The sequence below is a fragment of the Phlebotomus papatasi genome, chromosome 2, assembly GCF_024763615.1.
Source record: "Phlebotomus papatasi isolate M1 chromosome 2, Ppap_2.1, whole genome shotgun sequence".
Taxonomy (NCBI): Eukaryota; Metazoa; Arthropoda; class Insecta; order Diptera; family Psychodidae; genus Phlebotomus; species Phlebotomus papatasi.
The window spans coordinates 100198718-100261541 of NC_077223.1; the positions used below are offsets into that span (position 1 = coordinate 100198718).

The following is a 62824-nucleotide window of genomic DNA, read 5'->3' on the forward strand; positions in this document are numbered from 1 at the left end:
GATCGAACTTCCAACGGGTTTTTGCACTGAGAGAAATCCGAAAAAGTTAAAATAATATTCCGGAAATGTTAATTTTACCCTGCAGTATTGATCCAAAATCGGTATAAATATTACCCATTTTAGGTGTATTGGGGGTTAAAGTTACCCTTTTTCATGTTAATTTTATCCTTCAAAAGTGTAAAATTAACATTAAAAAATGTTGATATATTTTTACACCTAAAAAGTGTTAAAGTTCTGAGGAAAAAAAAAGTTAATCGCACCCTCTTTTTATCCCAGTGTAGACAAGTTCTCACTGATATACCTTGGAATCGGCACAGAAAAAAACTCAACCGGAGAGAGCTCTCAAATTTAGAAGGTTATTACTGAACAGATGGAAAGTGATTCGAATTTTGACTTTACGAAATTTTCCTGGTCTAAAAATGTGCCTGAGCCTTTAAGAATAAATTTACTAAACCAACTTTAAGCTTCTCTTCATAATTTACAAATGGAGTTTGATAATCTATAAGTGTCTCGACTAAGTAACACTCTGTTTGGACAAAATATCATTTGATGTTCGAAAATCCAAATTAAATTTCGAATACTTCAAATAATTTTTTCGCAAGTTGTGTAATTTACTAAAACAACACGTTGTTAAAAGAATTGCACATTGATTGTATGAATAATTAAAATAAAGAATAGGAATATTATGTACTAATAATATCATTATATAATAATAATAATTTGGGGACATTCCGAAATTCGAACAGGGAAACAGTAGAGCCATCTAGAAGAATTTACAATAAGTCAAAATACCTTTTCAATTAAGTACTACCCAATAAAACTACGGCTCTGTTTCGGCAGTATCCCATAAATTTTAGTTTGACTTAACATCAAAATCAAGAGCTATATTTGAAAATCTATTTGAATTGCACCGACACTTTGTATAATTAAGGCCCATTTAAACAAGTGTATTTTTATTCGAAATTTTCCTTTCGAAATAAAAATCCACCCATTAACTTTACCATGCTTTTGCTTTACTTTTCCTAATTATTTGACTTGAATTAAAATTTTCTCTGAAAAACAATATGTTCGAAATTTTTACAAAAATTGATTTTCTAAATTACTTCTTTCAGATAATAAAATGAGTATAATCAGAAGGTAAGATCGCAAAATACTTAACTGGAAAATTCATGGTGTCACAGGGAGTGATTTCGAAATAATAGAAAATCTTTCGACTTTCTATTTTAGTCGATACACATTTTGGGAAATTATAACAAATAGTAAAATGACTTTATCTTAAATACGAACCACTGTTTTATAATTTCCCAGATTCAGTGGTTCGGAAATTTGAGAATTACATTTTAAAAATGTGTATTTTAAAATAAAGAACTACAACTCTGTCTCTGATAAGGTTCCAAAATAAAAATACCTCCAGAATAGTCTTAAATACATTATACTAGATATTTAACATTATATAACGAAAAAGCCTGAAGTACTTTATTATAAAACAATGCAATATAGAGTATCAATGAGAAATATTATGTTCCTATTATTTTGTAATTATTTAATTAATTGTCAAAAAAATCAAGTAATAAATGAAGCTAACCTGAAGTATGTACTTAATGGTAAAATTCAGCTTTGAAAACAAATTTTCAATTTAACTAGAGACCCCTTAAATCGAAACAACTATATGAAGCTTAAATCAACAATAAAGACAGCGATATAAGTGAAAAATCAACATTCGAGGATCTAAACAAGAGAAATAAAATAAATAACGATAAAAATCAGCAATAAATTAAATACCGTGAAGTGAAGAGGCGTTATAAAAAAGAGAGTTTTTATGTCTTTTCATTGTTATAAGTTTTTAATGAGTTTTTTTTTCTTCGGTACCACCTTAGCTTTCTTGATGCTCTCTTCTACCTCCATCAATTAACACGTGTTTATTCTGCAATAACGGCGAAAATACACAACTTTTTATTCATGTTCTCCTCAGCACAGCACCCTTCCCATCCATTACTCCCAAATAATTCACCATAAGACTTTGCAGGTAAATTCAGCCAAAAAAAAGCAGAATAATTAAAATTACTAAGTACGAATGAAAAGAGGTGAAATGGAGACCACGAAAATGTATATCAATAAAACACTTCCTTTCACAATTCTTTGCAGTGTTTGTTTTTTTCTGGATAGACTTCACCCTCCACGCTCCACCCCGTGATAGTCTACTTTTTCTGTTGGGAAAAATTGCCAAAAATGTTTGAAAATTGTCGTTAAGGTTTATGGTAACGACTACGTAAGGTAAGCCACGCAAGACGGTCCAAAGAAAATGGGGAAAAAGAATGGGCTCTACTGAGAAGAAAAACTCTTTATCAGGTAATAAAACAATATTACAAGAATCTTTATGAAAAAAATTCACATTATTTTTAGCTACCTTGTCTCGTGTGCTAAAAGACAGGGGATTGTTTACCTGCTTTTAATGTCCACAATGTAAAACATTTTGCCATTTCTTTTATAACCTGCTTTTTAGTATACTTTTGCAGACAATGTTACATCATGTCATGCGTGTTAAAGCACAAATTACTTGTTTTTGTATTGTGATAGGGTTAGTTTTACATTTTAGAGGTTATTTATTAGCTATTTTTACCGAATTTTCACGACAGATATAGATAAATTAAAGTATATTATTTAATTCAGCACTTCATTTCTTAAATTTCAATTTAATTACCTTACTTATTTCATAAGCAGGTAATCACTGATCACCTCTTTGACAGATTCTTAGTGCTTAATAGGTTAATTGCATCTTTACGTTCTGAGGAGAAGATTTAATTTTAAAATTCAAAATTTAGTTTCAATTTTTCAAACATCAACAAGAATTAGTGCAAATAATAAGTCATTATTTACCTTTCAGTCGAGGTACTTTTGAACAACCAAAGAATACCTTCATCATTTTCTAAGGATTATCGAATTGAATAAATTTCTCACTTCTCAAGAACGAAAATATGTCTCCAATAAATTTCTTATCAAAGCTGTTAGGGTAAGTGTACAAAATTTCGGCCAGCTTGCAATTCCGGCCACTTTACACTAGAGATTATACAATGCAAAAAATTACAGAAAATGTCGCTTCGACGAACGAGATGATGTGAAAAGGCATTAGAAGTATCCCGGAAGGGCAGGGAACTATGAGAATGAAGGTGGCCGAAATAGGCTACCAAACTTATGTCTACATTTTTATTCATTTTAAAATGTATCAAGATCGATTTTAGAGAAAATAATGACAATAAACTGTCTAAAAGGTTCCATGTAACACTCCTTAAGAAGAAGTATTAAAAAAAATCAATTTGTATTAAAAATATTACTTTCAGGCTTAAGACTTTGGCGCTTTCATGCAGCTATGACGAAATTTGGCACACTTACCCTAATATTTTTAAAAATTGATTTTTACAAACTCTCTTTTATTAAGCCCAATTAGGGCGGTCGTGAACTATGGAAAAGATCATCATCAAAATAACATTGCACAAAGAAAACGATCAAAATAATTGGTATGTGGCCTATGTGCTTATATACCTCACCACTAGATAGCGCAGGGTGAACTCTTTTTAAGCAGTACACTCAGTCCCGGGATTATGCACATTTTCAAGACCGAAAAAAACGCGAGAAATGGCATTTGCATCGAGAAAAATTGCATACCCGCAGGGGCTTTTTTTTAATAAATCTACCGTAGAACGAATTTCTCGCGGTGTAAAAGTAGTTGAAACAAAAAGATTCAACTGTTTAATAGAAATGCATTAATTAACAAACAGTACTTTTTGGCCAGAGTTCTTGATTAAATGGTTAAAATATTTAAAAATTTTACCCTGATAAAAGAAATTAAAGTTTTATTCTGAAAAAGAAGCATACTGTTTTCAAATTTTCCCGCGTCACAACATTGTATACATTCAGGCGTATTTCAAAAATGATTTCACAAATTGACTCCCAATGGTAGGTGAACTTGCATAATTGTATGTGCATAATTCCGTCAGGTACATAATCCCAAAGTACATAATGCCGGGACTTACTATGTTATCACACTTGCACATTAAAATTTTAATATGATTCACATTAATTGTCGCTGGTGAGAGTCCAAATGTGTAATTTGTGTGTTTGAATCATTTTATATTCAAAATTTGATCTATTTGTTGATAAAAAGGTAGACTTGGCCCGCAAAATTTGATTTAGATTGTTTTATAGCATTAATGCGAAAAATTAATGCGATTTTCTCTTTAAATTTTTAATGTGAAAAATATTTATGCTTTAGGTAAATTTAAACTTATTTTTGCAGACCAAGTCCACTTTTTTATCAATAAATAGAAAAACCCCAAATATTAAGTGACTCAAAGACACAAATAACATATTTGGACGCTCACAAGCGACAATTAATGTGAATCACATTAAAATTTTAATGTGCAACTGTGATACCGACGTTAGTGTAGCTCGCGGTGGTGCCTACTAGCATTCGAAAAAGTATGATTTCGCTACAGTCCATTTTTCGAACAATAAATCCTTCCAATCTTAATTTTTGAGAGTTCTACCCTTTCATTCAGCACAGTTTTCGTACATAGAACTTTGACAGCTGCCAAAGTTCTATTATTTCAAAATTTGTCCGTTATTTTCAAATTCAACTGACATAGTAATAAATTTTATAGAATACAGCTACAGGAGGATTTTCAGCACAAAAATTGAGGAGGTTCTCTTTCATCATTCTTTTCACCACCTCTTTCCCCTCTAACCCCATCGAGTTAAAATGTTGGTAGACTTATAAACAATCTCTCGACACGTGATACATGGCAAAATACAATGATGAATGGCATAGAAGTCAAAATGTTGTATTGCGGCTTTGATTTGAGCATGATATGCAAATTCGTCGGTATGTCTAATGTACGCCGTTGGCACTATTTATCATGTGTATGTTTATAATTTTCCTCGGGAGTTAATAAGTGCCCATTAGAGTGAATGATGGGGCACAATTGAGTGTCAGGGAGGCTTTTGAGGACGATGGTAAGACTTCCGACCACCAAATGCTTGTAATCACCTCTAGTTTTACAATATCAACACATACTGTTTGCGTGGGAAGGAGGTTACTTTTTGCAAAACATAAATTTAACAACATCATGTACCTTAGAGGATAATTTTGCAGAGGAAAGAAAAAATATTTTTTTTATTGTTGAAAAATTCACAAAGAAAACAATATTAGAACTGTTTTACTTTTGTGACCTTTTAACCTAGAGACCAAGAAAATGACTTATTTAAATCAATTTAAATCGATACTATCGAAACGATAGTATCGATAAATCTATATCTGCTGGATAAAGTAAATATCGCCTTTTTATGCATTGATAGATCATGAGGACAATTAATTGTATATTCTTAAAAAAAATATTTTGAAAAATATCTAATTTAGTTACAAAAGTGCAGCTATCGTAAACTTTTCAGAATCGACAATCGATACTATAGAGAAAAAGCTATCATGTCACTTCAGTAGGGGAATTTCGCAATACAGTAGACTCTCTCTCAAATGGGCATTTGGGACGAAATGTCATCCGGTTTATCGATAGATTTGAGCGTCAAAGCCTTTGTAAATTCCACAAAAGCGCTCAATTATAAAGAATCACGATAAAATAGGAAGAACTACAGCGAATTTGAGCAAATTAGCTTCATAATTAAATGTGAAAATTGTCAACAAAATTTTTCGCCCGATTGAACAAGAGCCGATTGAGCGAGAGTCTACTGTACTTTGACAATGCCATATGACAAAGTACGTTCGAATTTCAGAAGAGATTTTTCGAAAATGCGATTCTGTAGCCATGACATTGCCATTTTAGCTCTCATGATATTGTCAAAAGTCATATATTTGACATTTCTGGCAATTCAAATGACAATGAATTTTATTAAACAAATTAATAAAGGTGTAAATCAATTAATTAAATTTTCGAACTCATGTGATAGAAGAAGAAAGCTCGATTGACATTGTCAGATTTCGAACTCACGTGTGACAATGTCACAAAAATTACAGAATTCCCCTACTGTTTATCTAAACGATTTTGTCCGTTTTGTCCGGGTACACATAAAAAATAATAAAGTGCAATACTCGAAATTCTTGATTATTCTTATTGTTATTAATATAATTCGAAATTCTTCGAAAACAAAAAAAAATTCAAAATTAAAGAGTTTCAGTAACGTGATAAGAAAAGCTCGCTTTATACGTGTAAAGTCTACGGTTCGATCTTTGGTCATTCCGGGCATAACATCAAAATTACGAGTTCGAGTATTCCACGAAAGTCTTTTATACTTTCAATCATCATTTTAGAAAAATCCTTTTTGAATGAGATGCAAAAAAAAGCGAATGAAGAAATATGCACAAAAGGCGTATGGAGAAAAGTTGGAGGAAGTAAAAAGGAAATCCATTGAACTTGATATAATTAAAGCTAAGCCTTTGGTGTAAGAGGAGCAACGTGGTTCTTATTGTTTCATTAACCCCCAGATCTTGTGCAAGACTTTTATCCCTCTTCGCTCGGTGGTGAAATAAAACACTGAGAATGAACTTCACATCAGTATTATTTAATTAATGGTTGATACTTTGCACTGACACCTCCAACAATGCCATTCACAATTTCTCTCCCCCGTGAACACCTCGGAATCAACCACCCCAAAATCCAGCACACAATCCTCCTTTTTGCCATTCACATCCACCATGCACTAGGGTTCAACTTCACATCAGAACCGCGTGTTCCTCCAACCCTTTCCTGCAGCATTTTCCAGCCATAATATGACAAAACTTCTTTCACCGACACATTGTTATTTATTTATTTATTTATGGTGTTATTGCTGTCGACGCCTCCAGACTAAAATTGTTGGTGTTCCTGTGCCAAAGAAAAAGAAGCCTTCTGAAAAGGATGAAAAGACAAAAGGGATGCAGATTATTTCATGCGAAACTCAACTTGTGCTAGAATATTATTGCGAGTTGGGAAAAAGAGGATTTCATTGTAATTTGCCACTGGATTCAGAGATATGCAATATTTTCTGAAAATTATTCTATATAGAAGAAATCCGGTTGATAATAGTAAACTTGATTAATTGTTTAAATTCTTTTGTCAAATTTCTTTTTTTTTGCAATTTAAAAAAATAACTGTCGATACTCAAGTAACGCAAGGTAAGAAGGTGTTATTATAGTGCAATGTTATAGTCAATGGAAAAGTTCATGCTCTTCAATAAGAACTTTTACCAAAATCAAGAAATAAATCATTAATAAGTACTTATTAGGTTCTTAATACATATAAGCATTTATAGGGTATCAGTAGTGTCCTCTAGTGGAAAACGGCTAAATTTATAACACAGAATTAGATATGGACACATGCGTTTACCATTGAATCTGACGTCTAATATAACATTCTTAATCTACAGATTTTGATGCGGTAAGTTCGACTGAAGGCCCTCCAGTAATTCCAATTAGGGTAAGTGTACATAATTCCGGCCAGCTTGCAATTTCGGCCACATTTTTGTTCCTCGAATTTCCATGAATTTTTAGTTTTTGCATACTCTGGCTGGAGATTATACAATGCAAATAAAATAACAAAAAATGTCGCTTCGACGAACAAGATGATCAAAAAAAGACATTGGGAAAATTTCAGAAGGGCAAGGAACTATGAGAATAAAGGTGGTCGGAATAAACCACCAATGATATGTCTACATTTTTATTTATTTTAATATGTATTATAAATAATTTTAAGTTTATAAATAAATAAAGACGATAAACTCACTACAAGATTCCAAGCAACACTCCTTATAAAAAGTAACAAAAATATTCAATTTGTTTTAAAAATATTATTTTCAAACTTGAGACTTTGGCGTTTGCGTGCAACTATGCCGAAATTTGGAACATTTACCCTACACTATTTACAGTAGACTCTCGCTTATCCATGGACTCTTTTTCCGGGTGACACAGAAAAGTCCGTGAGACAGTTGAATTTTAAAAATTTTGTTGACATAATTGTCCCAGTTTTGGGGTTTTTTATTAAAGCAAATGTGTTTTATCTACTGTAATTCTTTCTCACTGTAACTTTTTTGGACAGTACGCATGTTTAGAAACAATGTCAATTCAGTCAAGTCAGAATTCAGTCCACAAATTTTCAATGTAAATAAAAAAATCGTTGGATTTCGAACAATTTGATGTGTATCAATCTCAAAATCCGTGTGACATTTTGGTTCCGCTCTCACGGATAAGCGAGAGTCTACTGTACTCTTTTTAAATTGAACTTGAATTGAATTTTACTGCTCGAACTCCACGGAGAGAGCAGTATACATAATCCAAAACCATGTTTTTTTTTAGTTTATTATGCGATTATTTATTTATTTATTTGTTATTTAGTTACTTAATTTTATTGGGCAGATGGTCAAAATAGGCTTGTTGCCTAAGACCTTACTGGGATTAATGGGGGGAAACAAAAAAAATGTTTTTTTAGATTGCTAGAAAACGCGTCGTGCGATTTTTTTTCATTTTTGGATATGTTTTAGTAGAGATTTCCCAGCCGGACAATTGACCATGTGTGATAATACGGTTGAATAATAACGGTTGTTCGGTCAAAATTAAAAAAGGCTCTAGATCTAGAGACAGCATGGAGTCATGTTTAGGCTGGCTGGGAAGGTCTTGGAATTTCCAAGAAAACTGACCCGAATTCAATCGGTAATAAACCGGCAATGAACAGGTTTATAACCGTTCTTTTTAATTTTTATTCTAATTATTATTGAAAATTCAATTTTATTAGTCCAAAGATATTTTGGGCAATGTTTTGAGTGATTTATAAATCCGTTCAAATCGGTTGTGAACCGGTAATGAACCGATAATTAATTTTTATCAGAAAATCAATTTTATTACTCTTAAAGTTATTTTGTGGGCTCTTTCGAGTGATTTACAAATCGTTTTAAATCGGTTGTGTACCGATAAACGGTAAATGATGCGAAAGTACTTTTGAGGGATAGTGTCTAAGTTACAACTTCGAGCACTTCGCAAAACCTGGAACGCTTTGCCATCCCTTTTTGTCATCTGTATTTTTTTTAGCCCAACCTCTGCCCCATTTGACTATCGTCGTTTTAGCACCGATGGGTTAAAGATAGCCCCAATTAAATTTCAATAGTGTTTCTTAATCAATCATTGATTTTCTTGTTCCAGGCACATCTAGAACTTCTTTAGCGGGACTTGAGAAGCTTGTTCGGTACCAATTGAAACTAACTAAAACAGAGCTTAGAATGGGGTTTTTATTATGCCAAGAACATAAATGTTTTTATTATTTTTAAGAAATAAAAAATATATACAGTGAGCGAAATTCAAATAGGGACGGAACTATATGTGGGTGGTGTGGGTGGTCTGTAAGTCGGATCGACCTAATATTTTTTTGTATAATATAGGCCTATCCAACAATACTTTTTATGGTAGTGACCCACGCACAATTGCGTTCGTGCGTGAACGCCAGCCAAATATCAAATTTTTAGGTGATTTTAGAGCGAAATTCAAATAGGGACGATGCCGATTTTTTAAATAAAAGTGAAACAAATCAGATCAATGAGAATTATTTTAATATTGTGGACTTTATATCTTATTCCTCGTGCCAATAAAATTTCTTATAGCCCTATTTAAGACCAATTCATGAAGAATTTCTTACCTAATTAGCATTACTGAGAGCATCAGGTCCTCCACTGTCACTATTGTATGATACTGCTTAACTCTTGCATTAATTTATATTGCAATGATGCCTCATAGATTTTCATTGAGATTTAGGAAGGCAGAAATTACTGAATAAACCAAAATTTGCAGTTTTTTACCTGGAACCACTTCATTAAAAGACTTTATTCATGAATTTTCCTCATAATTCTGCTGGAAAATGGCATTACCACTAGTTTAGACTTTTGAAAATGGTACCAGTGCATTTTCAATTGGTATTCAACACTTTTGAGATATCATTCTATTGGTCACCCGACAGATTCATGTCTTTTTCTAAAGTGAAAAAGCCGCCCAAGTCATCACAGTTGCACAACCGAAGTTTTTGCTCTGTATGTTATATCAATATTATTTAAAACAATTTCACTCATTCAGTTTAAACTTCTTTTGAAACCGTTGAATCACCACTAAAATTATATCTGAAAAGTGTTGAATATTATTTGAAGATGCACCGGTGGCATTTTCCGAAGTTTAAACTAGTGATAATATCAAATTCCAGCAGAATAATGCGGGAATTCACGAAGAAAGTCTTGTAATGAAATGGTTTCAGGACAAAAAACTATACATTTTGTATTAGTCAGAAGATTTTCCTAGCCCAAATCATATTGAAAATCTGTAAGGCATCATTGCAAGATAATTTAACGCAGAAGTAAAATAGTATCCGACCGTGGGGAACGTAGATGAACTCAAGAACGCTATCAGTAGCGCATGGCGCTAATTAAGCAAGAAACTCTTCATGAATTGGTTTTAAGTGTAGCTAAAAGACCTTATTTCTGGAATAAAGAATGAGAAATCAAGTCCACAATATTAAAATAATTCTCATTGATCTGATTCGTTTCACTTTTATTTAAAAAATCGGCATCGTCCCTATTTGAATTTCGCTCAAAAATCACCTAAAAATCTGATATTTGGCTGGCGTTCACGCACGAACGCAATTGCGCGTAGGTCACTACCATAAAAAGTATTGTTGGATAGGCCTATATTATACAAAAAAATATTAGGTCGATCCGACTTACAGACCACCCACACCACCCACATATAGTTCCGTCCCTATTTGAATTTCGCTCACTGTATATATCGATGACTCCATTCCATACTATGCTAAGTAGATTTATACGGGCTTCTGACTAGAGGTTTAGCCCAGTTCCCGAAGGTCTCAAAATCTTAAATAGCGAGCTTTTTTATTGCTTTTTGAGAGCCTAATAGGTCATTTATCTTTAATAATCCAATTCTAAGTATAATTTTTCCAAAAAATTGTAATTGATAATAAATTAGAGCTATTAAGCCATATAGCTACCCATGTAACCAAAACAGGTCAGCATGACTTAATAATGTGGTCGGCATTACTTTCCGACTACACTTGTTACCACGCTAATATATTAGGAAAATTCATTAAACAATACAGTACATAGGAAAAGTTCGTGCAAAGAGTTCGCTTATTGCCACAAACTTTCTCTATATACTTAAATTTGGAACACTTTCACATAATTTTCCAGAATCACGATTGAAAATTGGAATGAGCGGTGCTAATAACGACGTCAAAATTACGTCATGCTTAAGTAATATATTCAATCACAAAATGGCGTAGGTCATTCATTTACGTATTTATGACCTCTTGATTACCACATGTAATTTGCCTATTTTCATCACGTCGTAATGAAGTAAATTTTAGGTAGTAACAAGAAATATCGTGACCTGACGCATTAGTTACTTAAATTCTCCTAGTCAGACTTCAAAAGGTCAGTAGATAATTAGTGACGACGTCCTTATAAGGTTTTCGTGTCACTTAGTAAGGCTTGTGTTACATGGGTAAGCCTTAGGTCTGAAGCCGGTATTAGCCTTTTATTACTACGAGAGCTATGTTGTTCCTGGAACCGAGATGTATAACTGGTGAAAATTTGATGGTCATCTGACGTCCGGGTAACGAAATATTCCGTTTATCGAAATAAAATTACACAGGCAACATGGGAAATCGCTAACTTCAAGTAGCTCTGTTGAAAAGTTGTCATTTGAAGATAGCATTGTATGGAATGGAAGCGTCGATATGAAGAATTAAAAAAAAACAATCACTTAAAAGTGCTTAGTCGAAAGCTCTGAATAGTACCTTTCATGTCTTTAATACAAACTACTTAATTAAGAACTTTTACAAAGGACTTAATTAAGCACATTGTTTTAGCTGATTCATGTCATTTTATTTTCATTATTCGCTACATAGCATTGATATTTGTTTCACTTTCTTATATTTCTTAAGTAGTTGAGCTTCACAATTTCTTGAAATTAAATCAATGAGCTAAGAACTTATTAAGTTTTTAATAAGTATGTACTAGCGGGGTAGAGAGATATTTAGGTACCGTACGACTCCAATAGTGGTTGCAGATAAATTCAAAGATGTAATTGATAAATTCTTAAAATAAAAGTATGACGAGATAATTATAATGAAACGTATTAACAAACTTGGTGTCCTGATTTTCCTCACAGCAAAAAGCATGTAACGTCTATCTCTTCCAAAATAGTGTTTTATGGTAAAAAGAATGCAGATTTTTAATTCCCAATATAGCACATTTTCCACCCGGAAACGAGAAACTTCCAGTTGAAACACTAAAATCCAATTTTCCGGTCTTTTTTGCTCATCCTTCAGGGAAATGATAATTTCAATTTCATCGTTATAATTTCCTTTTAATTACTACACTGCAATGAATGGTGTTTCGGTGAATATTTCAGCAGTTCTCACCAAAAAAAAAACTCCAAAATAGAAATGGATTTCTGAGTTGTATGATTTTTTTCAACACGAAATTCCAATCAATTTGAATTTTCTGGGCGGAGGGGGAGGATTTTCTATTTTGATAAATATCCTTTTGACTCCTTCTGCTGAAAGCTTCCCTGGGTACGCTGTATTGGGAGCTTTTTGCTGGGGTTGCATGAATAGTGCAACCAAAAATAGATGAATGAATTGTCAGTCGCAATGAAAAATCGAATAAATCTCACCCTGTCTGATGGATTGGAGGAAATTCCGGGAAAAGTCGAGGTGTGGAGGTGAACTTCTTTTTTTTTGTTGTCTCCATATCTGGAGATACTGCACGGAGAATCCTTGGGATGGGGGAATCAGTCCAAAAACGAGATCACACCGAGTTTACACTCATCGCACAATGGTGGGTGGGAAATGGATGGGTGGAATGGAAAGTGAAGGAGGAAACTAATAGAAATTATTCGGTTTGGTTTTTACTCACGTCTCACTTTCGCCACAGATGAGTCTGCGATGAACATGTGAATTACATGGAAAACACATTAGAGCACCGTATAGCATCCTCCTGACGTCCTCCAGGGACTTTTTCTGCATCCACCCATCCCCTTTGCTATTCCATTTTTTTTCTCCCGGATTGACTGAATATGGGGGAGGTGAGAGGTGCATTGAATTGGTATTAATATTTCTTTTTTTATCCCATATATGCCACAAATTTACCCTGTGGCACATATCCTTGACAGTGGGTATCCTCTGGGTCTTTCCTTGTTGGAAAAATTTAACAATTGATTTTTTCATGCAAAGAACGAGTAGATTAGAGAACGGAGATGATTTGACTGAGTACAATCATAACAAGTATAACTATCAAACCTTTTAAGGACTATCATAGATACGAGTGACTTTGTCATCAGGGGGTAACTTTACCACCCTGCTATTTTTAAACTTTTTTTTAATTCTGACACTTAAAGGATGGTCTTCAACGATCCTATCTACTATTAACGGCTAGAATTAAACAAAAGCTTACGAACAGCAGAATTAGCAAAGTTAATCCTGATTGTTACGTAATTAAAACGTAAAAATGCTTAGTACGAATTCAGTAATTCAATTTGAATTTAAATTTTTGATCTAATTTGCGCAATACATTTCCGAAATATGTTTTTGCTTTATACTACTAAAAATTGTGTAGGAATTTATTGTAAAACGAGTAGGGTAACGCGTGGTATTTCGGGACACTTTTTACCACTTTCAAATTTCAAACAGCCTAATAACTTCTCAAATTATTTTTTTTCTTTTTTGATACAAATATTTATGTTCCTTATTCTATCCAGAATAAGATTTTTACAGAAAAAATTTGAAAAATCCATCATTTTTTATTCAAAATAGCAAAAAATGTAAAGAAGTAAGAATGATATAGGGTGGAGTAACCACTTATCGCCATGTTTAGGAAAAACGGGAATTAATTTTATTATAACTTCTGAACCCTTATTACAAGATAACTCAAATTTGACACAAAGTTACTTAAATGTATTGGTTGCAGATTCGTGAAAACAATAGTCCTCCAATTTAACCCTGGACTACTTAAAAACTTATTTTTATTAATAATGCAAAAATAACCACTTCGTCTCCACTTTTTACCACTTTTCGCCAGTGCTGTAACCACTTCTCGCCACCCATTTGGAAAGGTTCAAACTCAATTATTTTGGGCAATATTATACAAAGAATACATTCAGCATTTCTTTTTCCTCATGATCACCCTATTATTACTCAATTTAAAGGATTTTTCTTCGCTTTTATTTGAGAAATCAAACTATTGGACTACTGCATAAAGTAAACAATCCAGATTTGACAACTGAGAATCTACGAAGTAACAACAAAATATTACCACTTTTCGCCATGCCCCATTTTTATATAAATATAATATAAAATGAAACATTAATTAACTAAATACAAATTTTATCTATTCCACAAGTGTAATTAAATATTCAATAGACAAATTATTTATCCAAAAAGGTATATTTTGCTTGATGAAAATTTGATGACACTTATCATATTGGGTAAGAAATATTGGATTCGATGCACTTGCTTAAAATATTGCTCTAAAAAATGATGAAAATCGTAAATTCAAAACGAATAGTTACTATTTTTCGACTCTATACGTAGCAGCAGTAAAAATACAAGTAACTTTGCGGATCATTTATTTCATAAATCGCGAAAAATAGCGATTTCAATAGGAGTGGCGAAAAGTGGGACACTGGCGAGAAGTGGTGATTCCACCCTATTTCAGGACAATATGGTATTTCGAGACAGATAAAAGTTGCTATTATGCAAATAAATTTCACTGATCCTGATTATTTATCTTCGAGTAGAAGGTCCAAATTTCACTCTCTTATAAAAATTTTATTTAAATTTCACTTGTAAAGTGACTTAAATCGACAAAAACTCAGCACTGTTTGTATTGACATCTGCAAAATTGACGCACTAAAGATTTCGCAAAATGTTTAATGTGACACTCCCAATTAAAATTTTAGAAGTTTTATGTTTATCTGATACGTAAAGAGCTTAAAATTTCATACAGAACTTAAAAATAATAAGAAAACAAATATTTATAGGATTTTTTATTTGTCCAGAAATACCCATATTATATCCTGAAAAGCACCTTGTCCAGAAATACCACACGTTACCCTAATGTAACAGCTACTTTTTGTCACCAAAGTAAAGTTTTCGAGGATCACAGAAAGGTTTATCCTACTCGGAAAAAAAATATTTCGTAAAATTGTTTGTAAATGTTGGTGAAGTCCCAATGAGAACTTACAAATTGAATTATTAAGGGCATTAAAGGTAAATGTTCTATTAGATTCTGAAAAAGCAATAAAATTGGTTGATATTTAAGATCTTGAGACCTTCAAAAAATGGGATAAACCTCTAGCCTGAAGACCGATTTAGCCATATGGCTTAACTTCTCTACGTTCTTATCGTGCAAAATTTTGGGAAATTTCAAACTAAGTATGATTAGTAATATCAATATCATTAGATTTTATAAAACTTATTAAAATTGGTTGTCATTTAGGATTTTGAAAACCTCAAAAACTGCACTAAATCTTCAGTCTAAGACCCGTATTATCTTATTTTGAATTGAAACAGCCCTTTAGAAACAAAACTCACTAGGAATATTGTTTACTTTATAGCGTATATATTCTCTGAAAAGCTTTGTAATTGAAATAATACATCACTCAATAAGTTCGTAGACTGACGCATAAATGGAACCACTATATCCACTATCAAAAAACCTGACTATCTCGAATCAACCATCTTTAAAAATGTGTCAAAATTTGACAGCAATCGGGCTATTTGGTTCTCAAGTTACATCTGTCAGAATCAATTAACCTGTTTTTTTTTAAATGGAAAATTCTGAGTTTTGTTTTTTGATTAAACATTATTATTTACGTAAGAAAACGATAATAATAATAATGCTGGCACAACATTCCATTAAACCAAATTATAAGCTAGATAATTATTAACTGGGCTCTTGACCGTTAATTAGGATGATTCAAGTTTGGTTGCCGGACTTTCATTGTGGCGCTACAAGAAAAATGGCACTGAATGATCTGAACGCTGAAAAGATGTCAATATTTCAGAAAACATCATCAATGATATTGTTTTGAACGACCCCAAAGTAAAATTAAAGAAGTTCTAATATCACAAAGATGTCATATGACCTTTTGTTCAACATCTTACATGATATTTTGGGTATGAAGAAGCTCTTCGCCTAATGGCTGCCGCATTTGCCCACCTTTCACCAAAACCAGAAAACCAAAAAAGAAGCAAAATTGCAGAAAATTGGGGTTTAATTGGTCCTTCAGTTGCCATATTCGTAAGATCAGGACTCAAAGGAGTTTTAACCAAAGAAATGGCTCACCGATTAGCGATTTCACCTAAATAGCGACATTTTTAAAATCTAAAATTATGGCATATTTTTAAGAGTTTTTAAAAGATCTTATTTTTGCACGGGATAAAAAAGTTGGATAATCTTTGAAAACGTTGTATTGACTTTTATGGCCTCTATACATTGGGAGACATTTTTGTCAAAAATTGCTTTTTTGAAGGAAATTTCCTGCAGCGTTGTAGGGAGAAACGTCAAATTTCTGTCAAAAACGCAATTTTTGACGAAAATTGCTCCCAATGTGTAGACACCTTTAGTCTACGGACTTATTGACCGACCGACGTGTTATATTTTCTAAAATCTGAGTTTCTTATCAGCTGCTTTATGCTATGAAGTGCTTTGAAGAGGTACCGGTAGTTGAAAGTCCAAGTGTTTTCAGAGAATTCCTGTTGTCGCAATTAGTAATTCCTCAATAATTTATTTATTCAGCATAAATAATTTTTTATCCGTATTTTTTTTATTTCGTACGTCAAATTTTCATTCTCACTACTTCATAATATTTCGAAAAAAATAGTAAATGTGCTAGATTTTTAATTTTAGCGAAGACATAATTGGGGGAACAGGTGGACCAAAGATTTTATCTCAGAAACAAACCACTTGGGGAGATTTTCAAGATATAATGGCGTCCAGGAAGAAGGCGCTTAGTGTAAAATATCCTTTGAAATTAAGAACTTCTCTTTTTGAAAACTTGTCTAAATACTAGTACAATAAGTACTTGTTGATATAATCAACATGTTTCAAAAAACATTTTTCGGTTCTTATTGGTTTCTGTTATTTAAAATTTCACAATTTTATTATTTTTCCATTATGAGTAACTGGGTACAGTAGACTCTCGCTCAATCGGCTCTTTTTCAATCGGGCGCAAAATTTTGTTGACGATTTTCACGTTTGATTTTAAAGCAAATTTGTTCAAATTCGCTGTAATCCTCTTGTTTTTTCGTGATTCTTTATATTTGAGCACTTTTTGTGGAATTTACAATGATTTTGATGCCCAAATCTCTCGATAATTTGAATGACATTTTACCCCATATGCCCGATTTAGAGAGAGTCTACTGTATACGTAATTTGTTTTTATTATTAATCAATTTCTTTAATAATGTTTTGAAAAGAAGAGTCTGCTAAAACCTCGCAATTCGATTGTTTCACCTTTTAAAAAGATATCCTTTTAGAAGCATTCTGAATAATTTTGCTCAGTTTCTTTACGTGTTCTGTGCTAGTGATTCCCATAAAGATAAATTATCTGGCGATTTTTTTTCCGAGTGAACACCAAAATCTCCAACAGTGTTGCAATAATTGAAACACCCTCGCAAATAAGAAAAAGTTGATTTAAAGTATACCCGCATCATCCCTTCAGGAACTTCGTGTTTTGCACTTGTCTTTTTCATTTTCTTTTGAGAAATTAATGACCCAATCCGACTCTCCCGCGAACAGTGGCACCAAAAGATAAATGACCAGTCGATAAAATCTCTCCGTATGTCCCCCACACTTGGTCCATTCATCTGCAACGACAACTTCAACACCATTCGCCGGGTGCTCGCGTGGAGCTGGGGAAACATGGAAATTGGACAATTCGCGAGAATTTCTGGAAATTTTTTCAGCGAAAGTCTGTTTTTTTTGCAAAGGACAATAAACTCTAGTTTTTGAGAAGTTATTCGACGACCACCAGAAGAGTGGCTGAGACACAATCAGCGGTTTGTCATTCATGCGATGAATGCATGATTGCCGATTTATTGGAGCCACTAAAGATGCAACATCACAATTAACAAATACCAAACCGCATTGTGACGCTTTGTTCCACCCCGAAAACGTGCCCAGAAACATTTATGCCGATAATTATATTTCGCGGTATTCCCTCTTCATTTACACGATTGATAACACCGTGGGCAGTTCATTGAGATTTCACCGCTCTTTCCTCAATCAAAATTTGATGAATTTGGATGATTGCAAGTCTGACAAATCGCACAGAAATAGCTCTACCGCTATATTTATTATTTTTATGTAGGTACCGGTATAACAGGGGGTGAATGGTATTGTTATCGAGTGAATTGTAAACGGCAAATGGATGCCAATCAATCGCTCTGATCGGCTGATCGGCGGCGATTAGTCTCCAAGATTGGCTGATCAGCAACCGTAGAGTCTTAGACATTTTTATCCTGTGAGCACTAAATTTGAAATATCCTATAGCCCCTATAGCTTATAACAATGCAAAAAAAGTTATTCAAATCCAAATGAAATAATAATAACTATAAATTTCCTGGTTGTTTTCCTTAAGTCGTTTCTTTATTGGTTTTTTTTTTGAAGGCCAAATTCAAATAATATAAGAAAGAGTTATAGCGTCTACCCAAAAGAGAAATTTATGTCCATATTGAAGCAAATTCTCTATGCATGAGTAGAAAAAAACTCTTCAACATGGACATAAATTTCTCTAGTGTGTAGAGGCCATTAGACATTGATACTTAACACTAAAAAAATTGAAGAATTGGAACAACTCTATTGCTGACTTGTAATTGTTTACTCTTTCGAAAATATATTTGGAAATTTCAGGAAGAGATAAACAACTGTACGGACGAGACGAATTAACCCTTTAGGGATGAGACACCTTTCGCTGATCGAAAATAAAAATAAAATCGATAAACTAAATTAATTAAACGTCTTACATCTAACTTTGGAAAATTCAACAGTCTAATTCGCTATATTTTTTTGTTTCTATGAACGATATGGACAAAAAAAAGCCCAAAAATTTAAATAATTTTCCTTGCGATACCAAATAAATGATAATTTTCCCTTTAATGAAAAACAATTATGTACACTTATTGTGCCTTTTATTCCCAAACGGGTTTGCTTATGAATAATTGGAAATATAAAAAAATAATGAAAATCATTTATCAGTGAGATCATTTAAAAATTCTTCCAGTTTTTGAGCTCAAATATATAGCAAAATGTTGGAGATTCCCAAAAAAATATTCTAGATTCCTACCGCCGCGCCGCCTACTTTACGACTACGTACAAACATCAGAAAGAAATAATTCTAGGTTGTGAGGAAAAATTATTTTCTCTCTGGGTCACGGGTGACCCAGTCGTCCTTAAAGGGTTAACTCGACGAATATCGATGATATAAGGGTGGAGTCATCACTTACGGACGTTATACACTTATGGAAAGTTAGCAGAAATCTTACTTTTTTAATTTAAACAAATTTCAAAAAATCATTAAATAAACATTAAATAAACAATTTTGAGATTTTACGAAACCTTTTTTTAAGTAAAACTTGAAGGTTTTCCAGTTGTCTATAAGTGTGTAACGTCTATAAGTTATGACTCCATCCTACTACAAGAAAATTAAAATACAAAATTATAGTAAAATCTATAAATTTTTCGATTTGTCCAAAAAAAATTATTTTAGATTAAAAAGTTTATTTTAACTCTTATTTTCATATGGCTCTACAAAGAATTGAAGCAATTCTTCTATAATATCACACCTAAACAGAAGTAAAATTAACTCTAAAAAGGGATAATAGAAAATCACAACGAAAAATAGTTAATTTTAACATTGAGTAACCTACTCGAGTTTTTTCTGAGTGCGAGAACAAACATGCCAAAGATCAGAGAAAATTTTACAATAAGCAAAATTTTTAAATTAGAAAATTGAAATTGATTCCCAAGTTTTTGAGTCAAAATTCTGATGACCAAATATTTGATTCACAAAATTTTGATGACCAAATATTTGAATCAAAATTTTGGGTTAAAATTTTAACGATCCAATATTTCATTCATAAAATTTTGGTTTTCGAATGCAAAATCTTAATGAAATATTTTAATCCCAAACTTTTGAGCCAATTTGTGAGTCAAAATTTTGACAGTCAATATGTTGAGCTAAAATTTTGAGCCAACTTTTTGCGCATTAACATTTTGAGGTAAAATTCTTTACCATCAAAATTTTAAGTTATCTATTTCAGTTATCAGTTATCTATTTAAGTTATTTATTTTAAGTTTTTCTTTATGATCGTATATACGAATTTCAGACTTTTGACTCAAAATGTCTATAGCCAAATATTTAATTAATAATTATGACGGCTAGAGATTTGAGTCAAAATTTTGAGTGAAAATTCTGATGACTAAATATTTGATTAACTAAATTTTGATGACAAAATATTTGATTTGAAAATTTTTGAGTCAGAATTTTGATGACCAAATATATTTGATTTGATCAAATTTTTGAGTCAAAATTTTGTTAGTCAAAATTTTGTTAGCTAAAATTTTGAGTCAAAATTTTAAGAAAATATTTTGCATTAACATTTTGAGCCAAATTTTAACTTATAATTTTTTGACCATCGCCTTTTCTGTCAAAATCTCGAGGATCAAAAAGGATTCCAAATTTTTAATTCAAAATTCTATTTGATGAATCTCACCCATTCAATCTCGTTTATTATGAATTTATCGCAGCTAAATCATGAATTCAGGATTTGAATAAACCGAATAAACCTTAACCCTAAATGCGAGATGCAGAAGAACCATGTCGTCATCAGTGGTGATTTTCACTTGGTCAGAACAGGGTATAAATTCTGAGATGCGTGAGTTTTTCACGTGAGAAACTCACGGTTTTTAGATCGTTTCCTGTAAGCGTTTGGTGAAGCTTTCACAAAAAGTGTCATGTGAAACACTTACAGCATCTTAGAATTCACATGAAAATTTTTACGAAATCTTGACAAAATGCTTATTAAAGGTGATCTCAGAGCCGTGAATTTCTCACGTGAAAAACTCACCATATCAGAATTCATACCCAGAAGTAGCGAATTTTTAGAGTGTTTGAGAAAATGTCTGAAAAAAGTGTTCCGGATATTTAAAAAAAAAACCTTTTTCAGAAGCACTTTCAGAGCAAAAATTATTAATATGCAGGCGAATAGTATGCTTAAGCTTAAGGGCTTAATATGATCAAAACTCTTGTACATATCGCTCATTGGAAATTACAAGGAGCCAACTCAATCTGAGCCATTTTTCAGGAGATAGCATAAAAGATTCAACTTTGTATTTTGGGTGTACAAAAAAGTTCTCGCTGTTTTTTTTTCTGTGAAAATTCAAGTTTTATGAAAGAAAATTAGAAAATATTATTTTATTCAAAATATTGTCCATATTATATATATTGTATATATACATATACATGTATAAATTGTATATATTCATATATTATATTACATATCGACCACTCAGAATAAGAAACGAATAACTCACAGTAGGGAAATTTTACAGGAGAGAAATTTGAAGCTGAGATTTTACATGCAGAGTATAGGGTTTTTGAGGTTTAAAATCTCTATAACTTTGAAAATAATTATCTTTCAAGTATAATATTCACAGGGAAGGAAGGGGGTAAAAGAAGTATCCAAAAAGCGAATAAAACGATTTTTGTAAAAAATCAAGTTGTTCGACTTATTTCGGAGTGGTCGATATATTGTATATATGTAAGTTATTCGTTTTGAAGCGTCTAAACCAATATCTGCATGTTGTTTCTGATGGAGCATGGTCGCCGTAAGTCTCTACATCTACAAGATTTCTACGTGCTTTAGCTGCAGATTTCTTTTGGCGAAAGCAGAACAACAGAAGTTCCCGCAAATGAGCCTCACAATTTGACAGCATCATCTATCGGTGAACAACGAGAACTTATTTGTACTTCTAATGGCGTCTACACATTAGTAAAAATTTAAAAAAAAAATGCCTTTTTAAAGAAAATTTCCCCTATCCTTATAGGCAGAAACAGGTGGGTGACATTAGCCCTGAAAAATGCGACCGATTTTAGTGTAAATTTTCCCTGTTTTCGTACACATTTCACGAGATATCTTCAAAACTACGTAGGTTGACAATTTAGGGTTTTCGGTTGCCTCTTCGTTATTAAATTGGCTTTTATTTTGTATTAGTATTTTTTGCTAATTCATTCTACAATGACAGAAAACAGCTAATAAACCCAAAAGTTTTTTCGGTGCGCTAAAAACATATGGGAAACATAGGAAATGTCATGCCCCTGGGCAGAAACGTCAGAATTTTTTAAAAAAGGCATTTAAAAAAAAAATTCTACTACTGTGTAGACGCCATAATATAAATAATTATCTCAACTCAGTATGATAATGTAATAAAAACAATTTAATTCTTTTCTATTTGTATGAGCATTATAATAAACATCGATACATACATATTTTTACCTTTCAAAATACGTCTTTTTCTTAATTAGCTCCTTGCCATTCTAAATTATACGCAAATTTTCCTGAAATTAGAATGACAAGGGATCAACTTGCTTGAGATTAGTCCCTTTGTTTCAGAAAAATTTGAACGATAAATCTATTTTATGTCCCTTGACTTCAAAAAAATTTCGCAAGCAATCAGAAAGAGTAAAATTTTGAAAATTTTTTCTAATAATGAAATTTAATGACCTCTATCATCTGAAAATATACTACATTCTCTTTCTGAGTGCATTAAAATCTCAACATCGCCAAAAAGTAAGTTGTCCCCTTGTAATTTTCAAGGAGCGATATCGTCGGTTTGATCGACCGTTGTGGTATCTGCATTTGTTTTGTGTATGCAGTTAGTGCAAGCTACGATGCAGACGTAGTGTTTTGCGTGAAATGCTGAAACGGCTAAAACAAAAAGAAATGCAAATACGACAACATTTGATGCAACCGTCGATATCTATTTTAAGGCTTCTGAATTCACCTTGTATTATCTCCTCCTAGACTTTTCTATCAAGTAAGTTGATAGAATAAAATAAATTGCAGCGGAATCTATTATAACAAAAGCTAGAAAGAAAAAACAAAAAAATTTTAGCTCTTGTTTTTTTATTTGTATTGCAAAAATACCGTTATCTTTTAAAATCTTGAATTAAATCACTCTTACTGCTCAATAGCGCCATCTCAATAATGCAGTATGAATTTCGCGGTGTGTCCTCGCTAAACGGTTTTTACGATCGAACAAAGTTGACAGGCCGACATCATTGTTTACAGTGGGTGTTGTTTTCTTTTGCTGTGAGAATGTGAAAAAAGTGCGAAAATCTGCACAAAAAGCTCATCCCGGACGGTGAAAAGATGCAAAAATGAAGACTGAGCAGTGTTTGATAGACAAAATGGAGAAATATCTATCAGAATATCGGAATTGGTAGGTTTTCCGGCCGGATCTTTGTCCTTTTGAAGGGAGTGGTGCCCCATTCCAAACACACCCAACCCATTCTCTTCCTTTTTCTGGCCATTGCAGGAGCCTATGGAGGACCATCCTGGTGGGCCAGGTGTGTTCGTTGCTCTTCTCAGTGCTGGCATTCTTCTCCCATCATTTCATGGCCAACATCTACATGTCCATTCCCACCGGACAGAATTACTTGCACTACATCCTGCTCTGCGCTGTCTTCACCACCTGGCTGGCCTGTCGTCGCGGGGAGAAAGGTTTGATCTCGGTCGTGAAGGCACGGGGATATAGATACATCCTGCTGGGATTCATTGACGTTCAGGCCAATACGCTCTTGGCCACGGCTTATCAATTCACCAGCCTGGAGAGCATCCAAATGTTGGACTGTGTGGTCATCCCGATTGCTCTGGCTCTTAGCTGCCTCACCCTGGGCGTGAGGTTTCGTTTCGTGCACATCCTGGGCGTTTGTATGTGCCTAATGAGCGTGGGATGCTTGGTGTTTGCTGGAGTCGGTAACACCAAGGTGGCCAATGATCACAGTCAATTGATCGGCGATATGCTCTGCCTGGGCGGTGCTGTGCTGTTTTCCGTGGTTGTCGTGCTACAGGAATTAGTTGTTAAGACGCTGGATTGCGTGGAGTATCTCGGCATGCTGGGACTGTCCGGCAGCATAATCTGCGGCCTGCAGATGTACCTGCTGGAGCGCAATGCTCTCATGGATGTCAACTGGGAGGACACGACCATTCTCATCTACCTGGCCCTCTACGGAGTCCTCCAGTTCATCTTCTACGCGCTCATTCCTTACGTTCTCCGGAATTCCGGATCCACGGCTCTTCAGCTCTATCTTCTCACTTCAGACTTCTTTTCTCTCATCATCGGAATGGTTCGTTACAAATTCCAGGTAAGTTTTCCTTCGATCATTGATTTTTTTCTGATCATTTCCGCTCGAAAAATCAATATTTGGGGCGAAATGAGGTTATGTTTACTTGTTTACATTTTTTTTGTTTTCGTGTTTACTACCCGGTGGTCCTACCGTCTTTGGAACACAAATTAAATAAGCCATACGCTTCCATTATGAATAAGTACTTTTCTCTAACACTTCATTCCTTGGAAATTACAAGGGGCTAACTCACTTTTTTCGGGATTTTGAGATTTTAACACTTAGAAAGTAATTTTAATAGGGTAAATGTCCTAATGCAAAACCATTTCCAGACGCTTTAACTTTGACAGAAGATTCAACACAGAGAATTACATAAATTTGCTCCTTGACTCTTCTAGAATGTTACTGTTTAGTGAAAATTATTTAGATATAATTTAAAAACTTCTTAAATACAAGAAAAATACGCGAACGTAAAATGCTTCTATTGGAAACATATTAATCCAAATGGAGACAAGGGAGAGTTTCTAATTGGAGACAAACAGTGTAAGTGAAACCGCGAGGAAAGGCTTCAAAAACCTTGTTGAATTGCTCTTGAGCGCAGGATTTGTTCTTATTCTTGGTCTTTTCCTCTTTCCCGTCTAAAACAATAAGAAAATCTCTCCACAAAAATCATATTTCCGGGGTTTCCTATTGAAGCATTTGCAGACACTTCAGAAATAGTTCACGAAATAGGTAATTATTTCATTTGAAAACTTCACGTACCGTTAACAATAAATTTTAGCACTTAATTTAACTAAAATTAGCCAGAAATATGACATAAATGTTAAACAAAACGAATAAACAAGAGTCACTTTATTGCAGGGGGGTGACCCCCTACAATAAACACACTTTTATTTATTCTGAGAAATTAACAACTTAAAATTTGTGAATATGAATGGATTTTCACTTTATTTGGAGTAAAATTAACTAAATAATGAAACTGTAGTATAGAAAATATATAAATATAATAATTTAGTACTGTATTTATCTTGAAAACAGTGATGTTTCCAATTAGAGTAGCGATAAATTTCCATTTGGAGCAGGTTTTGAATTAGCTTAATTTACCCTACATTTTCGGATTATATAAGTCAAAAAATTCGTTATTGGAATTTTTTAGCAAAATTTTACTTTAATTTGATTGCGTATGCTATTTGCTAGAAGTAAAGGGGCACAAAATAAATTTATCATTCATATATTTGTGAAAAAGAGTGTCCAACAAGGTCTCCAAGCTTTCCACCAAGTTAGGAAACTTGGCCAAGAGGAGGGTTTATCTCAAACTGTTTGAAACAAACCGCTGCTCTTTGAAATGGCTCCTGATTCTTATTTGATACTCTTTGTTACTGTTGGATTGTCGCTCAGCGACTTAACTCTTTCGCGTCCCACTTTTATTCAGCAGATGAATTCATGTAAAATTGAGTTTTTCCTAATGCTTTATGATCAAATATAATAGTTCTGAGAAGAAAAAAAATTCCATTGCGTGAAAACTCGGAAAAACCCCGGGTCATATATGACCGTATGGTCCTCAAGGGAAGTGTACATACCATTTTCAAAATCTATATCACGGGCTTTTTAAGAGTTTTTTTTGCTTGAAGTTACTAATTTGGCTAAAACCATGGCAAACTGGATTGTCTTGATGAACACTGTACTCCTGGTGTTCAAGGAATCTTCCTGGTAATCCCTTGAACAATCACTGTCACAATATTTTGAGTGGTATTTGGCAAAAATAAACTTATCCACATATTTATTCACACACAATACAATTGCACAGTATGAGACGCTTGCAGAATCCTCTAAAATATTGCAAAATATGTTATAATTCATCAGATATAAGATGAAATGTCCAGGAGCAAGATGTCCCACCTGCATTTCACAAAGAAAAACAATGTCCCAACTACATTTCGCTATAGGTTTGGGACGAAAACACTGTTACCCTTGGGGACAATAGGGTCATATATGACCCGGAAAATTCTACACGCTTTTCTGGAAAATTGAGAGTAGTTTATTATATCAAAATATGCAATATACAATCTTTGGATATTCTATTTTGTATTTCTAAAGAACTTTTTGCTGAAAAAAATAAATTATTATAAAAAATTGAAATGTAAAAATATGTATATGAAGTTAATTGTTTTTATTCCAGACATTGAATTAAGATAATTATTTATACAAAGTTGAATCACAAAGCTGTGTTCTTGAAAAATTCCTGAAAATTAGTTGGAATCGCAAAGTCTTCAAATAGAAAATTTAATGGAAATTTTCTTTCAAAGAAAAGCTAAGAAGTATTAGCATTTTATGTAGTTTTCTAAAAAAATCTGAATTTTAAGTATTTTAAGTCAAATTAACGTAAAACTATCATTTTATGTCTTCCTAAAAGTTTCATGGACTTTACTTTTTCAACTATCTCCTCACGATGTGTGGCATTTTCGTGTTTTCCATCAAAAAGACCCCGATTGCTGCTCAACAGCGTCCATCGAATGAGAATCCGTCGCAGCAGCAGCAACAAAATGCCCAACTAATGGCCGATGATGCACGCCAAACTCCGCAGACATCGGTTATATCGCGAGACTACGTTTCACCATTCGAGACTGAGCATTTCGAAATGACTTCTTCCATTCCCGTCACCTATACCGTGTCATCGGACTCATTGATAAATTCTCATTCAGCAACAACGGGATTCTCATCGTTTCATCGCAAATAGGGTTCAGCTGTAGGTTAATTCCAATTGAATACTCATTCCCATTAACGATCTCTAGTCAAATGTTCCAAAGATATTTAGTGTTTAACGAAGCGATCATGCGCATTTACGTGTTGTCGTTTATAGGACATGCCCTGAGATATTGATAACAGGGTGAAGTATTTCATAAAATTAAATGCATTTAGAAGAAAAAATTGCATATTGTTTTATTTACTTTACTCCGACGCGATTATTTTTTCTAATTAATCAAAGCTAATCTAATGAATTTTGAAAGTGTCTTTCAGCATTTTATTTTCTGAGAAGAGAATTTCCAAAAAGTAATACTTAAGGAAAATGTGTGAATACTACATTGTTTTATGTTAAAATCAAAATTTCGATATTTTTTAAATAAAACCTTTTTGTGTGAGATTTTGTGAATTAATTAGTACGAAAGGTGAGTTTCATTAATTAATTTATAAATGGTTTTTTGCAGCCAATAGCAATAGTGCCATTTCTGAATCCAAAGAAGAATCCAATAACTCGCAGTAGTCAAATTTTACAGGAGAGCGATTTGAAGCTAAGATTTTACATGCAAAGTATATGATTTTTGAAATTTAAAATCTCTATGACTTTAAAAATAATTATCTTTCAAGTATAATATTCAAATAGAAGGTAGAGGGTATAAAGAAGTATCCAAAAAGCGAATAAAACGATTTTTGTAAAAAAATCGAGTTTTTCGACTTATATTCTGAGTGGTCGAAATGTGGTTGCTCAATTAAATTTGAATTCAGCAAATTAAAATGTTAAAATTGCTCATTAATTTCAATTTTATTTTACTTAAACAATTAGAATTTTGAACCAAATTGCTCTTATTACATTTATTCGCTCGTAATTAATTATTATTTGTTATCAAAAAAATGCAATAAGTACAGTGATTAGTAATAAGCTTGTACGCGAGTGAAGCATCAGTATCGGGAGTAATTTGCTGAGTTCCTCCAGAGCAATTCGAAGGAAATTGTTTTGTCAAAAAAACTCGGGATGACTTCATACAGATTTTCAACAAGACTGTATGATAGTCTCTTCTGTACTGTATGAGCCCCCTTGCCTACAATCCTTTTTTCTGGCTTTGGGGATTTTTTCGCATAACAGATAAGTGACTTATAAGACATTTTAAGTATTATCACACATTTTCCGGAGTCATTTACAATTAAAACGTGTCTTGGTTGTCAGAATTTTCAAGTAAATTCTAGAAATCTTATAATGCTCAATTTCTGAATTGAATTTAAAATTAAATTGCGAAAATTCTAGTGTGATAGTACCATAAGGGCCTAAATAGACCCAGGCTAATCCTCGAGAGTATTTAGCTTTTAAAATTCGACGATAAAGGATTAGATAAAGGAAATTTATGCATAAGACCTCTAACTGATGATCCTAAGCCCTAAGTAAATGACAGTTTGGGATAAATAATTATTGCTATATTTTACAGCCTACAATTCATAGAGAATTTCACAATTCATAGACAAAAATAACTCTAATAACCCTCTTGTGAATTTATTGAAATCAAGTTGTTATTCAAACAAAAGAGCCATCAAAACCCATGTCTTAATGAAGAATCTACTATATAATTTATCTTTTTTTTAATTTTCAAAATTTTTAAAATTAATTTTTAAAATTTCAAAAAATATTCATCATTTGCATTTTTTTTTTTAATCTATTACTAATAGCATACGAATCATTTTATGAAATTTAGGGACATTTTTCATTCGCATCGTCAGCCGGGTTGGATTAATTTTTGCCAATTTGCGACGATAGCGCTCCTGGTGGCAGTAAGTAAGAAACTCAAATCCTTTTCCTGGAAACAGCGCCACGGACGAGCAGAAACTGAAACTCCTTGTGACGCGAGTTGCTCTGCGGGAGCTTCCCTGAAAATTTGATTTGCCTGAGAAAGTGTCCCAAAGTGCATTGAGCGGTGCCGGAATAGCTGAAAAGTATTGTTCAGAGTCCAAAGAAGGCATTTCCAGAAAGAAATTTGCCAAAATAGTGATATTTCTGGGTAAAAATCAGTCTCAAAAACTCCCTTGAAATCGCCCCAAAGAAGCGTAATGGCCGCCATGACGTCACAGTGTCGATACAATTCAAACAGCTGATGGCTTTTAGTGGGAAAAATTGACTTTTCCACGCGAATTGAGCGTCCGGAAGGGTGTTTGGTGGTGCTAGCGCGTGAATACCCAGCCAAGACTGAAGTGTACCAGGGGATGTGAGTTTATGCTGGGGCCGGGTTAGCGCGAAATGGTCTTACATTGTTCAGTGCTAAATTGCAAATCACAACTTGGAACGCCAAATATTAAGTTCTATCAGATTCCCAGCATCTTCAGCAAGAGCGACAAGCTCAAGAAACTCTCCACGGAACGACGAAAGGCCTGGATTGAAGCCATCAATCGTCCGGACTTGACTGAGGAGCAACTTAAGGTGGCTAAAGTTTGTTCCAGACACTTTGTTCTTGGTAAAAGCGAAATATTTCGGTTTTGGGGGGGATTTCCTCTGAATTTCCTGGCGCATTCTATTGGGAAGAGGGATTGGAAGTAATTGAGAAATTGTTTCTGACAGGGAAGTGTGTGAGTTTGACGGAGGTTCACAGTCTCGATTGGGTTCCAAACATGAACCTGGGAAAGACTTCAAGTGCCAGGATGGTTTTCAAGCAGGAGCATCACATGGATGATGGATCATCAGCAGACGAACAGGTGAGTTCATTCTCCTGAATTCCTTTGTCTTTAGCTTCCGGACTATTCAGATTTGGAGGCTTCCAAATAAAAGCAAAGCTGAGATATTGCTCGAACTTTGCAGAAGAGAATAATGTAATCGATGATTCAGCGAGATAAATTTCTCATTGACTCATTTTATCGTTTTTATGATTAGGGTAAATGTCCTAATTCAAAACCATTTCTAGACACTTTAAATTTGACAGAAGATTCAACACATTAAATTCATATTTTTTCTGAAGAGAATTACATAAATTTGCTCCGTGTCTCTTCTACAATGTTACTGTTTAGTGAAAATTCTTTAGAGATAATTTGAAAACTTCTTAAATACAAGAAAAATTCGCGAGCGTAAAATGCTTCTATTTACCCTATCTAACATTTAAAAAAAAAAAACAAAGTAAATTTGATTTAAGGGTTTAAAAGTGAAGTCTAAAAAATGACACATATGAGTTCAAGTAATCGAGGGACTTGATTGTGAGACATTTCCTATCTAGAAGGGCACAGCGAATAGGGTAATCCGTGGAGAGAGAGAGGGAACTAGGACAAAAGCAGCATCTTTAAGTAATTAAGGACTATCATTAACATCATCATTTCGAATAATAATAATAATAGTATAATAGACACCTAGGGGGCCTAGAAGGAAGTGGGGCACCTTTGAAATTGGGATTTTTCTCCTATGTTTGAGTGCAACTGAGCTATATTATATTGTATTTATTTGCCTTGTCCACACGCTTATGTATTATGAACCTTTCAAATAATTCTTCAATATCAAAGTATAAACAGGTTCTAAAAAGTGCCCTTCTCATCCGATTTGGACAGATTTACATTTATTTAAAAGGTCTTTGAATTCTGCACAAATCTGTACCTGCTATAGGCCAATAATCAATATTTATGCAAAATTTAGTCGTTTTACAAATTTAATATAGTTTTTGAGCAGGATAATATGAAATGTTTTGTAAAATATCTGTTTAAAACCGGTACAAACCAAGAAACATTGAAAAACATGAGATGACTTTAATGCCCAGCGCACAATAACTTTTGTTTAGTAAACATGTTTTTGGCATTTCAATGAGAGTGAATGAAACATAGATCTAGTCATATCGCTCACTCTCATGGGAAATTTTAAAAACATGTTTACAAACAAAAGTTATTGTGCGTTGTGCACAAGATTCAAGCTTTTGTTTGATTTTGCAAAATTATTATAATAGAAATTTTGATAAAAGCTGCTAACCAGAAAAAGTGCAGATAAAATATTAAACTCCTTCATGAAGATTTATTAGTTATTTTTCAATTTATTACTTTTTTTTGAAAATAATTGCAATATGTAATATTATTTGATTATTTATTTGTAAATTCTATTATTATTATTTATTTGTAATTCTTTTAAATTTATTCTTACATACATTAGCGACTTATTTTCCAAATTATTTATGCAAATCTCCTCGAACATTAAGGATTATGATTGAATCATTTTAATTTGCATTCAATAACACTATCAAAAATTTGCAATAACTTTCCAATATATTTGGTATTTACGTAACCAGTGATCATTCCATGGTTTTGATATGAATTACTCAAGCAAATTTCCTGAATCTGCAACTTTTTAATAATATTCGACATTTTTTAAAAATCTTAATGCCACATTCTCGTAAGAATCTTATTAGAATTATATCAGCATGCATTATAAACGATTAATGTAGACACAAAGCAAATGCAGTGAGGACAATTGCTGATCCAACTGACAAAAATGTTGCTCTCCTCTAGTGCAGTTGAATTCCTTACAATTGGATATATCCACTTTTAGAGTATAGCTGACGCGAAGAATTCGAAATTAATTAATGTTTATTTGAAATATAAGGATAATCCGCCGTAGGCACAGAAGAATTCCTGCCATTTTTCAATGTTTAAGCAAGAAATAGATTTAATGTTAAGTTTGATTGATTTTGGTATTTTAATTTCGTAGGGTGAAAGGAACACCTATTGACACTTTAAGTTTAAGAACGCATGTCAAGACCTATTGACACGCTACTCTGTACGATTTGAAATACGATATTGAACATTTATCCTTATCGAAAAACGTAAATTAATGAAAAAACGCCATATTATATTTTATTAGATACTATAAATAAATTTCAACATTTTGACAAAAGTCTCAATAGGGATTCCCTATCGAAGAGGTTTTCATTCGACCCTAAAAGATGTTGTAATAAGGTTATTAAACAATTTTTAAGTTTTTGATTTAATAATTTCACTAGACTAGACTAGACTGTCGGAAACGGAGGGTAATTCAGGACCTCGTGCGGCTTAGAGTGCACAGAAAAGTGATTCACGCTACAAAGATGAATGGAAGTTTTGCGCAAACGGGATAGCTGTTGCATTCTCTTTCATTAAGGCCTCTACACATTGGGAGCAGTTTTCGTCAAAAATTGTATTTTTGAAGAAAATTGTCTGCACGACAGTAGATAGAAACGTCAAAGTTCTGTCAAAAAAAGCAATTTTTAACGAAAATCACTCCCAATGTGTAGAGGCCTTTACGCATGAATACGCATAGCAAACTTACATAAAGACGGTATAAGTTGCTCACATCAAGTATAGGGCTTAATGTAATGGTATGCTTATGTTTCATTTTTTATCACAATTATGTATTAAAAATTTCGATACAATGATAATAATACTTTAATACTCTGGAGAAACTTCATGTTTAATAAAAATAATTTTGAATACATCAACCGCCAGTATTTGGCAGCTGTTACCCGGATAACGATGTGCCGGATAACGAAGAGCTGACCCGTCAAATAATATCTGCAGATATCTTTAAGATTTCTGTAGAGAAAATCTACACCTCTACAGAATATCTGCAGATAAATTCTGTAGATATTCTTACGAATTTTATTTGGGCTTGGGACAAAATTCGTCAGAATATTTCGGCAGATTTATGACGAATCTCTGATGAATTTCTGTAGATATTCTGTAGATTTTTTCTACATTCCAGACTTTCCAGACAAGATGTGTCAGAAGAGATGGAAAAATTTTTCACTGAAGTTTGCAAAATTCTATAGAGTTATTCTTAGTGATATCACGGTGTTTATATAAAATAAAGAATTCTGCGACGCCGTGTTACAAGTAGAGAAAAGTGAAGTGAAAACTTTAAACAGAGTGTCGACCAAAATTTCGTGTTTTTGTATCATTCGATTGGCGATTTTTAAGAAATTAGTATTTTTGCTCGCAGTTTTTTTACTTATCTAAAATGTGTACTCGGTAATGCTTGTTAAGCAGAGCATACAATTTTCTTTATAACTTCTACAGTTTCTTCATAAATCAACAATATTTTTGTGAAGTAATGGAGGTTATGCAGATTTTCTAGGGAGAAATTCTGCCGAGAATCTGCAGATTTTCTCTGAATGTACTAGAATATACCGTTAAAATTCAAAAAACCTCCGAGTAAAATCGGCAGGTAGAGCAATGATTTGACGGGGAGTGTACTGTATTCTTGACACCTCAATTGTTAACACCCGTCAAATCATTGCTCTACCTGCCGATTTTACTCTGAGGTTTTTTGAATTTTAACGGTATATTCTAGTACATTCAGAGAAAATCTGCAGATTCTCGGCAGAATTTCTCCCTAGAAAATCTGCATAACCTCCATTACTTCACAAAAATATTGTTGATTTATGAAGAAACTGTAGAAGTTATAAAGAAAATTGTATGCTCTGCTTAACAAGCATTACCGAGTACACATTTTCGATAAGTAAAAAAACTGCGTGCAAAAATACTAATTTCTTAAAAACCGCCAATCGAATGATACAAAAACACGAAATTTTGGTCGACAATCTGTTTAAAGTTTTCACTTCACTATTCTCTACTTAGAACACGGCATCGCATAATTCTTTATTTTATATAAACACTGTGAAATCACCAAGAGAATCACTCTATTGATTTTTGCAAACTTCAGTGAAAAATTTTCCATCTTTTCTGACACAGCTGTCTGGAAAGTCTGGAATGTAGAAAAAATCTACAGAATATCTACAGAAATTCGTTTAGAGATTCGTCAGAAAATCTGCCGAAATATTCTGACGAATTTTGTCCCAAGCCCAAATAAAATTCGTAAGAATATCTACAGAATTTATCTGCAGATATTCTGTAGAGGTGTAGATTTTCTCTACAGAAATCTTAAAGATATCTGCAGATATTATTTGACGGGAAATGCCAAAAACAGTGAGCAAACGTTTGCTGTAAAACATTTGCGAATAACGTTTTAATTGCAATTTTATTAAGATTAAATGTCCATTTCATGAATGTGCTCACTTTTGTGTAACTCGTCGGTTTAAATGTTCGAACATCCATCGGTTTTTTTTTAAAGTAAGTTCTCTCTGATATATCATCGGATCGGTAAAGGAAAAACCTCAACCGGAGAGAGCTCTCAAATCGGGAAGATTATTATTGAACGAGAGCATTAAGGACACATTTTACGCACTTGAACAAAGCCCTTTTTTAAGAGCATGGACAATGCTTTTAATTATAGCATTGCGCTAGTAACTTTGTGTTAGCCGTGTAGTGGAGGTATCTGGCTGAGTGGGCTGAGTGCTAAAAGATGTGACGGTTAGTTGTTTTAAGAAATAGCCCATTCCCTCTCAGTCTTTCCAATCTAAGAAATTCCGACTGGTAGTTTCACATGATACCCCTCTGATGGGGTAAAGTCCTTGTCTATCACTAGAAACGGTTTTAGGAGAGGTATTACAGTAGACTCTCTCTCAATTGGGCATATGGGGCAAAATGTCATACAAATTATCGATAGATTTGGGCGTCAAAGCCTTTGTAAATTCCACAAAAAGCGCTCAATTATAAAGAATCACGATAAAATAGGAAGAACTACAGCTAATTTGAGCGAATTAGCTTCATAATTAAACGTGAAAATTGTCAACAAAATTTGTCGCCCGATTGAAAAAGAGCCGATTGAGCGAGAGTCTACTATAATGATGTTTATTGAAATAACAAAGGAGGGGAGGGAGTTAATTGTTGGGGACACGCTAGTATTGACATATTGATATTATCACAGAGCCCCGCTATAGGCCAACCGTTGATTTCAAAACACTGATTTTAAGTTAGGTTATGTTTTTTAGTACGCGACATGAAATGTTGTCATAATTATTTTAATATTTTTGGCAAACTTTATTGAGTAGTTGTGATAATTGTGATCCAGAATGAAGAGAGCGAGGACAAGTACCACAATCGCAAAGAAAGTGGAAGCCGTCGAGCAATTTCAATACTAAAAATCGTTGATAATTTTAAAAAATGATATGGACTATAGTGCGACCCAAGTGTCAATCTGGAACCAAATATGAACTATAGCGAGACTCTACTGTATTATCATAGACGATAGGTAGAGGTTTGAATGTATTCGATAGTCACTTTTAAGTGCTTGTATTGGTGCGGCACCAGATCACGTGACTCTTCCCTCTTTTTTTTCTCTCTATTTTGCCGCGCCGTTGAACTTAAATTTCAAAATATTTCCTTCTTCAATATCAAATACTTTAGGAAAATATTTAATATTCATCTTAAATATGATTGAACAGGAAAACAGAAGGGAGAAATACTTTAATAACATTTTTCGAATATATTCTCCAACTCAAAAAACTTCATATAGAAAAGTACGATTCTAGACGGTCATTGCAGCATAAACTATCTGAAAATTACGTTCATAAAGTACTCTTATATTTCATAATTCTTTGTTTTTAGTTATAAATATAAAGTAAAACATAATTGAGCTAATGTTACAGATATGCAGCTGCGTAAATTAATTGCAGAAATTTAGTGCTAGATAATTATCAATTTAATCAGAGCAAATCTAGATATCATTCTTTAAGTTTTCCGCTTTTGTCAATTATTTTGCTGATAATTGTGAAACTATGAAAACGATTACATTGATTACTCGATCTCTCTCATTATTTTATCTAGTCCTATCAGTGTGATCATTTGTTGTCAAATAAAATTGCTCAAAAAGTTTTGAAATAGTTCAATTAACTTCCTGAGTTTAATACTGTAATTTATGACGCTTTTGAGAATCCTGTGATAAATGTTTTTTTTTAATTCAATATCACGTAATTTAAGCAATTAATGAAATATAAATATTAGCTGTCAAACTTTAAATCTTTCTCCTGAAAGTTGCATTTTAGAGTTACAGTAGTATTCTTTGGAGCCGACGATATCCATTTTTTTGTTGGTAATAAAATTATTAATAGAAAGCGAAAAATATAGCAGTAGGGGAAGTGGGGCACCTTTGAATGTCGAATAGCTTTGAAATTGGGATTTTCTTCTATATTTAAATGGAATTGAAAAAAGCGTCTTTTTAACCAAAGCGAAAAAGCATCGTCCTTCTCTCTTTCTCATCATCTCTTTCATATCATCGCAGCGTCGAGCGGGCGAGTAGCGATAGGTAAAAGTCGTTGGGCTTCGAGACACATATCGGCGACTTGTATGTATGAGTAAAATTGTCTAGTTTTCGTCTATGATAATATGAAGGAGTCGTTGCTCTGGGCAGGGAATGTGTATTTTGTATTCGACTGAACTCTGCATGTCGAAATGTTCATTGTCACTGCATTCACATTACTTTTCCATTCATTCACTGGACAAATTCGAGACTAATAAGACAGCTGAAAACTCTGCAGCTGTCTAGTCTCGAACCCGAGACCTCACCGTCATAGAGCCACTGCTCTATCCACTGATCCACTGAGATCTTTTGATTATAGCAGAATCTATTGCCTCTACAGGAGTTTAGCAAATGAGTTTTGACGATTTCGTTGCAGGTTATCTCAGATGTTCAGTACGAAGAGGAACAACTAGATGATTCGGGTGAGAAAACTCTGTCCACGGAGGAGATCATGGAGGGTGATGATGAGGAACACGAAGAAATTGTACTGGAGTCAAATCCAACTCCAGCAACAGTTGTGGTTACCACACGTCCTGGAATGGGTTTGCCCACAACTACAACCATCAAGAAGATCACGATGAATCCGTTTTCCACGGCGGCATTTTCGGGGCGGAAGGAGTACAAAGTGAGCACTGCGGGTAACAAAACCAGTCCAATAATTGTGACACAGAAACTGCTTCAGACACCAAGAACAGTGACAGTTGTGCCCAAGTCTGATCCAACATTTAAGTTTACACATGTTCAGGGTCAGACAACGATCAAGAGGAAGTTGGATGTGGGGGGAGGCACACCATCGTCGCCGGTGATGGTGAAACTTCCTGTAGATTTGAAGCGTTTTAAGCCGGTACCGGCGAGATCTCTGGGGAATTTTGTGCTGCAAAAGCAGACAAATGTGGGTACAATGCCGAAGATTGTGCGAATTGTGAGGAATAAAGTTGACAGGACGACACAGACGGATGTTTCGGGTGAACTGTTGGATCAATATCAGATTCTGCATGAGGAGAATCTGATGAAGATATCACAGTTGGAGGGTCAGGTGAGAAAGTGCAAGTATACGCCGGAGATGTTTGAGCATGATGACAAGAGAACGGAATATTTTACGGGATTGGATACCTATGTCACCATGATAACACTCTATAATACTTGCGAGGCTGAATTGCCACAGTCAACGGCCCTCACCAAGTTTGAAATTTTCATTTTGACCCTCTTGAAACTTCGTCTTAAGCTCCCACTCACATTTCTCGCCTACCAATTCTGTATATCGCCCAAAGCGGCCAGTTTCTATTTCAATGAATGTCTCAATGTCCTCCATAAATCCTTAAGGGAACTCTTTGCTGAGCCCGGTGATGGATCTGATGGAAATATTGAGATAATTGCTGATGAGAATTGAAGAATAAATAATTCAATTTGGGGCAGAGTTTAAAAAGAACATTAATAAAATTTTAATTTAAGGAGTGAGGCAAGAAATGCTGAAGATTTTCTCACCAAAAACTAATTAAAAAATAAAATAATTCCTGGGCGATTTTTCTGAAGAAATAAAAAAAATAAACAAGAGAGAGACTTAAAGACGGAACATTTTCCACAGAATAAAAACCCATCTCTCTGAATATTTAGAGGCAGAAAAAGTAAATAGATCCAGAAAAATGTGAGAAAGATTAAACACAAACAAACATTTTAGTCTGTAGAAATATTTAATCCAATCAGTGAATGAGATATTTCAAAAAAAAAAAAGAAAAAAAAATCGGTAAGGAACAATTTTAGATATGTTTTAGTTATCAATTTAACCGTGAATGAGAGAGAGAGAGTTTAATTCTAAATAAATGAAATGATCATAAAAAAAAAACAATAGAAGTTGGAAAAAAAGAGCACTTCAGATTTGGCTAATCACCCTCCTCCTTCCTGTGGAAACTTTTGAGAGAGAATTTCTTCAAGTGCACTTTTGGGAGAAGAAAAAAGGCAAAAGTTGAGAAAAAAAGGATGTTGCAGGATTAATTTAAAAAAAAAATAAGATTAATATTTAAAAGAAAAGATTTCTTTCAGTTTTCTGTTTATTTACTGGTTTTTCTGTCGACGGCGCTCAAGTGATGCTAAGCATGTTTCGGAGGAAGCGACTCTTGGCTCCTGGGACACTGAGGTACATAGAATTCCAGTCATTTTGGGCTAGGTGGAGTACGCGATAGCCTAGGATTTCTAGATGGCGCTGCTTCAGTTGCTCGTTCCCTCGCAGGTGAGTAGAGTTCTCGCAGAAGGCTTCTCGCCGATGGAGCAAAAGAGCAACTCTGGGGAGGAAACAGAGGCGATGATTAGCTTATCTGGGCTTATCACTGGTTTTTACAAAGCAGTCGTTGAACCAGAATTCGTTGTAAACGACGTATCGTTACGTGGCACTTGCAAACGAATGCTAGTCTTTTACAAAGTAAATGCAGATAGCACAGTTACTGATCCAACTGACGATTATTATTATTTATTAATGCAGCGGCAAATTGCCATATGCATATAAAAATCAGGTACATTAGAAGATTACAATTCAATAACAATTCTAGCTATACCTGATTAGAAAAAGAAACCTTAAATATCTAAATCGAAATAACAATTTGTACGTGGTAATTAAATTAAAAAAAAGAGAAAATAAAAAAAAAAAGAGAACAAAATTTTGGTTAAGTGAAACACTGCAAAAAGGCTAACGTTGCATACCAAAGAGATTTTAAATTAAATCGAACTGACGAAAAGCATGGAATACGAAGAATCATAGGAACATGGTTCAAATTGAGCTTGGGGTCAATTCAGAGATTTTTCTGAATTGTTTGGCTGATTAATAAACAAATGTGCGTAGCTATTCACAGGTTATGAGCTTTCTCCAAAAAAAAGCTCCTAATGGGTACTGATTATCGCAAATCAGTGTGGAGAGTTTGCAGTTTGGGGGGATTTCAAAATTCCTCAGAGGGGTCTGTCCGTCTGTCATTTCCGTAAAATTTATGGAATAATGAACAAAAATTTCGCAATTTTATATCATTATATTAATCAATTCCTTCATCATTCGACATTTTATGCTTGATACAGAATCACAACGAACAGACTAGGTTTTTTTACATGGACATTGCTTTTTTACACGTGGAAAAAATATTCAAAAATTGCGGCACCAAACCAATTTTTGCATCAATTTGATCTTTTTCCGTTCTCTGAGACAATATTCTGTAAAAAGAAAATGATATTTTAGTAAAATTGGCCAAATATAAATACCTTGAACAAAAAGCAAACCCGGTCAATTGCTATTTTCTTGACAGTTCCATATTAATATAGTCCATTAACATTCTCTATTTAAATTCATCGTTCGAAATTTCATCGACCACCATCGAAATCAGCTGATGCCAGGAAAAATCAAAACAAAGGAAATTTTACTCATAAAACTCTTGTGAAAACTTGAAATATATTAAAAATGAGTCTGTCTAGGCTTAGTGAAATTAAAGTTTACTATAAAATTCATGTGAAAAATAGGAACTACATTGTTTGAACAACTGAAAATATTTCCCGCCTTGGATATTTTACTTACACTAGATGGCGCTGTCCTCAGTGACTGATCTAATCGAAAGCAATGAAGGTGTCATATTGACTTCTCCATTGCTTCTTTCAAAATCGACGAAAAGAGCAAAAGCCTAGTCTGTTCGATGTGAATATGTAGTGTGAAAATCTTCATTTATCTGCATCGCAAACCTTTAATATATAAGGTCTCTGAAAGTTAAATATTGTATAACCCCTCACTTTGTCAACAATTATTCACATCGATGTTAGAGCAAGGAAAGAGCAAGTCTTGGATAGAGAGGAAGCTTCCGGAAGACGAATTGCTGCTCCTGAAAACTTTGTTCGTGTTCTTATAATCGGCTTCGAAATCGAAAACCATCACAAGAAACCCCAAAAGGGTTTCATATTCTTCAAGTTGGAAAAACATCCGAGATATGCGAGCTAGAAAAAAACTTCTGAATGGAAAAATTTCAACAAACTGGAGTCCAAGAAATCAATCACATCCTGAAAGAAAAGCTTTCATGACTTTTAATAGGGAAGGCAAAAACATAAATAAAGGAATTTTAGTATTCGTTTCACAATTTCAATATTCGAAAAAATTAATATCGAGTTTTTCACAGTTAATCGCAGTTTCGGTGGCCCCGGTGGCCCTTTATAGATTGCCACAAAATATTGTTTTAAGAATAAAATAAATGTCAGAAAAATAAAAATAAAAGCACTCATTTACATAATTTTTCAAGAAAATCGAGTGGAAAATATGATACGAGTCACTATTATAGATTTTCATAAATGTCAAATTAACTTAAATCAGTTTATCGGCCACCGCGAGAGGTGGTCGAGTATAAATCAGCGGATAATCAGTAATTTGCAGATTCCACTGATGTGTCTGAATACGAAAACAGCTTAGGAGCTTTTTGAAGACTTTTTTAATCAGCTAAATCAGTAACCAGCTGGGATATGTGTAATCAGTAATCAGCTGAATCTCTGAATTGACCCCTAAGCCTGAATCTGCTTATGGTAGGTGTGATTCTTTAATTGCCCATGCGGTGCGTTTTGAGAATTTGCTTTGTTTTCAAGCGGAATTTTTCACATTTTACTTTAAATTAACCCTTTAACTACAAGACACTTTTTATGAACCGAAAATCAACAATAAAAATTAAATTGAGAAACATAATCAATGATAAGTCTTACATCTAACCTTGGAAAGTCTAACAGAGTCTGATTCGGTGCATTTTGTGCTTCTATGAATGATAGGAACGAAAATAGCCCAAAAAATTAAGTAATTTTTCTGACAATACCAATGAATAATATTTTTCGCTTTAATGAAAAATATTACGTATTCGTATTGTAGTTTTTATTGCCAAAAGGGTTTTGCTAAAAAAAAATTGGAAGTAGGGTAGCGGCATTACTTATGGCCACATATTTGCTCACAGCTTCTTTTCTTTTTGACTATGTAAGATAAAATTTTAACTGTAATTTATCCCTTAAACCTCAGAAAAAGTATGATTTTTTCAAAAATGTAAAATTCATAACTTGTGGCCACTTTTACGAACTTATGGCCGCTCGTGGAATAACTTGTGGCCACAATGCAAAATGATGCAAAATAAACTTAGAAATAAAATATTTTAAATGCAAAAGAAGACAAAAAGATTTCAGGAAATTTCATAAATTTTTATTTTTTTTTCTTAAGTTTTTGTAGTTTTTATTCATGACTGTAGCATTGCACTAATTTCTTCTCATCCTTCTATTCACTGAGACCCGCAATCCGTTTTTCATAATGAAAAATGCATGTTTGACTGCATGAAAAATCCACCTCAAAATTCCCTCTGTCTCCTTTTGTAAGGACATTGCGAAAGCCTTCGTGGTCTGATATTTCTTCCGGATCCTTCCCGGAGATTTTATTAAGGAGAGTTGTGAGAGGAATGTGATACACCTGAAATACTTGTCGCGGCCATTACATTATCAATGCCTCTTAATGCCTGTGAGATGAATATTGAGGCTCTTTTTAGTTTTTTATATTTTTTTACTGGTATCATTGTCCTAAAAGAGTGAAAAAGAAAAGTTAGGTTATCTGTAACAAAATACAAATTCATGAGATAAATCTGCAACTCTCGAGGAATCTTGAAATCAGATTTTACACCACATTTATTTATAAACAATTTTATATTACAATTTCATTACTTACCTTAAATTTCATTAAATGTTTGCCAGAAAACACCGAACTATTGAATAAAAACAATACAATTGACAACTCTACAAATCAAAATAGTGGCACATATGGTGTGAGGGCGCCACAAGCCAAATACCGTGGCCACATGTCCGTAATCCTATCAATTTGGTCATAACTTATGGCCTCATTTTAATTTTATATTTGTTGTTTAAAAATTTATCAAAATTTAATAGTAAAAGAACATATAGTTATTAAGGAAAGAAGTTTTAAAAAATAGTACTAAATATTTGCGATTGAAGATACAATATTTAGTTGTTAAAATTTTTAAGAACGTTAGTAAATTTCTTAACGATTTGACGTATTTTTAAACGTAATCCGCATCAGTAAAATATTTTCCTTAAATTGTTTCTTATTGTACCGAAATATTAAAGTAAATCAATTTAAAATTTTCATTTAATGATAGCACATCAAATATTTGTAATTTTGTGGTTCTTTAAAATCATTTTGTGAGAAAAAATTGAAGATTTTTGCGAAGAGGCCACAAATGTAGACTGGCCATAAGTAATGCCACCACCATATAAAAAATAAATAAAATCAATTATGAATTTGAGAATTTAAAAATTCGCCATTTTTGAGCTTAAATATTTACTACATAGCAAATAGCTAGAGACTTGCAAAAAAATATTCTAGATTCCTTCAACCTTCTACTTTATAATTATGTACAGACATAAGAAAAAAATAACTTTGGGTAGTCAGGAAAAATTATTTTCTTTATGGGACACCGGTGTCCTAATCGTCCTTAAAGGGTTAAAACAAGGAATCAATATTTTTAAGGATTCGGATCATGCAGATTGGTCAGCCATAGAGGGTTAAATTTACAGGGGGGCTTAAAATAAATATTTTTCACTCACTTGGAAACATTCTCGACTGGGGCGTCGCTCTTGGGCGGTGGAATGAGTCGCTTGAGGTGGTCAAAGTGCATGACAAAGTCCACTCGATACCCATACGGGGTAATATGATTCACGCGAATAACGTCCCTCGAAGTGCTGAGTGAGTGAAGTATTTCATGCACATCCGCGTGAAATTTGCTCTGGGCCAGATTGAAGGCAGCCACGCGAGACTCAATAAAGTTCTGCTGGAACCAGGGCACATTGCGTTCTGGATAGTCCAGGCAGACGGCTCTGTTGAGCTGCATCACTTGATGGAATACTCGCTGAGGGTAGGTAGCTTTGGAGTAACACAGCCGGATTTCATGCTCCAGGCGCTGAATGAAGTCTGTGCAGAAGACACGATCCACCAGATCTGTCGGTAGGGCTCTGTAGAAGCATAGAGCGAGGCAGGATTGGACAATTGAGAGGCCACTCATGAAATTAAAGTCTCTCTGGATGATATTTGCGGCTTTTCTGAGGATGACTTCGTTGTCTATGGGGTAGCCGATGTTGTAGCAACAATAGAGGATTTTCTCTGCTGTATCTCCGATTATGTATTTCTCATTTTGCGCCAGGTAGTCTATCATTTTTCTGCAGGTTTTTGGGAGATGGAAATGGGAGGCGTTCAAATTGAAGGTTATGTCACGAATAAGGCGGGAATTGAGCTCAGAGGTATCTTCTTCGTACCGCCAGATGAGTCTGTCGAAGAGATCTGTTGTTCTTGGGGCTTTGCGGGCATTGTAGGCACGGATGAGAGAACTGAGATCGGATAGATGAATGTTTTTCTGCGCCAAGACTTTTTCAGCACAGGCATTGAAAACGGTCTCAATTCGGGCTAATTGACTGCCCAGTTCGTCAGAAATGTGACTCCTGTACCTCAGTTCCAGAGCTATCTGGATGCCACGACTGAGATTTAGACAGTCATTGGCAGAGAATTGTTCCTGCATTTGTTCTATGCGCTCCACAAGGAATTCCGGAAGTTTTTCCCGGGATTTCTCAGTATGGCCGTAGGCAATGACAAAGGGAGCGATTTTGGAGAATTTTGATGGGATGAACCGACTTACTCCATTTTCCAGTTCCTGCATGATCAAACTCACCAGGTATTTCTCAAAATTGTAGAATCTGTACGTTCCTCCGAGGTTATTGTTGAAATGCATGTATCTGTGACAGTGTCGGGCTAATCGGTAGTTTTCCTGCTCAGTCTCATCCAGAGAGATTTTCCGCAGGACATGCGACCAGTAGGCGTTGAACAGGCGAACATTTGACGTTTTCAGGAAGCGCAGGACTTTAAATAGCCCAGAAAATGATGTTGCAGTCAGGAAATCTCCTTTTTCAATGATTTTTTCTGCTTCCTGTGTCACTCTATTGCGAGTCTCTGGGACAGAATCCAGGACAAAGCATTCTAAGAGATCAGCCGATGGTGTTTTCTCCATCAGTTTCCGGGATTGGGCCACGAGATCGGGTATAAAATGAGCAGGTTCTAGTTGACTATGGAATACTCTGCAGAGTCCAACAAGTTCTCGAGTATCCATCTCAGGGATGCCCTCTTGGAGCAGAAGGACCAGCTTCCGTATCAAGAGGGTATTGTCATGTGACCAGTGAATGAAATTCAGGAAGTTCACCACGCGCAGGATACTCCTACTCGCTGAGGGGCAGAGGATACCCTTCTCATACAATTCATCCACTTTTTCCCGGTACAAATCCAGATGGCAGGGCGGTATGATATGAAAAAGGTTCCCCATGCAAATGGTCAGGAGACGAATATCCTCGCTGCTGGAGCAGTTCTTTAGCAAGTGAATCAAGGATGGGATAATTGTGGAGTAAATAGAAAATATACTGAAATTCCTCCGGGTATTGAAGTACACAGTGAACCGTGACAGGGCTGTTAGGGGGAAATCATTTGACTTTTGAGAAACTAAGGACAAGAACTGATCATGCAGCTTCTCAGTCAGTGATGACTGACTTTCACTGCCTAATTTAGAGAGGTACAGAAGACAACAAGAAGCTTCCTCACATGACAGACTCTCAACTTTTTCCTCCAGCTTTTCCAGGAGATACTGCAATTCCGGTAAGTCCTGGGAATACTTAAGAATCTTACCATCATTGTCAGCTTTCCTAGTTATTATGAGATCCTTCTGAATGTCCCAGAGAGTCAAAATAGACTGAACTAGGTGCTCTAACTTTACATCCTGATCCTTTTCTCTGAGATTTCTCAGTTCAGCGTAAACTTCCTCAATTGAAGAACATTCTTTAAGCTTCCTCATTGACTCGTCCCATTGAGTGGTGTTCACATAGAGAATGTCCCTGGTCTTAATCTCTAATTCACTGGGAGTAATTTCAGAGAGATCCTCTTCTTCACTGTCCTCCTCATCGGAAAAGTCTGAAGAGAATGTCCTAATGGATAGGTTGGAAGTTACCAGAGGCAGCCGGAATTCCTGTTTTAAGCACTTTGCACAAAAGACACGACTAGAATTTACAGTCATCCGAGGGATTTGTCTTGCCTGGATTGTCAGGCATCTTCTGAGCACTTTGTACATCCTTCTACACCGGGAAAACTTGGTAAAATCCCCCGGAAAGACTTCAAAACACGAGATTTGCAAGGAAGTATTACAACCGGCCACGTGGCGGCGCTAGTATCCACCATGTGGATTCCGTGGAATTCCGCCAAAATATTGTCCAGCAAAAGAAGGGTTATGTTTATGTCATAAAGAGTAATAACTTCTGCAAAGCGTCGAGAGCGTCTTGCATTTCTGAAATGATTTCCATTCAATTTTGTAAACTTTGAGCCGTAAAAACCTCTCCTCAAGTCTAGAAAGGGATCAATAATAGCAGGTAGGTTAGCATCCCAGTTGTTACTTCGACCTATCCTGATTCTTGGAAACGGGCTCTAGTAGGGGAGTAAGTACCTTTGACCACTTTAACCCTTTAACGACGAGACACTTTTTACGTAGGGGAAACTGGGGCACCACCAAACACGGGCTACCACCAAACAGTAATTTTTATTTCTAAACTACTTGGACTATCTCGACCATTCTTTCGGTGGACAAGCATCCCTATAGTGCCTATAAATTCCTATAGGTCTTATCCTCTGATATCCAATATCCGATTAAAATATCGCAGTGTTTGGTGGTGCCCCAGTTTCCCCTACTGAAAATCAACAATAAACATTAAACTAAGAAAAATAATCAATAATAAGTCTTACATCTACACAGTAAAAAATTGTGTGAGAAATAAAGTTGTGTATGGGAAAAGTTGTGTATTGTCACAAGCATTTTGGTTGTAAATTGTAAAATTACTCTCATATTTGTAGTACGATACTAACATAATGCTAGTAAAATTAAGTTTGTGTAATGAAATTTGTGTATGGGACAATTTGTGTGAGAACTGCCAAAATTTCATTGTTCACTATTGCAATTTTTCTAAGATTTTAGTCATTTTTTGCATTTCTAACTGTCTAATTGTCTTCTAGAATCATTCAATGGATTCTTAAAATATGCCTCAGTAGTAAAAAATGAGGATTAATTATGTAATAACAGAAAACAGAGGAAGCATCATGTAAATTAGAAAAATTGACGATGCAAATCTTGGCCATTTGCTTAACTCTTTCGTCTCTTTTGGGACTGTCGTACCCAAAGAAGCATATGAATATTCTATAAAAAAACAATGTTTTTTAATTATTCAGAACTGATAAAAATCCGATTCTTGTGGATGATTACAAACTATAAGGATGTCCAAATGTAAGATATTTTTTGTAGGACCTCAATTAATTCCTGAGCTTAGATATTTTTGATTAAAAATTGTGAAATTGGCTTGCAGCATATGCTGCGGTCCGGAAAGAGTTAAGAGAAGTAAGCAAGTTCGTGGCGCGGCCGGAAAATGTGAGACCATCAACGCAAAGGTTATGGGTTCAAGTCTCAGACCCTCTCTTCATGTTTTTTCTTTTTTTTTCTTTTTTTCTTTGTTTAATACAGAGACTTTTCACAGATAATACACATAAACCGAACAAAATTGCTCTATAATCAAAATTATAGACAGGAAGCCATTTTATAAAATTAACAATACACAACTTTGCCAATACACAACATTTCCAATACACATACTTCACAACCATAGCGCTCGTGCAAAAATTACCAATGATAGTGGTTGTAAATTTTTTTACTGTGTAGCCGTGGAAAGTCCAACAGAGTCTGATTCGGTGTATTTTGTGCTTCTATGAATGATAGGGACAAAAATAGCCCAAAAATTTAAGTAATTTTTCTGACAATACCAATGAATAATATTTTTTCCTTTAATGAAAAACTACGTATGAGTATTGTAGTTTTTATTGCCAAAAGGGTTTTGCTTAAAAAATATTAGAAGTATAAAAAATAAATAAAATCAATTATGAATTTGATAATTTAAAAATTCGCCATTTTTTTAGCTTAACTCTTTCGTCTCCTCTGGGACACCGGGTACTCATGGAAACAACAATTTTTTTTTAGACTATCTAGAATCGATAAAATTCCGATTCTTGTGGATGATTACAAACTATAAGGATGTCCAAATCTAGGATATTTTTTGCAGGATTCCAATTAACTCCTGAGCTAAGATATTTTTGGTCAAAAATCGTGAATTTTCGATTTTCTGCTTCCTTGCAGATATTGTGAATTTTTTGATATTTCTAGACCAGAATAAGGAAAAACCTCTCGGCGTCAATAAGTATGATAACTAACAATTACAGATTACAAAAAATCGAAAAACATTTTTTTTTCTTCAATTTTCAAAAAACTTCTTCAAACTGTATGGGTACTCTCATCCGCAAAAATCTAGAGGTAAAATGTAAATTTATCCCGCCAATGCCCGCCATTTGCGTTTTGACATTTGGCAGCGAGCGAGATTGCTTTCAGGGAAGCTTTTCCTATTATTCCTGATTTTGGTGAATTCTGATTGTCCAGAAAGTTGTTTTTTGGCTCTTGAGAAAGCTTAATGTGTCTGCAATAACATCATGTTGAGAGAAATGTGTGTTAAAGTGTTATTGTGTAAAATATTTTGAGGAATCTGTTGGCATGCAGGAGCTGGGTGACCTTTTTAGCACTTCCTGAACATCCCACAAGATACTGGTTAATAATTCTTCTTGTTTTAGTGATCAACATTGCAAAGGAGTCATTTGACATGCAAAAATAAATTCACAAAATTGATATTATTGGCTTTTGGAAAATTGAAGTTTGTCTCCTTTTCGTTCTTTTGGGGACGAGAGTTCCCATGAATTTTCCAATTTCCCAGAGGCGGAGAAAATTCTTTTTCTACAAAAGTATCATATTTGACCACTAAGACTTACAATAAAGTGAGTTTTAATGAAATTCGTTCGCTGGATATGTTGTTACATGAATTCATCTGCTGAATAAAAGTGGGACGCGAAAGAGTTAAGCACTTTGCACAAAAGACAGGACTAGAATTTACAGTCATCCGAGGGATTTGTCTTGCCTGGATTGTCAGGCATCTTCTGAGCACTTTGTACATCCTTCTACACTGGGAAAACTTGGTAAAATCCTTCGGAAAGACTTCAAAACACGAGATTTCCAAGGAAGTATTACAACCGGCCACGTGGCGGCGCTAGTATCCATTATGTGGATTCCGCCAAAATATTGTCCGAATAGAAAGGTTATGTTACGTCGAAGGTTTTCTTCAAGCGTCGTTCTTGAATTTTCTCTGAAATGATTTTCTACGATTTCTAATCAATTTTGTAAACTTTGAGCCGTAAAAACCTCCCTCACAGCCCAGAAAGGGATCAATAATAAGATACAGAGCTTTATTTCAAGGATATTTATCATAGTTTTGCCTCTACAGATGGAGAACACTGGTAGCTTTGTAGTATCCCCTGTCATCGTAGGTTCCCCTCTGAGAGAGGTGTACTTCGGTCAGAGGAACCTTCCCAAAAGCAAAATCCTTGAAGTCCTCAAATATTTTCGTGGCATTGAATGGCTGGGTCTTTTTGTGATTCCCTGCCTTTTCTGCTTCAAAGTCTGCAAATCTCGAGGAGATTACCGTCATGTGAAGCTTCACACTGCTTCGCTTTTGTTCCTTTCCCAGTCTCAGCTTTCCATAGACACACTCAAAGTGATCAGCAATCCTCTGGAGAGCTTCAGACTGGACTTTCGCGTAGAGTACTTTTGTTGCTTGAGGATCATCTGTCATTGAGTCTAATCCCTCAATCTGAACCTCAGCTTTGCCACCAAATTCCGCCAGGATGGCTTTTATGTTGTCCTCTTCGTCATGCAGAATATTCTTGGCCAGTTTGCGCTCCTGATCGTCCATCAGGACCATTGTAGTGAGTGTCAGATGGAGTTTCTCAGGGACCTGCATCATATCCTCAGTGAGACCCTCAATTGGAGGTCCTGAGAATAGGGCTTCCTTGAATCGCCCAAAAGCTGTCTTGATCTCCTCACTGTTGCAGGGAATGGATAAGAAGTGCGTAATGTCATTCCTTCTGCGAGATGATGCAACAATGTCTTCAATCTTCTTCCTGGCCGCAATCACGTCCCCCTCTTTCCGACCTGTCACCACAATTGGTGCCTTTGATCCTCTCTCTGGCACATTGATCAATGATTTAGTTTCCATCTCCAGGCGCTTCCTTACTGCCCCCTTCTGACCGATAATGGAGCCATGAAAGGCAGCTGGGACATGAAAAGTCGTCCGGAAGGTATCGGTTCCAGTACTTTCTATTTCGTAATCCATTGTCTCCTCGTCTTCACTTTCAAGATCTGGAAGGAAGACAATTATCAGTGGCAGAGCCTTCCGGAAGATAAATCTTCACTTACCAGCTTCAATATAACCTCCCTGTTTGCGACTTGGGGGATTTTCTTCGGAATACAGAGTGGAATTAACGCGATAGCAACGATTATCTACCCACAAAAGTTCCGGAGACAAGACATCCATGTTCTAGGTGTTCTAGGATAGCCAAATCACAGGATTCCTTGGAGGCTCCTCCAAAATCTTTTTGTTTACAATATCGTGACTTCCGGAAAATGTTTGAGAATCACTGGACCAAAGGAAAAATTAGCGTGTTTTCGGGGAAAAATTAATTTATTTTGGAGCTCTAGAGAAAATCACATGTAGCCAGGGGAGGGTTGAAGTGTGAAGTGAAAGTGTGGAATTGTTGATGCTTAGTTTTCCTCCTGCTCCGTTATCAGTGTCTTAATCTTCTGCAGCAGTTCCTTTTTCACCGTATCCGGGATCATTGAGCGAGCCTTTGGTGTGACTTGCTGCACTAGCTGGTCCACATTGACTTTCCCATCTTCTGCCTTTACAACTTCCCGACACATCAGTCTCAGTTGATCTGTCCAGCCGCATTCAATCAGCCGAAGACGCAGGAGATCTTTTAACCTGAAAATAAAATCCGGAAAGGGTTTCCGGAGGGTCTTTGTGAATTTTAGGGGTGATTCAGGGCGCATTTTGTGCTGGAATTACCTAGCGCGGTCTCCTGTGAGGATTGTGACTTGGTCTGTGGCTCTTGTGAGGGTCATTTTGGCTGGGATAATTCCACTAAAAACTACAATGTTTTGATTTCTATCTTCGGATTGGCGTCCGGGTGTCTACTACCCACTAACTACAAGTCTGCAGAAATGTCTGTCTAGTCCATGGAAAATCTTTCAAAGTTCCTAATTTTTAAGTTCCTATCCTCGCCGTCTGTAGCGCTACAATGCAATTTGGAGGAAGAATCAGATGGCGCGGAAGCAATCAATGTGCTCCCGTATCTTCAGTATCGTTTTGGTCGGTTAATAGTGAAGAGGAATTATCAGTTTTCTGTGTGAAAAGCGAAGAAAATTTCAGTGAAATGGAAAGTACTACTTGGATATGGATTTGGGGGAGTGTAGGTGTTGTTCTAGTGCTTGTACTCATCCTCTACTTGCTACAGTAAGTGCTACAATATGAAACTTTTCACTTAACATGTCGCTTTTCAAGCTTTTCAATCATTCATTAGCATTCCCGGCCACAATTATCAATCCAAACCACTTGGCCAATGTCCAAAAAAGTCTTATCTCTCACCCATAAACTCATAATTCATGTGATGAATATAAAATCTTGAGTATTTTTATCGAGAAAACGGTACTAAATGCAGCGATGCATGCAAATCTTAGCAGGCCTAAGAAAAATGTGCAAAAAAAGCGCGCGAAAAAAAGGTACCAAAAGTTGTTGACTTTGGGATTCAAGGTTCTTTAACTATTTTTTTTTGTGGCCTAAAACATCCAAAAATTGGAAGAATATAAACATCATTGAGATGAGTCATTTATTCTTAATGTATTTCTAACTAGATGCTTATAGAACGAGTTCTTAAGATTTATGCTATTTCATCATGATTATTCAGCATGTATTTCTGATTGATACTTATTAAATGATTAAAGATTCCATGAGTACGCATTTACAGACAAGAATATTTAAACATTATAATTATACCAAGGGATTCCTTGTAAAAAAAAAACATCCAAATTCAGAGATAAGCAAGTTTACAAAAAAATTAGGCCAAATAATAATCTTCATGGTGAGATTCACGAAAAATCAGCTGAAAGCAAACTCTTTCCATATTAAAAGACAGAATTTCAATGGTCCAAAAACCAAAACGAAGATATATTCACCAAAAATAACAGCATTTTTTGGTGGAAAACCCGTTTCGGCGGCTTATTTTTTTAATTCAGCAAGATAAGATACATTGAAGATTGGAGAAGAATTTCTTGTACGTGACCTTTGCATAGTGTAAACGAATTATTGAAACTGATTTGGATATTTTGGATCATTTCTCTCTCTCTCAATAATGCTTTCAAAAATGAAACTCAATTTAATCAGCAAAAAAAATAAGCATTAAAATTCATGTGATGCATCCTTTCACAATATTCTGCACATTTTAATTTTAATGAGTTGTTTTTCGGCAACTATATAAAATGCAAGTGAAACAGTTTTCTCGGTTTTCTCTAATTTTAAGCAATATTGGTAACTAATACACATACCTTGTCACATTATTAAATTGTAAATTATTTTGGATAAGTTTTATGATGTGTTACAGTTATCATTGTGGCATTATTACCTTGGATTGCAATCTTTACAACTTTGTCGTGTTTTTGTTTTTGTTGTCTTAGACCTCTTGGACTAACACTCAGAATTTCATATAAGTTCGAATGGGCTATTATAAAAAATGAAAAGTGATTAAAAAGACCATAAGGCCCATTATTTGGCCCTGGTCTCCGCGTGGCCGTGAAGCCCTGATTGACAATGGAAGAATGATCTTGAACTTATATATTTTGTTTTAGCCATATAACCAATATGATCATCTCATAAGTCTCATTAAATCTTTTACGATAAAAAAGATAATGTAATTTTAGATATCAGCGTAAATGTATGAAAAATAATTTTTAAAAATTTAGAGATTGTTACTTTCAATAATTTTTTTCCCATTCATCGAATTAACCAATTAACGCAGAAAAACATTGACGCGCAAATCAATTTTTAATATTTTTATATAGGGGAGACCGGGAAGGTTTGGGACACTTTTTCACGTTTTGACTTTGAGACATTCCAAAAAACCACGATAGTGTATTACAATTTTATGCGGTCTATAGGATACTTATGGGCATTGACTTTATAAAAAGTACTCGATAGAACTTGGAAAACAAATTAGTCTTCTTGGAGAAGATAAAACATTTAACTTGACGCTTTGTCTCAAACCTCCCCGATATGGGGTAGTATGGGACGCATTTTTTATCGCATAATTTTCATTATTGGAGCACGTTAATTAATTTTAAATACTAGATTAAAAATATTTCTGATAGAAATAAAAATATTTCATCTTTTATTTCATACTTAGAAATTTAATATCAATTTTATTTGTACAGTAGAGTCATTTATTGTTAATCAATTATTTACGAGGGGTAACTCATTTCGGGGAACTCGAGCCAATCTGGCTGGGGAACCCATACATTTTTTTGGGAACCCGAGCCAATCTGATTGATTATGAATTACCCCTTGATTATTTAAAGTATTTTCTTCTTATTTTCCATCTACCTATCTTTGCTTTTTTTATTCTAAATATTGCAATCATGATCATCAAATTCCTTAGGCGAGTAGATTATCTTAACACTTTTAGTTTTGAACTCATTGGCGGATTCCTGTTTGATTCTACGATAACTGCATGGTACCTGTTTTTTCCAGTACGGCCATTAATGTGTAAGGTTACCGTCTTAAATATTTATTGTTTTTCCTCAGTATTTGGGAGATATTTTAATTTTATAGATTGATGATTTTGGTATATATTTTTGTGGACGTTTTTGTTTTTTAAAGGATTTTCTACACAGGATACTGGTCAAAATAGGCCTAAAGGCCTAAGACCTTGGTAAGGGGGGACAGGTAAGGGGGGAAACAAAAAAAAAACCTATTTTTTCCTTATTTCGTTGAATTAGCTCTCGCCTTGTCTTTTCTGGAGAACTTGTAAAAGTTGTAGAGGATATTGTTCGAGAAATTCTCGAGAAAATAGTATTTAATGAGATTGGGCAAAGATCGAATATCCTTTAAGAAGAAATTATTGATTCACAAGACATTGATGGTTTAATTGTCCATGTATTTAGAGAAATCTGCTCCACTGGTAAACTTTGCACAAGAAGGAGATATCCAATAGAAACTGGACATTACTTTTCATTTTGACAATAAACAATTGCATGCCACCTACAATCTTGTAGGTCAACGTCCCATTCATCCCCTTTCAGGTGTCCCAAACATCCCCACGTGTAGTTTTGGTATTTAAAACCATAATGTAAAAAAACAAGAGCGTATAATCTCTGAAACTTTTATAAAAATATGTTCCCAGATTACACTGCTCCCTAATGAGATAAAAAAGTTTTGATTATATATCGCTGATATAAAATACAAAGAGGAAAACTGAGACGTCAAAATATACGATTTTTATCAATTTAAAAAAAAAATGTTCGTAGAATTAAAACAATAAAACTGAGGATATCCATTCTTTTAGTCAAGATGCATCTTAATATTGCCTACGATACAGTAATGATTAAATCCCATTTATTTCAAAAATTAATTGAAAAAATCGCCTTGTCCCACACTACCCCTGTCCCAAACCACCCCGGTCTCCCCTATGCCTTTTTGCGAGGCGCTGAAAATAGCCGAAAATATTGGCGCTATTGCATATTTTACTGCGTTTCCGTAACTTATTCAAAAGAAGTCTCCTGAGAGTATATGCAAAATTTATGTATGCATAAAGCCGCTTCGCGCGCTTCTTCTCGGTCTCGAAAATAATCATAATCCCAGGACCCCGTGTATCTCGTTTAGGAGAACTATATCAAATTTTAAGCAGCTTGCAATTTTGGCAAGAATTTCGGACACTTGCTTTGTTTCTCAAAATTCCATGACTTTTGAGTTTGTTTCATTCCTAAAAAGTTGTACAATGTAAAACAAATGTATATCAAATGTGTACGAACGAGAGTTCCAGAAAAAAAGAGAGAGTTTAAATTTAAAAGTTCCTTAAAAGAGTTCCGGAAGGGCAAGGAAAAATATTATTTAGTGTGACCGAAATATTAAAGGTGATACAGGAAGTTCCGGCTTAAGTGAAAACGGATTGAAAAAATTTGATATAATTTGCTTATTATTTGGAGTTCATTTATATAAAATAATTTTTCACATTCCCCTAAATGCATGTAAATTTTTTTATGTTGTAAATTTGAAATACATTTCGTCGGGTGTATCAGCAACAAATGCAATTATTCATTGTGAAGCTTATGAAACGTTAAAAAAATAAACATTTTTAATTTTTCAAAATAATATTAAACCCGAAAATAAATTCTGAAATATATCCTGGAATTAATCCAGTCGAACAATGTGCTTTCAAATATAAATTAATATTTTGAAATTAGTCCCTTTCGAACTTATTCCTAATTTTTTTTTAGAAAAGGAAAAATTTTATTTTTAAGAGGGCGCGAGGAGACACTATCAAACATGTGTTAATCCGTCAGGGGATCTGGATGAGTGCCTTGGCTGCCACAGGTTTCTCCAGAACCCTTAGCGTTCCTCCTAACGATCTATTCCTTATGACAACAATTCAACATTAACTATAACTCACAATGCTAATCCTCTCTACGATATCCCTCCCGAAGGGGTAACTCACAGCTAACACTATAGGAACGCTCTTCACTTAGGAGAAATTGGCGCCGCTCCGAGAGACATCTTCGATGTCAATTCAAATACCAATGAGGAGTTTAATCGTTGGGAAGAAGCTAGTGCTGCTAACACTTGCATCTTAACTCTCGCTGAATTTAAATTATTCACATTAAATCTTTACAATCTCCATTTACTTATATAGTGTAACTATCTAATGAAAGCATTTGCCACCTAGAATCCAAATCGGAAAACGGAATGAAAGAAAATATTATCAAAAGCGAGACAATGTTAAACTTTCCGTGCGTTATTTTGAGCTAAAATTTTGCATGACACATTGAAATGAATTAATAAAAATCTTCTAGTTTTTTTGTAATGTAATATGCGATAGATAAGAAAGGATAACCCTTTCTTATCTAACCCCCCTTAAGGGGGGATAACCCCCTTTGGACGAGAGGATAAAAAATGGAAGTCAGAATTTTTTTTCACTTATTCAAAAGTTATTTAACTTCAAAGCTATACCTTATTCCAAAAATAGCTTGCAATAGAGCAAAAAGCGCAAAATCGTCAAAGTGAAACAATTAACAGTTGAAGATTATACACATTACACAGCAATATGATCATCAATTTGATCATGTTTGTGCTTTCTAGATCATTTCGCTTAATAGTGCTTGTCTTCTTTCCGCCCAATGACTTCCCAGCGAGAGTTTAGTATGCACTCACGCAATCTGATCTTTTTGCTGGAAAACAGCAAGTATTTCCAGGGTGGACAGTTTCGCAAAGATGACATCCTCATGGAGAACAAAGTGGTTGTTATTACGGGTGCAAATACGGGAATTGGCAAGGAGACAGCATTGGATTTGGCTAAACGTGGTGCAAAAATTTACATGGCTTGCAGAGATAAGAATCGCGGTGAAGAAGCTCGAATGGAAGTGATTGAGAAATCAGGAAATCCTCATATCTACTTCCGACAATTGGATTTAGCATCCCTGACGTCAGTTAGATCCTTCGCTCAGGCCTTTAAGAACGAAGAATCTCGATTGGATGTCCTGCTCAATAATGCAGGTGTCATGATGATCCCAAAGTGTCACACAGAAGATGGTTTTGAGATGCAAATTGGGGTCAATCACATGGGACATTTTCTTTTGACAAATCTTCTGCTCGATCTCTTGAAAAAGTCTGCTCCTAGTCGTATTATTAATGTGTCTAGTCTGGCTCATATCAATGGACAGATCAACAAGGAAGATCTCAACAGTGAAAAGTCCTACAACAGAATTACTGCCTATTCTCAATCAAAACTTGCCAATATTCTCTTCACTCGAGAACTGGCCAAGAGACTCGAAGGAACAAGGGTCACAGTCAATGCTCTGCATCCAGGAGCTGTAAATACAGAGCTGCTGCGCCATATTCCTAAGTTCCTCACCTTCATTGGGCGTCCCTTCTTGAAGCTCTTCTTCAAGACGCCACGAAGTGGAGCTCAGACACAGATTCGTCTAGCAGTTGACCCTGTCCTGGAGGATGTTACCGGAAAGTATTTCAGGTAAGGAATTTGATCTTTCAGCAAGAAAATGAGAACTATTTTGGAATCTCGAATGATTTTCCTCGCCTCCAATTTTTTTAGTTTTATTAGTCTCAATGGCAATTACTTCGGTTCTAATAATCAGAATTTTAAAATTGAGAGTGCAAATGAAAGGTCTCGTGAATTGCTACAACTTTTCAGAACATCTCATAACTTCATATGATTAGTTCAAGTAGTGCTGCAAGAGAGATTTTTTTCTCAAAATTTAAAATTTTGTATTTCGGAAGCAGTATTTCTCTCGTTCAGCAATAACCTTCCCGATTTGAGAGCTCTCTCCGGTTGAGGTTTTTCCTTTACCGATCCGAAGGTATATCATAGAGAACATACTGAAAAACCCGTTGGAAGTTCGAACGTTTAAACCGACGGGTTACGCACAAAAGTGAAAAAGTTCATGAAAAGGACATCATCATCATCATTTTCAACCGCTTATCCCTATTGGGGTCGCAGGCCCATGACATCCAATTTAGCAGCCCACGCTTGTCGATCCTCCGCCACTTTAGGAAGATGTTCAGGTTCGATCCCAAGGCGTTCGAAGGCAAGATTCTAAATTTGATTCATCCACCTTGTCCTAGGTCTGCCTCGAGGTTGACACCTTCTCACAATGGCTTGCATAGCTTTTCTTGGTAATCTTTTTCTACCCATGCGCTGAACATGTCCATACCATCGAAGTTGTGATCTCTCAACCCGAAGAAGCAGTTCCTCGACTCTTAGTTCCTCACGAACGGCTACATTCCTCACTCGATCTCGACGAGTGATTTCCTTAACCGCCCGGAGATACCTCATCTCGGTAGCTTGTACTCGCGATCTTATACTTTCGGTCATTACCCAAATCTCATGACCATATGTGAGAATAGGAATAAACACAGCTTTGAAAACCGATAACTTAGCCGAATAGCTAAGCTCGGCCTTCCTCACCACGCTTCCGCCAAGCTCCCTCATTACTGCAGAAGCTTGATCGATTCGCGACGAGAGTTCGGTGTGAAACCTACCATTACTCGTGAATAACACCCCGAGATACTTGAATCATTACCATTACCTCCGACTTACCCACGTTCACGTTCACGTTCACCTTTCTACCTGTTTCGGCACAAACATTTACAAAACGGTCAAGTTTGTGCTGAAGCTCTTCTTTGGAAGATCCAAAAAGAACTAAATCATCTGCAAAGAGGAGATGGCTCACCCTGAAATCCCCAATATGAATCGCATTCCGCTACGGACTGCGTTCCATAATCTTGTCCATTATGAACAATTATGCGATAGGACACACCCCTTACGTAGTCCAATACCCTTCTGAAAACCTTCCGACTTGAATCCGTTTACACGAACAAAGCTACTACAGTCTCTGTACAATGACTAGATGGCTCCCGTCAAATCCTCATCCGGTCCGTACTCGTGCAACAAAGAAGTTGTTCTCTCAGTACTCGGTCATATGTTTTTTTTCCAAGTCTATGAAACAAGCATAGAGCGGAATTGCATACTCCCAAGTCTTTTCGAGAATCATCTTCAGGGTAAAAAGCTGATCCGTGGTGCTTCTACCAGGCCTGAAACTGCATTGTTCCTCACCCAGTCTGGATTCGACAATTTCTCGGCATCTTCTCGCATGGACTTTGGCATACATTTTGCCAAGCAAACTCAGAAGGGAAATTCCCAAGGGGGAGATATTAGTAGAAAAATAGTGTATACCACTTCCAGCACTTCCTAAATTTGTATGGACAACTTCAAATATTTCCACACTTACGGAAGTGTCATAGGTGATTTCCAGCACTTCGAAGCATTTCCGGCGATTGAATTTAAACGAAACGACTAAAATCCGCATAGATTAGATTACAGTGGGGGCGGTTCCTTGCGAAACCGCTACACCCGGGCCTCCTTTTGGGCCTATTATGCATCCCCGATTAAATTAATCCCTGTTAAGGGCAAGATGGTTCAAGCCAGCCCGTTTTTCGGATAAACTCCATTAAACAGGGCGGCTTTAATCTTGATAGGTCTTCATCAGACAGTACCGCTTTACCTAGTACCACTTGTCTGATGTTACATGCTGGAGCAGTCACACACATAGTGGGTGACCGTCTCCTCGATTTGACTTCATCCTCTGCACATTTTGTTATACAGTAGACTCCCTCTCAAATAGGCATTTGGGGCGAAATGTCATCCGGTTTATCGATAGATTTGGGCGTCAAAGCCTTTGTAAATTCCACAAAAAGCGCTCAATTATAAAGAATCACGATAAAATAGGAAGAACTGCAGCGAATTTGAGCAAATTAACTTTATAATTAAACATGAGAATTGCCAACAAAATTTTACGCCCGATTGAAAAAGAGCCGATTGAGCGAGAGTCTACTGTATTCAGAAGTCTATTTAGACAGTGACCGGTTAGAACATTAGCAATCTGCCGGGCTCTCCAGCGACAGCCTCCAACCAGGTACACTGTCCTTTTCTTATTCAGTTTGATGATGTTTTAATAAATCCTCCTGTATAGTAGATTTCCTCATTTGCAAGGAAAACCTTACAGCAGGTTCAGGACCAATGAAGACGATCCTTGCCCCCGCTTACCGCACTACACTATACACTTCCTGCATTTCTAAACACTTCGAAACGACTAAAATCTTCATAAAAATCGTTTCATTTTTGAGACTTCCACTTCCGAAGTACTTCCATCTCAGTGCACACCACTTCCGAGCTGATATCTCCCCCTTGGAAATTCCCCTAATTGGAGCAATCTTTCCTTTTTCCTCTCTTGAATATAGGTACAATACCCCAACTTACCAGTCCTTTCGTGCTCTCCCACTTTGCAAAGCCACTTTAATGACACGCGTGAGCCAACTGACCCCCGCTATACCCGAGTTTCAGCATTTCGGGACGTATTTCGTCAATTCCTGCAGCTTTCCATCCTTCAAATTACTTATCGCATACAGAACTTCACTCTCTGAAGGACTACTTTCTTCCCTGCATTTACTCACGGGGTACGTTACCATCAGTGCTTTATTGAGGATTGAAAAGGACATTTATTTTAATTAAATTGCAAGTCAAACGTTCTGCCATTCTGAAATTCCACAAAACTATACAAAAATTCACTTTTTTCAGCAAACGTTTGCACACTGTTGACATTGTTCACGATTAAAAGTGTCAAGAATACCGAAATTCGAAATGGGCAGAACAATCAGCGCTAAAGCGGCGAGTACGTAAACTTGTACTTTTGGGCTTCCGGTAGATTTTCGAATAGGTTTGGCTTGGCTTGGCTTTGTCGCTTCAAAAGGTTATTACTGAACGAAGCCAGTAACATTAGGTTTTATTAGCAAGGATATGACCTTTTTAGAACAAATAGAACCAGAACCAATCAGACCAAAGAACAGATATTAATCCTTGAGTTATATTTGGTTAGAGTTATCAAACTTCAAAACGCCATTAATTTCTAAAGAACGTCTGCGTGGATGTCAAGGGACCTCCCAGTATCTGGGCTTATTACTGGTTTTTAAAAGTTTTTCGTTCTAAATTTTGTATTTTACTTCATTTACAATTAAACTTAAAGTGTATTTAGTAGCGTGTCCGCCGCCGACTTACCCATTACCACTCTCAATGAGGAACATGGAAAAAGACTCGAATTATAAAGCGTATTTCATTTGGCTTGAATTTTAAAACTTTTGCTCCCGTTCTAGATCTTAGTCTAAAAATCAGGACTAATGTATTATAAATTACTTTTTTGTATCCTCTTTAGTGACTGTAAGGAGTTGAAGCCTCGTCCCCAGGCACGAAATGACGAGACAGCAGCCTGGCTGTGGGCAGAAAGTGTGAAGTGGACCAAACTGTCTCCAGAAGAGATTAATTAAAAACTATTTGAGATCTAATGTAGAGTGGTTTTTATTGATTTGACTGTTTTGAAACTATTGTGAGCTGGGTAAAAAGGTTTGGACCGTTGGGCAGAATCTGGCCTTACAGGTAGAGGCCGTTGTAGTAGCGGCCGAAGCCCAGGGCGCTACGGTAGTAGGTTCCGGGGTAGGCATAGCGTCCGTAGTAGCGAGCTCCGGTCCAGTAAGCGGGGTAGGAACGGTAGTAACCGAAGGCGTGAGACTCGGATTCAGTCAGATCCTTCTCAGCATCCTCAACGGCGAAGACGGCCACGAAGGCGACGAGGGCAAGCAAGAAGAAGAGCTACAAGAAAATCCAACTTTACTTTCTGGAACTCACTTTACACTTCCAACCTTTTCAACACTCCAAAAGGAGGCACAAACCTTGAACATTTTGATGTTTGGTTTTCGGGGTTGTTTGGTTTTCTCAAGAGACACTCAAAGGCAAACTGATGCTCTCTGGATGGGCTGCCAGGGCTTTTATAGGGGGCCAGAAATCTAGAGACCCTGAGGGAATGATGCATTTGGGTTTTGGAAAGGTAAACTTGCTCAGCAACTTGCGTCAAAAAAAAAATCTGGAAGTCGTTGTTTTGTGAGTTCCATGGGGGCACATATCAGTGAAGCAGGATAGTCGTCTACTTTGACCACTGATGAACTTGTCTTTTAGTCACACCTTCGACAGGTGATTGCGCATTGTCTTCTATTTGCAGAAAATACCTCAGTGAGGAATTTCCAGTCAAACCACGACGAGTGTTCAAAGTTCAATTGATTTATTGATTGGCCTGAATTATAACAAAATATTCTTCCTGAATAATTAATCAGACATACGACACATCTTTATTAAGCGATTAAAAAAGTTGAAAAGAGGCGATAAATAGTAAGGCATTTTATGCTTTATATGCGCTAAAATGAATGAAACCCATTAAATTGGTCTTTTGTATTCTCAACGTCTAGCAAATTCAAGTTGTTAAGTGGATTTTTTACTATCCAGACAATGCGTGTAGTTGATGCACAGAAAAAATTACTCATCACCTATTGCTAGGGAATTCACCAAAAAAATTAACGTTTCCCGGATTCAGGAACAAAAACAATGCAATTTCAAATCATTGCTGCATTTTTGGAAAATTTTTAGCAATGTTATGGATGTGCTTTCATGTAAATTAGGCATTAGCCTCTATTTGGTTTGGACCGTATCCGTCTTTCATAAATTCTGGCTGTGGCAATTCCATATGACAAATTGGGATCGAATCAGCTTTTTCGAAAATGCGATTCTGTAGCCGTGAGATTGCCATTTCAGTTCACGTGGCATTGTTAGAAGTCACATATTTGAGATTTCTGGCAATTCAAATGACAATAAATTTTGTTAAACAAATCAACCAAGACGTACTGTATTTTCATAAAATCATTAAGTAAAGGGATTTCAATAAAAATTCAATCAATTGCATTTTCGAACTCATATGATATGACAAAAAAAGCTCGAATGGCATTGTCAGGTTTCGAACTCACGCGTGCCAATGCCACGAAAATTACAGAATTCCCCTACAGGAGGGCAATTCTGTAACGCTCTGGCAATGCCATATGACAAATTGGGTTTGAATCTCAGGAGAGCTTTTTCGGAAATGCGATTCTATAGCCGTGACATTTCCATTTCAGCTCACGTGACATTGTCAGAAGTCACGTATTTGAGATTTCTGGCTATTAAAATGACAATGAATGTTGTTAACACTTCGTAGAACCCTAACTAAAAGTGTCACGGAAGGACCAAGTGGCAGCCGCTGCCACTTATCGGATTTTACATAATATTTTGATAATTTTAATTATATTTTAACATTCGGAGCTTTAGCCAGTCCTTTTCTGGTGTCTGAATCAGAAATTTCATCTCCTTGGGTACTGTATCTAAAGATTTTTAACCATTCGATGTTTTCATCTTTATCAGAATCATGGCGTCAGGGAAAGTGGTGCGCCTTTGGATGCGGCAGCCTTTGAATGTTTCAATTTTTCTCTTATTTTTCAAAGCAAAAATTCTACTTTATGAACAATAGTTAATACTATTAACTATTTTCTATTAACTTCGCTTAACAAAATGGATTTTTAGCTTTGGGAAGTAAGAGAAAAATTGAATAATTCCCAAAATTATTCATATTTCATACATATTTCCCAATTCAATATTTCCCATAATTCTTCTCAATAATTAGCAAAAACACTTTCAAACTGTTCTTTTAGGGCTTTTAAACATTAATAATCAAGAAAATAACATGTGCAGAACGTCAAACCCTCATATAAAATGCATATGGCAGCAACTGCCACTT

General features: G+C 35.1%; 6 protein-coding genes across 7 annotated transcripts; 3 read left to right on the forward strand and 3 right to left on the reverse strand.

The window, feature by feature from the left end:
- Positions 1 to 23356: 23356 nt before the first annotated feature.
- On the forward strand, positions 23357 to 27370 carry LOC129800403 (solute carrier family 35 member F1-like). Its single transcript, XM_055844752.1, has 3 exons — positions 23357 to 23538; positions 23635 to 24463; positions 26856 to 27370. Exons 1-3 carry the CDS (start codon positions 23477 to 23479, stop codon positions 27177 to 27179), a joined length of 1215 nt encoding a protein of 404 aa, XP_055700727.1. The 5' UTR covers positions 23357 to 23476; the 3' UTR covers positions 27180 to 27370.
- A 1600-nt stretch (positions 27371 to 28970) lies between these two features.
- LOC129800400 (uncharacterized) lies at positions 28971 to 38184 on the forward strand. 2 transcript variants are annotated; one of them, XM_055844748.1, is made up of 3 exons: positions 28971 to 29658; positions 29763 to 29896; positions 36718 to 38184. In XM_055844748.1, exons 1-3 carry the CDS (start codon positions 29445 to 29447, stop codon positions 37729 to 37731), a joined length of 1362 nt encoding a protein of 453 aa, XP_055700723.1. In that variant the 5' UTR covers positions 28971 to 29444; the 3' UTR covers positions 37732 to 38184. The 2 variants fall into 2 exon arrangements, with proteins under 2 accessions (XP_055700723.1, XP_055700724.1); XM_055844749.1 differs by having other exon boundaries at positions 29559 to 29624.
- Positions 38185 to 38371: 187 nt separating this feature from the next.
- On the reverse strand, positions 38372 to 45587 carry LOC129800392 (FAST kinase domain-containing protein 1, mitochondrial). Its single transcript, XM_055844733.1, has 2 exons — positions 42942 to 45587; positions 38372 to 38620 (listed from the first exon to the last, which is right to left on the reverse strand). The coding sequence occupies exons 1-2, from the start codon at positions 45494 to 45496 to the stop codon at positions 38419 to 38421; spliced, it is 2757 nt and encodes a 918-aa protein (XP_055700708.1). The 5' UTR covers positions 45497 to 45587; the 3' UTR covers positions 38372 to 38418.
- Positions 45588 to 48730: 3143 nt separating this feature from the next.
- Positions 48731 to 49976, reverse strand: LOC129800407 (activating signal cointegrator 1 complex subunit 1). Its single transcript, XM_055844755.1, has 2 exons — positions 49757 to 49976; positions 48731 to 49699 (listed from the first exon to the last, which is right to left on the reverse strand). Exons 1-2 carry the CDS (start codon positions 49872 to 49874, stop codon positions 48780 to 48782), a joined length of 1038 nt encoding a protein of 345 aa, XP_055700730.1. The 5' UTR covers positions 49875 to 49976; the 3' UTR covers positions 48731 to 48779.
- A 26-nt stretch (positions 49977 to 50002) lies between these two features.
- LOC129800418 (enhancer of yellow 2 transcription factor) lies at positions 50003 to 50463 on the reverse strand. Its single transcript, XM_055844773.1, has 2 exons — positions 50406 to 50463; positions 50003 to 50321 (listed from the first exon to the last, which is right to left on the reverse strand). Exons 1-2 carry the CDS (start codon positions 50459 to 50461, stop codon positions 50102 to 50104), a joined length of 276 nt encoding a protein of 91 aa, XP_055700748.1. The 5' UTR covers positions 50462 to 50463; the 3' UTR covers positions 50003 to 50101.
- A 157-nt stretch (positions 50464 to 50620) lies between these two features.
- Positions 50621 to 60512, forward strand: LOC129800404 (retinol dehydrogenase 12-like). The gene is made up of 3 exons (XM_055844753.1): positions 50621 to 50852; positions 55843 to 56631; positions 60386 to 60512. The coding sequence occupies exons 1-3, from the start codon at positions 50638 to 50640 to the stop codon at positions 60495 to 60497; spliced, it is 1116 nt and encodes a 371-aa protein (XP_055700728.1). The 5' UTR covers positions 50621 to 50637; the 3' UTR covers positions 60498 to 60512.
- The last annotated feature ends 2312 nt before the right edge of the window (positions 60513 to 62824 follow it).

Coding starts and splice junctions, on each gene's coding strand:
- LOC129800392 (XM_055844733.1), bottom strand. CDS start 45,496: ATGTACAAAGTGCTCAGAAGATGCCTGACAATCCAGGCAAGACAAATC. Junction 38,621..42,941: donor CCAGTCGAGAATGTTTCCAA/GTGAGTGAAAAA, acceptor TTTCCTCCCCAG/AGTTGCTCTTTTGCTCCATC.
- LOC129800418 (XM_055844773.1), bottom strand. CDS start 50,461: ATGACCCTCACAAGAGCCACAGACCAAGTCACAATCCTCACAGGAGAC. Junction 50,322..50,405: donor CTCACAGGAGACCGCGCTAG/GTAATTCCAGCA, acceptor TTTTATTTTCAG/GTTAAAAGATCTCCTGCGTC.
- LOC129800403 (XM_055844752.1), top strand. CDS start 23,477: ATGAAGACTGAGCAGTGTTTGATAGACAAAATGGAGAAATATCTATCA. Junction 23,539..23,634: donor CTATCAGAATATCGGAATTG/GTAGGTTTTCCG, acceptor TGGCCATTGCAG/GAGCCTATGGAGGACCATCC. Junction 24,464..26,855: donor TGGTTCGTTACAAATTCCAG/GTAAGTTTTCCT, acceptor TCTTCCTAAAAG/TTTCATGGACTTTACTTTTT.
- LOC129800400 (XM_055844748.1), top strand. CDS start 29,445: ATGGTCTTACATTGTTCAGTGCTAAATTGCAAATCACAACTTGGAACG. Junction 29,659..29,762: donor TTCCAGACACTTTGTTCTTG/GTAAAAGCGAAA, acceptor TGTTTCTGACAG/GGAAGTGTGTGAGTTTGACG. Junction 29,897..36,717: donor GATCATCAGCAGACGAACAG/GTGAGTTCATTC, acceptor ATTTCGTTGCAG/GTTATCTCAGATGTTCAGTA.
- LOC129800407 (XM_055844755.1), bottom strand. CDS start 49,874: ATGGATGTCTTGTCTCCGGAACTTTTGTGGGTAGATAATCGTTGCTAT. Junction 49,700..49,756: donor GGGAGGTTATATTGAAGCTG/GTAAGTGAAGAT, acceptor TCTTCCTTCCAG/ATCTTGAAAGTGAAGACGAG.
- LOC129800404 (XM_055844753.1), top strand. CDS start 50,638: ATGCAATTTGGAGGAAGAATCAGATGGCGCGGAAGCAATCAATGTGCT. Junction 50,853..55,842: donor CTCATCCTCTACTTGCTACA/GTAAGTGCTACA, acceptor GCTGGAAAACAG/CAAGTATTTCCAGGGTGGAC. Junction 56,632..60,385: donor GTTACCGGAAAGTATTTCAG/GTAAGGAATTTG, acceptor TATCCTCTTTAG/TGACTGTAAGGAGTTGAAGC.